The 64,278-nt window shown below is 39.5% G+C and overlaps 2 protein-coding genes across 23 annotated transcripts; one reads left to right on the top strand and one right to left on the bottom strand.

Moving 5' to 3' along the window:
* Positions 1-20,429: 20,429 nt before the first annotated feature.
* Positions 20,430-28,425, bottom strand: WDR12 (WD repeat domain 12). Its single transcript, XM_041472752.1, has 13 exons — positions 28,289-28,425; positions 28,113-28,207; positions 26,994-27,088; positions 26,252-26,358; positions 25,309-25,424; positions 24,761-24,915; positions 24,062-24,107; positions 23,787-23,872; positions 23,480-23,620; positions 23,262-23,367; positions 22,210-22,342; positions 21,606-21,678; positions 20,430-20,896 (listed from the first exon to the last, which is right to left on the bottom strand). The coding sequence occupies exons 1-13, from the start codon at positions 28,414-28,416 to the stop codon at positions 20,819-20,821; spliced, it is 1,359 nt and encodes a 452-aa protein (XP_041328686.1). The 5' UTR covers positions 28,417-28,425; the 3' UTR covers positions 20,430-20,818.
* On the top strand, positions 28,389-63,711 carry CARF (calcium responsive transcription factor). Of its 22 annotated transcripts, XM_041472736.1 has the most exons (21): positions 28,669-28,805; positions 32,118-32,239; positions 33,762-34,028; positions 35,028-35,148; positions 37,357-37,486; positions 37,875-37,959; positions 41,890-42,079; positions 44,259-44,379; positions 45,363-45,506; positions 45,926-46,159; positions 46,551-46,713; positions 47,703-47,778; positions 51,073-51,203; positions 52,211-52,577; positions 53,068-53,766; positions 55,361-57,522; positions 58,141-58,183; positions 59,504-59,667; positions 60,051-60,104; positions 61,114-61,277; positions 61,393-63,711. In XM_041472736.1, the coding sequence occupies exons 3-15, from the start codon at positions 33,819-33,821 to the stop codon at positions 53,184-53,186; spliced, it is 2,091 nt and encodes a 696-aa protein (XP_041328670.1). In that variant the 5' UTR covers positions 28,669-28,805; positions 32,118-32,239; positions 33,762-33,818; the 3' UTR covers positions 53,187-53,766; positions 55,361-57,522; positions 58,141-58,183; positions 59,504-59,667; positions 60,051-60,104; positions 61,114-61,277; positions 61,393-63,711. The 22 variants fall into 22 exon arrangements, with proteins under 22 accessions (XP_041328667.1, XP_041328670.1, XP_041328674.1 ...); XM_041472733.1 differs by lacking the exons at positions 28,669-28,805; positions 61,393-63,711 and adding an exon at positions 28,389-28,445 and having other exon boundaries at positions 61,114-61,368; XM_041472740.1 differs by lacking the exon at positions 61,393-63,711 and having other exon boundaries at positions 32,118-32,230; positions 61,114-61,368.
* The last annotated feature ends 567 nt before the right edge of the window (positions 63,712-64,278 follow it).

The raw sequence follows: 64,278 nt of genomic DNA, 5'->3' as shown, positions 1-64,278 counted from the left end.
TTCTGGAAAATCATTGTCAGCTATATTTCATTTCAGAATGGAGAGGTAGATTTCTTGGAATCTTGAAGAATTCAAGGATTACTAGTGTGTGTCCCTCAAGGCAGGACTAGCTTGTGATTTTTCCAGTGGTGGAAAAGTTTGGGACAATAAATATGACATCAACATCAAGTTCCCAATATTGTGTATTTCAGAGCCGAAGACCATGAGTCAGTTTGCATCCAAACAGGAAACTGCTTGGCTGAAATGTAAAAGAGTAATTCAGCCAATGAAGTCTGGAGTATGTGGTGCTTTCTCAGATTTTAGTCTTTTTTACCTGTTCAGTTGTCTGTGGATGTTTGCCTGTCTCCAGATAAACAGGATCTGATTCTTTATTAAGTAGACTGTGACCTCATTTGCCATTAAACTATTCCTTCTAGTATTTATGTTTTTGTGCATGCAAGGATGATTTTACTGTAAATATATCTGGTGTTCAATATACATTCACACCTTGCATTACATACAGGAGAACTGACAGAGACATTAAGATGCTGATGAAGGTCATCTATGAAGACAAAGAGAATGGAAAGAGCATCTCTGTGGTGAGCAATGACCATCTTCCAGTTCTTGATTCACTGTTTTCATTAGAAGCACTTATGTTCCTCAGTTAAATAGCTGCTCTTTATTTTTTTTCTTCAGATTGTAAGAGATAATCAGGCAGGAGACTGGTAGGCGGATTTCTCAGGTATCTCAGTTTTTTCTTGGGGTTAGATGTGACTGCATAGCAAATTACTATAGAAGTTGTAAGCCAAGGCTTCTTGTGTTTTATCATATTCGCTTGCTGTCCTTTTCCTGGCTCTTCACTCAGCATTTGGAAAATGTGTAAGATAGTCATCCCACCCAGACTTCAAAACTTTTGAAATTCTGCTGTCTAACACTATTTCATCTGTATACAGCATTTATAGAAGCACTGTTCATTGCCAAACGTGTCCTGGTTAAGTGCTGTGTAGTGCAGACATAAGTTAGAATAGGATGGAAAAGATAATTTAGGTGAAACTCTCCCACACTTCAAATTGGCTGGATTCATCACCACTGCATGTACTTTTTTTCAAGTCTTACTCCTGCCAAACAAGCCTGATTCATCTCCTCCTGCACTGTCTGTTTACAGAACTCTTGTTTCACATAACCTGTGCCATGGCCCTGTAACTGATGCTTGTATTGATGTAGGAGCATGTCTGTGGTCAACAGCAACTTCACACTGTGGTGACATTGCTTGTAGTAAAGAAAAGATTCAGTAGTAGATTAAACCTCATTACTGCAAGCAGAGTAGAACACTGTTCATTAATTCCTACTCTTATGGGCATGGGGATGTAACTGCTGTGATTAAGCTGTTGATTAAGAAACTGTTTGTACAGTTTCTTGTGGATGCCTTTTCCAGCTACAGATGTGATGCTGACCACTGTAAACACTATTTTCACTGTTGATGGAAATGGCTGTTAGGGAGGTTTCTCTGTTTTCTCCCAGTGGGGGTCCACTGCAAGCAGCTGAACAGTGAGCACTGCCACAATTAATCTGGCTGTGTGTGTCAGCCAGGCAGCAGGTAAGAGTGTGTTCTCTTTGTCCTTCATCTTTCCAAATCTCTGAAGTTAATTACAAGTTAGGACAGAACTTGGCCTACAACATTTTGTACTGGACAAATTAACAAGGAAGGTACATCCTGGCCTAGCCCAAATCTTTTGTGTGGCTTTTGCAAGATTTTAATCATTTCTGAAAAATACTTTTCTATATACAGTATTCATAAAAGCGCTGCTCAGCTGCAAGATGTAGTCAGGTGCTGTGTAGCAGGTGAAGGGCTACAGCAGAATTTGGTTTATGATTTGCAGTTTTGCAAAATTACCTATATTTGCTGTAGGGAATACAGTTAACATCAGCTGGGATGCCACAAACTAGGCTGAGCAGTCAGATAATTATGAGTTACTTCTCTCTTGAGATGAAGTTTTTGTTTCTATTTCCTGTTTAAATAGAGCAGTTTGGTCTAGGGTTGTTCTGGGGAATTTTTGTAGACATTTTCCACCTTTTGTGAATTGTAGGTATTTAATTCCTCATTAAGAGGTTGTTTTATAGCATGTTCCTGCAGTTTCAATGGAACAATTTCCTTTCCTCATACAGAAAATGATCTTTTTGTGATGATTTTTGATTCAAGTTGTAAGCAATGTCTTCAGCCCATAAAGTTATCTTCAGGTTTCGGGGAGTTGTTTGCTAAGTTCAAAAATTTCTTGCAATAGGACTGCATGGAGCTGTCCTTGCTCTAAGAGTAGGATGGATGGCAGCATTCTCCTGCAGGTGTGTGACAGCTGCCATCCCAAATCACCCACATCTATCCACACAGTAAGGCAAACCCATGGGAAGCAGCAGGTCCCGGAGCTCAGGAGTCAGAGGTTGATTCTGATCTTATGCTGTGACATAAGATCTGGACAGCTTCAAATGCAGCCACTTAAGAAGCATAGTTTCACAAATGTGTCTTCAGTTGCATTGCTTGTTTAAAGCTGTATTGCCTACATATCTGTTCTTTTCTTTCACAGCACTTCCAGTGGTTCTATAAATCTCTTTTTAGAGACACAAACCCAGTCAAAACAGCTTTTAAAACCCACTGCTGTGCCATCAGAAATGACAGGATCAGAAATGCAACAGCAGCTAAAGTTTGCATAAACTAAAAAAAATATCTTCAGACTCTGTCCTGCCGTGAAATTTTCCATGGTCTTGGCCTTACTGGAAGCCACAGAGAGTTGATGCTGGTTTTAGTGCTGCAAGAAGTTAATTGCAAGTTAAGGCAGAGGCATTTCATGGGCAAATTCATGAAAGGGCTGCATCGTGGCCTAGTCTGGATGGGTGTTTCGTGTGTTTCTTTGGCAATATCAAGATTTCAACCATGCCTTGTTTTTGGCGTACTGCATCTGTATTCTAACTGCAGGAGAAACATTGCAGAACCTGTGCTCAGTCTCACCTTTGTTGCCCAAGAAGGTCCTGTGAAATTGCATACAGCAGAACAATTCCAAAGCTTTCCAAGTGCCCAGAGAAGCTGTGGATGCCCCATCCCTGGAAGTTAGATTGGATGGGGCTTTGAGCAGCCTTGTCTTATGAAAGGTGTCCCTGCCCACTGCAGGGGGGTTGGAACATGATGATATTTAAGGTCCCTTCCAACCAAAGCTCTTACATGATTCTATGAAAAACCAAATTAATGGCTTTCTCATGGTTGGGAAATCATACCATCATCACATCCACTTTTGTGTCCCAAATACAGTTTTGCTCTCTCAGGTGTGAGTTGTAAGCACATGACTTCCTTGAAGATAGAACAATTAAAAAGAATCTTTTGTATGCCCTGGTGTATTTTCCTGGAACTACTATTTGCCTCATAACCCCAGGGATTTTATTTTTAGATGGCCATGGGATAAAAAATAATTAGCTAGATCTAATTCCTCACCTTTTTATCCTCTGTGATGCATCACAAATCAAATCTTATCTGCATTGAACCATACCCGCTTAATAGGCTTTCAAACAGCTCCAAAATGTCCCAAACCCAAGGTGTCAGAGACTGATTTTTCTCTTAAGACTCATAGTAGGATCCTTTAATGCTGTTCTTCTTGGAACTTAAATGTTCACCATCACACCAGATGAAGGTATGTGCCTGTAGCAGGAAGTTAAACCCTTTTGTAATAGTGAAGTGAAATGAGTCTGTTTTAAAGACCACTATAATAAAATACTGTCAATATCTGCCCATAGGATAACTATCTAAACATTATGCAGTTCACTGAATATCCAGTGGCATCTGGATTTGAAAGGAGATCCAGATCTGCAAAAATACTGAACTATATTGATACAGTTATGATACTATTCTAGACAGCTAGAAAAAAAGATAATGTTTGTTATTAAATACCATAAGACCTTTTAAAATAATAAAATATTTAATTTGACCTCAGGATATATCTGTAGACAAACAAAAAGTAACTGAAATATGTTCTTGTCTCAACAAACTAGAAGTGCTAGCCTAAGTTGAATTGATTGGTCCGTGCCATGAAGTGGTAGACTGAGCTACTACACACACTGAATGCAGCTCAAAGAATGTTTCAGATCAACTAGAATTGGGATCCTAATAAAGTACAAACCTTGTGTTTCTCACAAAAAGTATTTAATAAACTAATAGAAAGCAATCTGCTTGAACGTTTTCTCCATCCTTCAGCCTGAGTTCCATTACACAAGACTGGGTGCAGCCAGTGTCAAATGCTGATTGATAGGAGTGTTTATGTTACTTTTTCCCCCTTCTCTCACTGGCACGTTTTCTGGCAGTCGTGGGCTTAGAGCGTGCAAAGTAAAGAACAAATTTTCTCCCTGAGCCGAGAGTATGGTACTGCTGGCCAACATTGCAGTGTAGTGCTTGCACTGGGAATTGCCAAACGTGGTTGACCTCTCAAGGAGAGAAGAAGGGGTTTGTGGGAGCCTAAAAGATCCATAGGACAAGAAGTCATATGTTGAATCTTTTTTCTATTGCAAATTCAGATGTTATTGCTTTTGCTAAAATCTTTTTGGGAAGTAGTGAATTGATGTCAACTACAAGATTAAGATGCTGTAAAATATTATTGGATTCTGTGCAAGGCACAGGCTACCCTGTGGTAACTCAGTTATTATAAATTAGTACTTACTCTAGTTGTTTGAATTTTGAGGAGCTTAAGGAAATAATGCTCCAGTAGATATTATTAACTTATATTATCCCTTTTTGATTTTATTGTAGTGCTGAATACTGCATATTTTACATTATAAAACATGCTTTACAAGACCTATGATTATTGTAAGAATTAGAGATGGTGGTTCTTAATTTTTTTTTTTTGGCTGAAGTACTGATACTTCAGATTTGAGGAACACTAGAACTGTATTTATTGCTTACAAGACAGTTGCACCTAAATTTTAAAATTAAAATTTTTTTAGTGGATTAACTGGAAAGTCTACAAGGATTCAGTTTAATCTACTCAGTCCACGTCTATTTCTGATTCTTATTTTCTTTGTCTAGCAAAAGCAACTTGGCTGAGTATTTTAAAATGTATGTTTGAAGAGTGTGCATTCAAACTATGAAATTCTAAATCCAATACTTAATGTATTTTCGCTTTTCTGGCTGATCTCTTCAATGCTGAAAGAATCAGGACTTAGTAAGGGATCCAGATTCCCAGAATATTAACCTGATATATTGAGAATTGACTAATTGTATACTTTCAATTTTCTAGTTGCCAAAACACAACAGAATTTTACTTCCTTCAGTTTTCTAGTTGTCTTCTCTCTTGCAAAACTTAGCAATGTGTAAAGTAGGACAGTGGGATGTAATGTCTTTATGTGTAAACTTACTCAGATAACTCTATCATAACCTACTTTCAAGATGAAAAATTAATTTCTGTAAGTAGTGAAGTTTTCATTTGGTGGTTGTAGATTTCAACTGGCATTTCTTAAATGAGTGCATATTCTCATTTGCAAGTCCAGGGTCTGCCTAGAAGTTTGTTGGCCACTATAAGAGGGCAGAGCAAACCTTTTCCTCTGTAGATGTGTTGGGGCTTCTGAAGCTGTAGCTGGATTGATTCATCCTAACATTGTGTGTGGCTAATGTATTAATTAGCCAGCTGTTCCTCTCTCTTGCAGGAGATTATCATGCACATGCCCCTGACTGGGAAGCATTTGAAAATGTGCACTGCTATCTTAGGCTGGGTGACTCCTGGTCTTTCATGCTGAAAAACTCCCTCCTCATTTTCCTCTTGCAGAGCTTTGTGTGGAAAATATTAATGTTGCTGTTATCATGTTTCAGTACAGAATGGTTGGGTTTTCCAAACCATCTCAGCTAGAGGAGAGGAATGATGGTTGATATAGAATCACAGAATAAGCTGAGTTGGAAGGCACCACAGGGGATGCTGAGTCCTGCTCCTGGCCCTGCACATCACCATCCCCAAGAGTCACATCCTGTGCCCGAGAGCATTGTCCAAATGCTTCCTGGGCTCTGTCAGGCTTGGTGCTGGCACCACTTCCCTGAGGAGCCCATTCCAGTGCCCAGCCACCCTCTGGGTGAGGAACCTTTTTCTAATACCCAACCTAAAACCTCCCCTGACCCAACTTCAGGCCATTCCCTCTGGTCCTGTCACTGGTCACCAGCAAGAAGAGATCAGTGCCTGCCCCTCCTCTTCCCCTCACGAGGAAGTTGTGACTGCAGTGAGGTCTCTCCTCAGCCTCCTCTTGTCCAGCTGAACAGGCGAAGTGACCCCAAACCGCTGATGCTTCTGCAGGTACTTCCAGGTGCTGTCTAGATCAGCCCTAGCGTGTATATTTAGGCTGATCTCATGGAAAAGCTGTTCCACTTACCCTCTCTTCTGAAGAATAACAGTAAGAAATGTCAAAAAGTAGTTTTGAGTACAGGTTATATAGGCAACTTTCTTGGGGTTTTTTTAGGGTTTTTTTGTTTGTTTTTTTTTAACCATTTTCTAGGCTTAAATCTGAGAATCATCAGGCTTGCTTATCTGCATGTTGTTTCTTCATTGAACTTCTGTATTCTGAACTTCTGGAATAATTTCTAAAATAAAAGTAGGCCTGAGATTGTCAGCTCTTTTTCAGTTTTTTCAATATTGCCAGAAGGACTGAAAATTAAAGCCAGGAGGCCAGAAATAATTCTGAAATATGTAGGCATGGGTGGGTCAGCTCCATCATAATTTGTTAAATAATTATATGAAAGTTGGATGACAAAGTATTTGGAGTAGTATTGTTTAAAGGTTACATCATTCTTGAAAAACTGGGTGTTGTATTTCAGAAAGTTCCTTTAAAAAGGATAAAGAGACATTTGACTTTGAGTCTCCATTGTTTGTAATATCCTCTTTCAGCATGAAAATATTTTCCGTTCCCATCAGTTTTGTCTTTTTTTTTAATTTGGCAAACATGAATATTTTTCCTGAACTGTGAGTAGAATGAAAAATGGTTATTTTTGTTGGCTTGCAGGCATTGCAGCTTCCCCTCCAATAAGACTGGCAGATTTATTTTTAGAGTTCTTGTCCCAATGCATCTTACACAGTTATTTAATGAAAATGGATTAGACAAGCCTAAGGAATAGGTTTAGTTTGGGCCTTGCTTGCAAGATTTGAGGGTGAGCTGCATGTGACAGAGCATGGGTTCTTTCTGTCTGCGAATATGCAGTAAGTTTTACTCCATGGTTTCATAGCTATCTTCTCAGTGCTCTTGGCTGTCTCCATCTCTTTGGAGCTCTAATCCAGCTCCAAAGGGACTACTTTTGACATTCCAAACTGCTGAGCAGCTTTCCGACAGCTGCTATTGAAATCTGAATAAAAACAAAACTGTTTTCTTTGCCTTCCTCCCAAAAGAGAATCAGGTGAAAATGGAGCCAATTTCTTGTGTGTGCCAACTCTACCCCAGTGCTGCATCACCAGTGCTGGGGTGGTCAGCTCTGATGTGCTTCAAGGACAGACTGAGAGTTGGGGTTGCACTTAGAGAGGACAAACAAGAAGTTCTGAGGGCTGGAGATGTGAGCCCTGTGTACAGAGGGATCTGCTTGGCACTGTGGGTGAGTGGCCCAAGAAAAAGAGCAATCATTTGTGACCCCATTACCATGGTCCTGGACCTTTAAACTCTACCTTTCAATCTGCAGGAAAACTATCTTAGGTGTTTCAAAGGCTTAATCATCTAAGTGTTAACTTTCCTGTTCCTGGTAATTCAGTTAGCTAGGTAAAATATTAGACACACTGTAAATTGTGTGTTCAGAACATGAAAAAGGAATAGCATGAAAGACTGCAAGTTGAAGAAGATTAGAAATTAGTCTTTTTTTAGCTGAGGGCTTTTTTTCAAGAATTCTGGGAAGCAGCTATTTCCTTTCTAATGAAACATGTACAGAATGTTTATGATTCTTCTAGAGTGTAGTTTATTTTTTGTGCTTGTTGCTTACTGATATTTCTGGAAATGTCATCTTTCTCCTCTTCACATTCTTCACTGGGGTTGCTTAAGGGAGACTTCTCTAATGGGTAGGAAAAAATCTTTCTTGAGAAAGAACACAATAACCTCTTGTTCCGTCTCTCCAATTTATTGATTCTTCCAGTGCACGATGTGTAGTGATGATGTTCTCTCAAGTTTCTGCTTGTAAAAATAGTTTCAATAAGGTGTTTAGAAACTGTTACAGAAATTCTGATTGTACTTCATAACACTGGGCCTGTTTGTGTTTCCTCAGGAAGATGATGGTATGCCAAAATTTTGGTCACACTCAAGAAGATCCCATTTTCTAAGTTACAATGCTGTACAGCCATGTAATAATTTCATTAGATTTCTTAATTCCATAAAAATACTTTTATAGATGGAATTTTGATAAACAACATGGCCAGATAGATTTAAAAGAGGAAAAAGTGAGGGTGAAGGAGAATTACATGTTCTGCTTTTCTGTATACATTGGCAAATGACCATGAGGAATGACCTTGAGTGTGCTGAATTCATCAGTCTCCTTTTCTGAAACTTTGTATCTGTAAGAAAGCCTCTCTTAGTATAAAAGAAATTTGCCTGCTTGTGACAGAATGATACAGATGGGAGTCCACAGGCTGTTCAAGGGCTTTGGACATGAGCTGAACCATTTTACAGAATCACAGGTGAAGAATCATGGAACCAGTTTAAAGCTGGCTGGTATTTGCATTTTGTTTAACTGTCTGGTTTTGCAGTATGTGGATCTCAAACAGTTGGCTTCCTATTTGCTTAACTTTTAAAAAAAGCTTCATCCCAAGCTTGAAAAATACAATCCAATCCTATAGCCACTTCTTTATAAAGCTTCACATATTCTAAAATTGAAAAACTCTCTACTGAGCATGCAGCTCTCATGTCCAGGTACTTGTGCAGGTAGTTTTTGGACAGAAAGCTAGTTGGAATATTCAGGGGTGAATGAGCACAGAAACTATTTGCTTGGAGGAAGACAAGGAATTATGGTTTAGCTTTTCCCTGTGTTGCTTCCCAGAAGGCTCTGCAGAATTCTTCCTATTTTATTTTTTTAGTGGAAAAAAAAAAAGTTAAATTCTGAATTTACACTTGCTGTCTTTTAATTGAAAAAGACGAGTAAACTGTGCAAGACTGCAGTTCAGGAGAGGTCATTCCCACAGGCAGGCAGACAAAGGCATCAGGTCTGTACCTACCAAGGGAAGATACACACTCAAATCATGGGGAATTGGCAAGGGCAGGTGAGCAGGAGGGGTCTGGATGGAGCAGATACCTGATAGACTGACAGGAAATGTGACAGCAGGTACATTGACTGCCCTAAAGCAGGTTCACCTTCCAGCCTCCACCCCTTCAGCTTCTCAAACTCAGATTTGGGAACCCTTCCTTCCATCTGCATCTAAACCTGTGAAGGTGGCACATGCAAAGGCAAAAGAAGATCAGTCTTTGACTCTTAATCTACAGTATAATACCTGCAACAGTTCCTGATTAGAGAATCTGTGAATTTAAAACAACTGAGAATAAGTCTCAGTTCTACAGATTTCTATTGTTATGAGGTTTTTTTGTGCTTATATGATGTAATCATGTCTATTGCACAGACATTGACCAGCTATTGGAGAAAAATGTATAAACCCTGGATAGCAATTATAACCACTTCCTAAAAGTGAAAACTGAGGAGTGAAGCTAATCTTTTACAGTAACCTCTTTGAGGTAGATGAGCAGTTTTGGTTTGGATCCATTTTATTTTGCAGAATCTTGACTGGGGGGATTGAGAGGCACAGACCATGCCATGCAAGCAAGGCCAGTTTGTGACACTAATCACAGCATTTCTAGTTCTCAAAGTTCTGTACAAAATTTTCCACTCGGACCCCTTTGCCCCTGTTCCCGTAGCAACACAATCTTTCCAGTTACCAAGTCCCTGTTACATCTTCCACACTTAACTGTGCACTTTGCATATAATTACACTGTCATCCTGGAAGAGACTGTTTCAGGTAGAAAAGAGAAAGAAGTTCTCCTTCACCCTTTTTTTTGCTCAGAAAAAGCACTTAAAGAGTAACTGCTGGGGGGACAGAAGATGGAGGAGAAGCTTTTGGAAAGCAATTGTCTAAATGACTAAGAAAGTCATTGCAAGGTTCTTTTATGGTGATGTGTTCATGGTGGTAAGCACATTCTTCAGTTTTAATAACAAATATAGAGAACAACAGGGGGTTGTTCTCCAGCTGTGGAGGGGATTTGTTTAGTTTTGTTTTGTTTGCTGAGCTCACTTTTGAGATACAATAAATACCTCAGTATGTATTTTAGCCACTGATGACATGTCTTTGCATCCTCTTAAATCACAGTTAACTTGTTGGCAACCAGTACTTCCTGCAGTGTAGATGGTACTTGGATGAATGAATGTTTACATTTTGGAATTCTCCATTTTGCTAGCTCTTGTCAGGAATACAGCTTGTAGGATTCATCTTTCATTCACAGCCTTGCTTCTCTCTATTCTGTGTCAGAGGGCATCAAATACTGTAGTTTCATGGCAGAATGTTGGTAGTTCTTCCCAAAGGTGAAAGAAAGGCCAATGTGAATGTAAAAGAAGTAAAAATATAAAAATATGCAAGAACACAAGTGAGCAGAATGTTTTGAGGAAATGTGGTAGAAGTGGACTGACAATAATCACAAAATAGTAAAAATTAGGGTTTTAGTCTTCACGCTTTTCAGCTTCCACACACAGGCTGCCCCTCGCTGCCTTTTTACCACATGGCAAGAACAATAATAAATGCTAAAGCTAGAAGGTGGTACATAAAGTTGATTTTTTGCCATTCTGTGCCCCAAAGGGTAAAAGTACCAGAGATGCATGTTCTATAAATGCAGCTCGGAATTTACAGCAATAACAAGAACCTGTTTGCCTGCCTATGCTCAGCTTTGCATAAAAGCACTGCAAAAACCAACTTTACCAGTTCTTTAAAATGAAATTCCCATTCTGAATAGAAATACATTATCCAGTAATAATGACTTACTAATGACTCCTTGGCTTTTGCCAACTCACAGTGGAGTTGCACAGGATCTGTTTTTGATAGCAAGGTGTGTCTATCTGCCCAGCAGTTGCATTGAACTTCCCTTCCCTTCAATCTGTTGATGGAAATGTCCAAGAAGAGCTGGAGTGTGAGCCACAGCTGTTGCTGCTGTTGCCTGGGCCCTGGAGCAGTGAGCCCCCTCCCGCGGAGGTGCGCAGGGCTTTGCCAAGTGTCAGCCTGTTGGTGCATCTCTGCCGGGTTTGTGTTAGCAGTAGGTCTGAGGTGCTTGTGTAGCCCAGTCTGAGCAGGAGAAGGATGTGTGGGGAAGACAGAGCAGGCACACAGCCTGAGCTGGGGAAGAGAGGGGCAGGGCTCCCATTTATCACCAGATCTTTGGCACCTTGTACTTGACAGACATCAAGGTTTAGCAAAGTGGTTTTCTCTTCAAGTATGAAATGGCTTCTGCTTTTGCCACATGCCCCTCCAAACACCTCTGCATCCTGTACTTGCAATGGCACCTTCATGTGAATTAACAGCAGGGCATTCAGCTGAATGAGTGGGGACTATTAAAAAAATAAAATTGAAAACCTTGCCCTTGACATCTGTCCTTTTTATCCAGATTGACTTACATTGTAATCTGCCTGAGCCATTGATAAGAGCTCCACCTTATTTTCTTCCTCAGATATGGCTATAAAATAAGTAATTGAAAAATAAAAGTGGCAATTCCAATTTATTAACAATTTTTATCATGAGAGCTCTGAGGGAGGCAGAACCAGCACATTGTTCCAAACTGCTAAGGTGCATAAGACAACCTTCAGATTTTGACAATGTTTGCAGTTAGATGTAGGGTTATCTGGGGGTGGGGGAAGAATGAAATTAAAAAAAAAAACCACTACTGTACATGTCAGGCTTCATATGGAGCAGTGGTGACATGATAGGCATTGGGAAGAAAAAATGTTTAAGGGATATAGGCATGCTATAAAGGAAGACAAATGTAAATATTTTACTGTGTTATTAAGCATGGTGGTGTTTGCTGGGTTTCTACTTTAAATGAACTCAGGGATTTAAGAAGATGTTCCCAGTAATGTTTCCAGGAACTTTATAAGGTAAATTTTCTGATCTTTTTCTTGCGACTTACGGAAGCTTATTAAAAATTACATTATCTAAATAGATTTATATGTAAGTTATAGTGTATATCTAAATCCCAAGATAACACAACATGCAAAACATTAAAAATAAATGAGAAATGGTGTTTGCTGGGTTTCTACTAAAATGTCTTTAAATGAACTCAGGGATTTAAGATGTTCCCAGTAATGTTTCCAGGAACTTTATAAGGTAAATTTTCTGATCTTTTTCTTGCGACTTACGGAAGCTTATTAAAAATTACATTATCTAAATAGATTTATATGTAAGTTATAGTGTATATCTAAATCCCAAGATAACACAACATGCAAAACATTAAAAATAAATGAGAAACCACTTGTGTATATGATTTTATGTGTATATTATTGAGCATTTTAGATAAATTTGATTAGTGTTTTTGAAATGCTCATTGAAAACAGCCGTTTAAAAGGCTGCGCATTTGTAATGTAATTTTAAATATTAGCTTCCAACCCATTTCCCATAAATATTTTTAAAATATCTGTAGAATATTGATTTTACTATCCCAAGGTGGTTTTGGTGATGTTTTTTGTTTAAGGATTAGGAGAGAAAGGTGCAATGGAGGGGGAATTTCTTTTCCACAATCTTTCCACATTAGTTGTCATTTTGCACTGTATGATTTATAAAGAATAGCACATGAGCAATTACATATTATTATGCTGGCATTTAATTTTTTTAATTGGGAAGACACAAAATCTTTTTTAATCCATAATTACTGTTTTTCAGTATAATGTGCTATTGAAGTTTTCAAGCATTATAAAATTCTTTCTTCATTACAATTACAGCTTTGGTAATAGTCCCTGCAAAGTATAATTAGATTGAATATTTAACTGAGGACTTTTTATTCTTTTAGTTGTGAAAATGCAGCAGTAATGTGTTTTTTAATGAAATCTCAAACCCAATCTCTGTGGTCAATCCCAAGTGGTGACTCCCTCAGGAGACCATAAATGTTTTAATGTGCCCTGATGTTATATACTGTACAAATATATATCTAGGGAGAGAAAGAGATTGTATATCCCTAATGTTACCTATTCAGTACTTATTTAAATAACTAGAATGCTAAAAAGGAGAAAAGAAAGAACAATGTGAAACCAGGAGAAGCTTTTTGATGTATGTTGTACCATAAAGTCCCCATCAGTATTCTGCTGCCAGTATTTTGCCATGTGCCCCCTGCTCAGTAGTAGATATCTGTACAGGCTGTTTGACTGGAAGAACATTAAAAAAACAACACTTTTTAGAAGGAAATTGTTGATTTATTACTTTGTGGACATAACCAGTTCAACTATTAGTTATATAAGCATGTAAATGAGCAGTAAGAATGTAAAACTAGGAAATTTAAAACATAGAAGTATACTTTTATCTCATAGCAAAGAAGAACAAAAGCAAGAGTGGAACTTAACTACTGGTGAATGCTTAGTGCTACTGGTAGACAGTTTATGAGGTGCACCCAATACAAAAGTCACAGAAGGGTGCCGATCCAAGCTCCTTGTGCCTTTCTCCAAGAGTAAGTATGAGCACAGCCAGGAGGGAGGATTAGCTCCCGGAGGGTGGCCGGTGGCTTCAGCCGCAGCTGTGCAGACAGATCCCTGACTGCGGGCAGTGCCTCCTCCCAGGGCCCTCCCTGCTGCTGCGGCAGGGCTGCTGGCAGCAGAGCAGAGGCTGTGCTTCCCGTAACTCACCCGGCTCTTCTGTGCTCGGGAGCTCCTCTCAGGGTGGGGGAGCTAACAGCGCCGGCACACAGTGAATGTCACTGACCAAAAGGTGTGTCAGAGGTGAACACGGCCTGCTGCCGTGGCCCTGCTCTCACAAGGGACTTAGAGATGTGTGTGCGAAGAGAAATATGGTGACATGGCATTGGGAGCCCAGAGTGTCTGCTATACTGGAGTGTTTGCCTGAAGATCTATTGGAAAAGAGGGAGATTTTACCTTCCTGCTCCTGTGAGGAACAAGAAACTAGATACTGTGCTTATAAAACAGGGAGTGGATAGCAAAATAAGGAGAGTAAATTGCAAGAAGATACTGCTGCAGAGGGAAACAAAAAAAGTTTGTTTCTCTCCAACTTTTTTTAAATAGTAGCCCTACAAATGTATCACAAATTATAAAAAATAATTACAGAAGGATGGTGGGAAATGGCAAAACCTATTCTTGAGCTATGTAAGCAAAATTATTACCTTCAAATAGGTTGGTCAAGATATAAGAGATTACAATTCAGACATCCCAAAAGTGAAAATATTTTTCCGTTGCTGCACTATACTGCAGCAGACAGAGAAAATATTAGAAACAGAGATTTCTTTCATTAAGATAGACTTTTCTGGTGTGTCTATAATATTTTCAACAATGATCTGGTCAGATTTATCTGATAATCCTCTGTTTACATGTAGCGAGTGATACCTATGGAGATACTGCAGAGGTTCATAGCGTGCGTGGTGGGATGGTGCACAGCTTGGAAGCTGCTCTCCTGGCAAAGGTCATGGCTGCTTTTTAACAGGACCATTTGGACTTGCACCTTTAAATCACAGCAGCCTAGAGACTGGAAAGCTCAAATAGGGAAACTGTATTCTCCTCATCTTCGGTGAGTTCATGCTGGATTCTGTGGCACCAGTGCTGTACTAAACAGCTGTTGTTTTGATTCCTCTGTTTAAATAGATTGGATTAGAAGGGGAGAAAAACCATCATCTCCTCCCCCTCACCGTTCTGTCCAAAGCTTAGTTACTATGAAGACAAACCTTATTTATTTCCTGTCGGAAAAGGCTTCACTGACATGGAATATTTGATTTTTGGAGTCTGGTTCTGACTCAGTTTTCAGCTACGTTAAGATCTAATTATTGTAAATTGCATGCAGGTAGGCTGCATGTAAGCTTCTCTGAAAATCTGTGTTAATGCCATTGATTTGGGTAGGCTTCACTGTATTAACTGACATGCTCTGGAATTAGAGCAGGTTAGCCAAAACCAGGATCTGGATTAAATTTGTGCTGTTTAGATCTAGGAAACACTTTGTTTAGCATTGTAGCTGCAGGAGATAAGTACTGTGTTCTGAGAAGCAACAGAGACTATGCATTGAAGGTCTCTCTTAAACCTAAAGGCAAAACATTATGATTGTTAAATCCATTATTCTTTCATATCCTGTGCTTATATCTAGAGGACCATTTGCATGTTGATGTAAGATGGAAACAAGATCTTTTGTGTAACATCAAAAATAGTCTTGATTTCTGCCTAAGTATTAAAAACCTACTGCCAGCGAATTCTAACACCTCATCCTATGCTCAGAATCCACCAAGATAACAAACTACCAATCTGAGACCTGAGAGATAAGATCTCTCAAGTGGAACTCAGGGTAATTTTGGGAAATCAAATTTTGACTGTTTTGATTTTTTTTTTTGGTTTTTTTGAAGATCAAAAAATTTTTGCAAATTTGCACAAATCTTTTCACACTTGGGCTGAAGTTGATGCATCACCTGAGAGGGAAAGAATGGGAGAGAGATGGAAATTTGTGCTCTTTAATTAGAAAACAAATTAGAGGTTTCAACAGGGGACATTAGAATACAAGTTTGTTGTGAATCCCAAGCATCATAGTATGAACAACACTTCCCACTAATGCACAGCCATGCCACACCTTTCAGGCTTTGGTTCAGTCTGTGTTTTGAGCAGATGGCTCTGGGTGCCCACATCCACTGCTCAATCAGCAGTGTGCCTAAGGCTTGGAATGACACAAATAAGGAATTTATGTCACCCAGTAGCCTTCAATGCTGCAAGTATTTTAAAAAAGGAGAGTGTAGCTTATTTGGTGTTGTCACCCTCCTGATCCCTGTGACAAAATTTTCTCAGCCTGGCTGCCAGACTCTGCAGTACCACTTTGGTTACTGAAGCAAACTCAAACCTGCTAAGCTGTTCCACCAAATGTGTGTGCAGGGGTGTGCACAGATATGGTGGTGACACCACTGAGAGAGGAAAATAGCTTAAGGTTGCCTTCCTCTCTGGTGCTGAACACCTTCAGAAAACAACAATGTCATTCTAACACTTGATACCATTTTTTGGCTTTTCAGATGATACAGGCAACTGAGGGCACCCTGTTGAAAGTAACCAGTACTTGTTATTGGCTGGGAGAATGAGCCACTTTCATGTATTCACATTCCATCTATCAGTTCATGCTGACTCTCCTCATGGGCCATAGGTTTATCACTAATTTGGCATCCGGCTCTGCATCAGATGTTATCACATAATCATCTTCATTCTTTGGTGAATTAATCAATTTCCAGTATTTCTTCTGTGCTTTGTCAGCTATTTTTTTGATCTGTCTTGGGAGCAGAAATCCATGAGAGATTTCTGGATTGTGCATGTGTGTATAACAGACTTGAATAGTTTTCAAGAGCTGGGATAGAGAGAGAGTTAAAGGAGAGGAGTGAATTCACTGAGCATTTCCTGAAGGCTCTTCCAAGGGATTTCAGCTGTCTTTCACATGCAGTTTAGAACAGCTGTGGTCTGACTGAAGATCAGTACTTCCCTTTTCTAAATTTATAGACCATAGACAGTAGGAAGTGTGATGGGGGGACTTTTGGGTAAGCAATATAGATTATTGGGATGTTTTGCTATAACTGGCTTATCATGTTTCTCCATGCAGCTTTTTGTAAGTTCTGGTTTGCATTCAGAGGTAATGTTAAACTTCTAAAGAAATTTCATTGCTTAAATTATACATTATAGGTTGAAAGTGTAAGTACTAATCACAGAGCATTTATTTCAATGTTTATTTAGTTCCACAGTGTTTTTCTACCGAGATCCCCTGTTGGTCACAGTCTGCTAGTTGTCCAATGGAATAGATTGCAAAGACATGGAAAATCAACATTTTGAAGTTTCAAGTATGAATACTGAAATTGCTACAGAAATTTACATTTTTGTGGTTTGAGTTGTTTTCAGCATTCCGTACATGTCTTGATTTGAATGGCTTGATAGACTCATCCAGACTGAGCAGCTGTCTTTCCTAGACCAGACTTAGCCAACTTCTCACTGGCAGCTGAAAAGCCACTCATTTCATGCAATTTACAGGGCAATTGAAATTGGTTTTCACGGCAACTAATTGCAACCCAAGTTTTGCCTGTAATTTGAGATCTCTGCCAATGATCTTCCTTCAAACAAAATTGGTGATTCAAACTTGATGGGACTTTTTTTGGCATATAAATTGCAATGTAAGCTACTACAGTTTGTTGTTAGCCAATGAAGTATCTGTGCAGATCATTGCAGCCTTGTGGTTCTCAAATTCAAGCAGGGTTTTAATCCATAAACTTCATTTACCCCTGGACTAGGGTGTGTCAGGGCCGGCTGGGCACCCCCATTCTGACAGAGAGTAGAAATCTGAAGTGTGTTGACCTAATTCTCATTAAGTTTTATTCTGATAAAACCTTTTGTTTTCCTCACAGCAAGGGAAAAGAGCACGTGCTGAAATTTCAGAGAGGTCACGGAACAGATCAGCCTAAATCACATCTACTGCTTGTTTGGGACTTTTGTTTGTTGTTGTTTGGAGGGGTTGCTTGCTCTTTTAAAAATCATGTTCATCATCACACAATTTTGGAGATAATTTGTACCCTCCGTTAATTCAGTAATGAGAAAACCTTTAAAAATTCTGCAATTCTTCAACTTTTATAAACATTTAATAAGACTTAAATCAACATAGGAGAGTAACAAAAGTGTGCTTTTCCTTTGGGGAATTTGTGCATGTGCTTATCTAGTGCTTTCTGTTGCAGAAATGTCAGAAAATTCAGGAGAAAATTTCACATCTTAGGAGTTTTCATCAGAAGTGTATTCCTTTATCTTTGTGCTTCCTTCTGATCTCAGTGGAACTCTTTTATTTCAATTGCAGAAGTCACTTTAAGCAAATGTGGTTAGATCTGTTTCCTAAGGTATGCATGCTAAAATCTAGAGGAGTATGTTGAGTTTATCCTGGCAAATTATCAGCCTATACAAAACCAATTAAAACTTCACTAAGTTTATCTTCAGTAAGGACAAACCTCACCCCAGGCTCTGGACTGTAGGTTGAAAGGGACAGGCAGAGCAGTGCTGGCTGGAGATCTGCATTGTTGGCCCAAACTCCTGTGTCCACATTATCCACACACACCCGTTCAGGTTGTGTGTCACTGGAATATTTACTTTACTTAATGTTTCCTTCCCCCTTCTCTTGCTTTTATTCAATCTCCCAGTTGAGGGAAGACTGAGATTAAAAAAATTAACCAAATGCCAACAAGAGAGAAAAACCAGCCAGTGCTCTGCCAGGGCTGGCTGTAGGGGAGGGATGGCAGCCATCCAGAAGCAAAGGCAAAATTCTCAAAGCAAGAAGAAAGCTGAAAGAACCAGCTGGGTAAAAGGAAACACATGAACAGAAAATGCAAATGTGACACTAAGCCAGGGACCAAGCAGGTGAAACTTTGTCTTGAGCTAATGCTTTTAACGTGTGTCAGTGCATGGTGGTATTTGAACTGTGTTTAGAGGCAGCACATGTGTGCTGGTGGACAGTTTATGCCAGGTGTCAGTGCAGAATGAAAAGGCAGAAAAAGAACAATGTGTATTGCCCAACCTCTCAAAAACAAACCAACCCCCACCTCCCATCGATAAAAAACCAAAAGTAGGTCAATCTTGCAGTAGCTGATTATTGTCCTTATTCCCCTCACTTGTAGAATCACATTTATGTTTAAGCAAAACTGGCAATTAGTACATAAAAATTCTTTACTGTTTTGTATTATGCTACTAGGGCACTAGGAATATGCAGAAGTAGTTTTTAGGGGAGGAAAAAAGTATTTTTTGTGAGTAGAGTCACCATCAGCACCTTGATTCTGGATTACCATGTTTTTGACTCAGTTCTTCTGCAGTTTTAAAATCAACTCATGTTGATCACTATAATTTCACATGATTATTTTAAATGGAAGGACTGCATGTTCAAAAGGAAATTCTTATTAAAACATTTTATTTAAGATTACAGGTTATTGAAAGAACTGTCAGCTAAATGTAAAATGTCTTGGTTTCAGGATATTTTATGGACAGTGGTAATACAGATATATTCCAAAAATACCTTGTCCTTACAGTGGTATCACTTCATGTTGATATGGTTTACTTAGTTCCTTCTTTGGCTGTTCCTCTGCCACAGTACTTTTCCAGACCAGAGGAGGGTACAAAAATGAAAAATGCTCCTGCTTTTCACTGTGGTCTATCAAAACCTACCTTTTTAGATACCTTCTGTGTGGTTTTTTACAGGTAATAGTAGATCTGATGGAATTCACTGAAACTAAAACAACTAATGCCACTGGGTTTGCTTGAGTCTAAAAAATATTAGTCTAAGATAAGCTGACACTTCAGGTAACATGATCTTTTTTAAAAAGTGTTTTGTACATCTTTCTGGGAAGGCAAGAAAGCCATATTAAGCTTATTTACCTTGCTTTCATGAGTCTTTAGACATAGGCATACAAGTTGTTAGTTGGAGTACTTCACTTGCAGAGCAAAGGGGTCAGAGATCCTTCCCCTGTCCTTTGCCATTTTCAGCAGCTTTGCTCTTTGATATTTCTTAAAACTCCTTACTCAGAACTATATATGTAGTATATATATAGTCTATATATAATGATATGTATGTCTGTATTATAAACCTGGAGGTCAGAGTTCCCACTCTTCAAAGAAAAATTATTAATTTAAGCATTTGCCTTGTTAGTGTCAGGTGTTACACTGATTGAAAGCCAAGACATTGGTGAGGATATTCAAGTGTGGTCTCCACAGTTTAACAGCTGAACATCACATGTATGTAATCTAGCATGCTGCAGCAAAGCTTTTGCATTTGAATGCTGAACTCAAAGCAAAACCACCAGAAGAGAAATTGAGCATGTTTGAGTAGTGCTTATCCTCTATCAATCCAAAAGCTATTGCAACTTTTTCTATCTGTTCTTTGTAAGAGCGAATTACTTCTACTTCTGCCTTCTCTGTGTGATCCATCATTGTTTTTACACATCCTTAGGTCCAAGACACCACGTTAGTGGTACTGCAGCACAAGTACTGTGGTACAAGGCTGGCATTGTTATAATCTACAACCCTAATTTATGAGCCACTAAAATATGGAATATTTCATCTGCCAATAAATCTGTCAAGTTCCTGTATATCATCATATAAATGTATGCTATTTATGCTGCACACATACCAAGTCTTCATCCTAGAAAGAAACCTGGGTTCTTAATTAAGAACTAAATCATAAGAACTGCCAACAGCCAGACTGAGAGGAGAGCTGAAATCTCATTTTTATCTGAAATGACACACTAAACCAATGAACTGTTGATAAAAGCTTTATTTTCTTCCCAACATAAAGCAGGTTAACTCAAAAAATAATTTAGTCATTGAGTAGTTTTTCAGTAAGTATCAGCGAACAGTTTACTTCTTATTAAAAGGGCTATACAAATAGTAATTTAAAAGGAAGATGTTAATTCAAAGCCATCAAAAAGGGAGGAAATGACCTTTGCTTTGTTTCACATGAATCCCATTTGGGCTTTGCTATTTTTCTGTGACCAATGTGGATGTAGGTTACCAATACAAAAGCAGGAACAGCTCTCTGAGCAGCAAACTCCTCCTTTCTTCAGAAGTTGCTTGTATAGAGCTGCTAATAGAGAGCAACTGCTGCAAAAATCTTTGTTTTTTTAAAAAAAATCTTCTGGCTGTTGACCTTCATGCCCCAACATCAGAAGCTGTAGCTGGGTATCTGTAGCAATACAGTTTGTTGTCTGCTCCTCCACTCAGTAACAACTGATGAGAGAAGGAAACTGTGATTAATATCAGAACTAAGCAAAATAAGAAGTTAAGGACTCAATTTTTCATTCCTTTATAAAAAGCAGGAGTGAATAATGAACTGTTAATGCATGACTAAATCCCAGAATCAAAGTGCAGAAGCAACTTTGTCTCTTACTCTCCTCTTAAAATTAGAAGTGAAACGTGTAGGAAAGCTGCTAAAGCTTTTCCTGACTTTTACAGTGAAGCCACACTGAGAATCTTGAACATTCACAGAATGGGGGTTTTTGGTAATTTTAAATATGTGTGTACCACTGCAGTAGCAGAACAGCTTGCTCTAGAGGATTACACAGTTTCCCCTTCAACATGCACTGACTGCCACGCCCAAGCTTCACTTCATGCTTTAGTCCCGGCGGCAGAAGGTTACCTTGGAACAAGTGTTTTCTGAGTAAGGTGCAGTGCTGCTCTCACCTCTCCTTGTCTGGAATATCACTGTAACACTCAGTTAAAGCCACAGAGCTACTGTTCCCACCCTTCCCCTGTGCAGAGTGTGGGGACATGCTGCAGTGGCTGGGACATCACCACCCAGACATCAAACACAGCACAACTACAACTGCCTGTTCTCTTCTAGCCTCAAGCATAAGGAGGTAACAGCCCATGACTGCTTTTAGCTCTCTTCTTAAACACCATGCATATAAATCAAGTAACTTGCTCTTCAGATTCTTACCCCTGCTTCTGTCCAGTCCACACACAAAACCTTGTCTTCGTGAGCAGCCAAGTCATACAGAGGAGCTTTGCAACTAGTGAAAAACAGATTTGAAGTTATGTGAGCAATCACAGACAACAATTGGTCCCAGGGAGAAATGCTATCCCAATGCTATCAAACAGATGTGGTCAAGCACTTATAAACAGTTTGAGAGAGCACAGATATTGACCATCTGTGATGTTTCCTCTGCTTTCCCCAGAGCCTATCACATCAGTATTATCCTCTCCTACAGCCCCAAAGAGAAAAGCAGCAACATTTTTCATCTGCTTGCAAACAACTTTGAGACTGAAACTCAATCAGTTGTTGGGAAGAATTTATTATAGCTTCCTTCTTCCATGTGTTGATGCTGCTCAACAGCATATGTTTTCCAGCCCTGTGGTAGACTGCAAGTATTTTAGTGTTTTTCTCCCTTTTATTATGTGGTTGACTTTCAAAACCTATAGTGTTTTCACAAATGCCACAGGTGTTTCCACTGACTGTCTGACTGCTTTTGCTATTTCGTGAGGGGTAGCTCACCCTGTAAGCTTACATGCCTTTGCACAGCAACAAACCCAGTTTATTTTACCTCCTTGTGTCCCAAAGCTTCACAATGTTGTCCAGAGAACCAGAGATCAGCTGATGCTCGTGGGTAGGTGACCACTTCACAGATGTCACCCAGCCTGTGTGAGAAGTCAGAGACAGGAGAACCAAGGAGCCATCTGAATGGAAAGAGGAAAAAACACAGACATCAGCAGATGCTGAAACCAGCGCTTTGAAGACGTGTACAAAAGCCAGTGCAATTGCAGTTCAAGTTAAGTGTTAAGTGAACTCTAAATAAAGTGAACACAAATGTAAGCCGTACAAGTTCTGGGGAAGAAATCAAACCTAAAACAAAAAAGAAACCAACCTGAAACCACTTAAAATGTATATTCTTGTGACTAAACTTCCTTTTCAAAGATTTTTTTTTTTAAGTCAACAAAAAACCCCAACTTTTATTGTCAACATGTAATATGGTAGTGAACTTTGGATTAGGTTTACAGAGGCCAAACAAGTAAATGTTATTTACTATTTGTGGCCTTCCAGTACCTGAACAGAGCCTACAAAAAGAGATGTGTTCAAGGCCAGGCTGGGTGGGCTCTGAGCAATCTGCTCTGGTGGAAAGAGTCCCTGCCCAGGACAGGAGCATTGGGACGAGATGACCTTTAAGGTCCTTTCCAACCCAGACCATTGTGTGAAATGTGTCTATGAAAATAAATCTGATAGGCTCAGTCCTAATATCTGCAATTCCATCTGTTTATGAAATATAGTACCAAGTCCAAGTGACTACTGTTTCACTTTAATGGTTATCAGACCAGCCTCAGTCTGAACCTTACAATAAAAAAAAATCTATTCTCCAACTGCACAGTTGAACATCCATTAGTAAGTTTAAAAAAAAGAGAATAATTTCTAAATTATTAGGTAAGACATTAAAACAAATGTACTAAAATACAGAAAATAGATGTAAGCTTTGTATTTAATAAAAGCCCCCAAATGGCTGGTTTCAAGCAGAGGGACCAGAAAAGTTTGTGAGATGTGTCTTGACAGGACAAAGTTCTGATTTTGAAGAACATCTTTGAGAGCATGCGTGTCTAAGCTCACCTTTGCTGCGAGGATCCCAGAGTCTGATATGTCTGTCAGTGCTCCCTGATGCAAGACGGCGACACAGGGGTGAGTAGGAGACAGAGTTGAACACTTTGTTTCCTGTCTGTCAGGAAAGAAAATAGTAACTAAGACAGGAGATACTATTTTACACAGCTTTTTCTTTTTCTCTGAGCTGGACTTCAGCCGAACGTACAGCCAGAGTATAATGCTCTCACCAAAGTTGATTTGAGATCTCCAGTCTCAGCATCCCAGAGTTTAATGGTGTGGTCCCATGATGCGCTGCAAATTTCTTCAGCATCTGACCACAGCACAGAGGAGATGGCTTCTGTGTGGCCAGAAAGGGTTGCCAGGGGAGTCTAGAATTTAATGGGGACGGATTTGAGTAAGTTATCAAACAAATAAAAGAGTCTGATCATTCTGAGACATACCAGCAGTTTTAAAGTCACCTTTAGCAAAGAGAAGTTATTTGTTGTGGCTACACTTCTAAAGAAAAATTCTGGACAAACCCAGAGCTCATCTTACCCTTGTTAGTCCAAGCTGTTCTGTTTTCTGCTTTTTCCGTGGTCTGTTAGCTGCTTCTTCCATTTCATCCTCTTCATCTGTAGGTACTGGGACAGAAGACAAGCAGACTTGAGCTACAGATTTTGAGTTCCATCTCCATGTAAGTAATTAAGCAAATCCCTGTATTTATGGTGCCTACAACCATCATGTAGCTGATAACAACATCTGAAACTGTGTAATTAACCAAACCAGTAACTCAGCATAGTGATGTATCCCCTTACAAACTTACATCTTACCTGCAGACCAGATCTTTAACATCTTATCCCAGGATCCACTGCAGAACTGTGTGAACAGAAATATTCGTTAAATGTTGATCCAGACAGACCTTGAAAGAGATACCTGCTTGAAAAATGGGTTATAACACACAAATAATAGTGCTGGGCTCCTAAAATCCCCCCCAGAATGTTTGGCATACATCAAATTATTCTTTTTACTTCCTTTGTAGGAAAAATATCTACAAAATACCTTTTTCCTTCAGCACTAAAAAGTTTGACTTTAACCTGTCTGATAGTGAGTCAACCTGGGCAATGACTCTACCTTTGGCGGGAGTGCTCATAACTGTTGAATTTCTCGGTGAAGGGAAAGAACCTTTTTACCACCTGCTTTTTCCAAAAACTCTGGAAATTTTTTTCCCACCAAAACCACTGCAAAAATTTAGGTCAAATTTGGAAATGCATATAATTCTCATGCATTTAAAGTAAAATACACTTTAAATTTTAACTTGTTTTCTAAACGAAATGATTCTGTGATTGTACAGCTTAGCATTGATGTGACACTCTTAATCCTCAATAACCACTACTTATAACAAGACTGGAAAATTATCACTGTGTCACAAAATGATGATGATGAATACCCATGCAAGGACAAAACCAGGATTTCTGAGGTACAGGCTGCTAAATCCCAAAACACAAGGTTTCATTCCAGAAGTCACTCACTTTGGTTCTTGTACAATCAACAGCCACAGACTCAACACTGCCAGCGTGTCCCCTGCAGCAGTGAAGGGCTTTCACTTTGTTTTTCTCCACATTCCACTCCCAGAGCAGGACAGTTTGGTCCATGGAAGCACTGAGTAACAGGCACGATAAACTATCTGAGGAAGAAAAAAGTTACACTCATGCCCAACTCAGCTTTCCAAAGTATTTATAAATAATTATTCTAATCCTAGAAGAAATGGCAGATAGACAGAAACTCATACGTACTTCAGTTTATATCATGTTACCCTGTGAGTACAATTATATAACTACATATACACCAGTATTTGCTAATGGAGACTGCAAGCTGGATAGACAGCAACCATCTTAAAAGTAACTATATTCATTATTGTCAAAGGACTATTTTATGCACACCATGACTTAATTTCTTACACCACTGACAGAGATTGAAATAGTTACATTTAGACATTTAAATATTTATAGTTAAGGAATGCTAACATTTCTCCCCCAGTAAATCAAACGACTACTATTCCCCTGCTATACATACTGACCTTGCTTCACCCACGCCACATCCTTCACTACTTCTGTGTGCCCAGCTATTGTCGTGATGGATTTGCCTTCCACAGACCAGATCCGAGCAGTCTGGTCATAGCAGCCAGTTAATATCCTACAGGGTACAGCATTGGAAACATCTTTGTCTTTAACACTAACAAGAGTTTTTATGAAATAAAGCCTCAACCAGAAACTTGGCAAAACTATTAACAGAGTAACTGGTTTAAAAGAAATAGCATCAAAGAGGAAAAAATATCTTTCTGCTACAGAGCAAAGCTTCATTAAAGCCTGGCAACAGGGATGCCAAGAGTACAGTCTAGAAAGACAAGCAGTGAGAGTACTGCATGTTCTGGTTGGTGGGACTTAAGATCCCTTCTATAATTTACATAATTCAAAACTTAATTTGTTAGTTTTAGTATGTTGCCAGAGGTTCTCAAAGCATTTTCAAGTCTCTACTTAATATATGAACATTACCTAATTGATTGGGAAATAAATGTGAAAATACAGTAGAAAAAGGCAATTATGCCTCCTTGGCTTTTTTTCAGGAAAATCTCTGCAGAAAGGTATGCTATTCTATTTGTTGCTGGGTGCCATGTTGGAAGTCAAGGGTTTAAGCAAAAAAGAGTAATGAGGAAAACTTGTTTTTCTTTAAGAAAAAGGATACTAAACAGCATTTGTTTTGTTCTTTTGTATAAGCAGTATCTCAAGTTCAGTGTCTCTAGCTGTTTTCTACCTGTGTTAAAAGTCACTGTTGTGACAGCATAACAAGTGAACTGCTTACAAAAGCAAGTAGTTGACTGACTTGACAGGTTAAAAAAAAATAAAGCAAAGAGGGAAAAAAACCCACCCAAGGGAACATTAAAGAGAAAATACTGCTCCATTTGATACCAGGGAGGAACATGAATAAGCAAGACAAAACTTAGAACTGGCTTGGTGTGGTACCATTCTTCAGTGGCTTGGACAGAACTGATCCAGTCATCATGGAAGATGCATTCTTCTGGCTGAGGGGCCGTGTATTTCTCCACATACTCTATTTCCACCACTTCTTCCTGAGCTCACAGACAAAATACTTATTTAGTGATGCAGCATGGTTTTGGTTTTTTCAATCACTACAGTAAAATTTAACTGTAGTGTGGCACAAGTATACAAGTTTATTGAGCAAAGGTCTTGGTATCCAAGTCCTTCACCACATCAGTAGAATGAAAGCATTTAGAAAAAAAGTGAGAATTGCATTGCTTTCCATATTTTTATCAAATTACTATTAATAGCAAACTGGAAGCAAAAGGAAGTGATTTCAGTCTTCTTAAATTCCTCTTCTTCTATATTTACTAATACAAAACTGGTGTCTAAAACACTGCAACATTTTCTAGAAGTAACATTAAACATCCCCATTATCCCCCACCATAGGAGACAAAAAAGTATTAATGATGAACTGAATAAGAGAAGAATTTCCCCTCTGAACTGTACACAGACAACAGATTGGATAACATTCCTTGCACTGCTCTGTCTGTAGTCTCTAATCACTGCAGTTCATAATGGATTTAAAAATATAGGGAATTCTCCTGGAAAGAAATGAAACTGAGCAAGGAAGTCTACCTAGCCAACAGTGTAATATCTAAATCACATTGAAGTAAACTGGCAAAGTGTTCTACTGCCCAAGAAGGGGAGACAGAGTATGACTTACTGTGGAAATATTTTCCATTTCCATGTGTGTGACCAGCGGCAGTCGCAAGAACTGGCCATTGATAAGGAAGTCAAATTCCACATACTTGTGATCCGCTGAAACAAATTGGGAAAAATCAATGTTCAGGTGTCACAATTTATTTGATACCATCAAGAATGGCCTAATTTTGTGGCTGGTTCAGGAAAATGGAGCCAGGAAGAGTTTTAAATACCCCAAACATAAACAACCCCCCAAACCCCAAAATAAATGACAACAAGAACAAAAACCCCAACCAATTAGTTTCTTCTCCCAATTTTAAGTGGGCAGCCCATTACTTCCACAGTATTATTTAAGTTAAGAGGAAGAAAAATTTGCTGTTGGGGGTTTAAAGAGTCATTTGCTTCTTATTGTATTTTCTCTGTAACTCTGTGTAATCAAACCCCAGCGGTGCTTCCTGACTGTTCTGTAGGGATCTTGCCACTTGTTACCACCAGCTAGAGCCCTGTATTTGTAGCAGCAGTAGGAAAATTCTAAGAACTTTTGGTTCATATTTCTCCCTTTGTAATGGCATAAATGACAAAGGCTCTGCATTTTGGCAAGAAGCACTGCACTGTGCACCAGTTTTCTGTTCAAGAGTGTTTGCAATGTCATGGGTTGAAAGCAACTTGCAAAAGGTTCAAGAAGCAGGGTATAATACCACTGGCCCAGCCTCTTATAGAAAATGGGATTTTCCAACAATGTCGGACAAGTCTCTTTCCCCAGATCAGCTTTTAAGTTAGTCATTTCAGCACCGACAGAACTGCTGAGGTTTTCTTAAAGGCTGCTATAAAAACGAAACCTCTGGTTTCCTTAGTTCTTGTGCCAGGTTTTGGGCAACACTTCCATCCCCAGTGCTGCGGCAGCCTGGCCTGTGGCGCGGGGCACACACAGTATTCCAGCCTTTGGCTGCGGGAACGCCCAGCAGCGCCGGTGCCCGCAGCGCTTCACATGCAGCTCCAGGCCAAGGCAGCGGGGCAGCACCGGCTCGGGCTGTCGCTGTCGCCGTCCCCGCGGGCCCGCGGCTGTGACAGCCCGCGCGGGGCCGGGCCCGGCCCGGGGACACGAGGGACGCTCCGAGGGCCGCCCCGCCGCGGGACCTACCGTGCGCCGCGGCCAGCAGCTTGTTGATGAGGTGGCTGAGGTCGGTGGTCTCGGAGGTCGCGGGCACCGAGAAGGGCACATCCTCCACGGCGAACCTGCGGGCACAGCGCTCCGTTACCGCCTCCGCGCCACCCGCTCCCGAACCCACCCCCGGCCCGGGAGAGGAGGCCGCTCACCTGCGGTTCTCGGTGCGGAACCGCGCCGTGAGCTGCGCCATCGCCGCTGCTGTCGCCGGCCCCGGCCCCGGCCCCGGCCACGTGTCGCGGCGCGGGCGGGCGCGCGTGCGCGGAGCGGAGGCGCGCATGGCGGCGGGGCTGCGGGAGCCGAGCCCAGGTGGAGTAACGCGGCTCCGGCATCTCCCCCCGGGCCGCCGCGACGGGCCCCGGCCGGTGTTTTCCGCAGCCCCGCCGCGGGGCTGTGGTGCCGAGGGGTGCGCCGGGTGCGGGCTGAGGCGCCCTCAGCGCTCCTCAGGGCTGGGGCGCGGGGGGCGCGTTCCGGGTCCCTCGCAGGTGCGGGAGCGGCTCCTGAGGCCGCTGCCGGGCTGTGCCCCCTGCGGCGGCCGGGGTCTCTGGAGTGGTGGTCTCTGCTTGGAGTCACTCGGGTTGTGTTTCTCTGCTGGTCAAGCGACACACCCACAATAAACTGCCTACTAGAAGTAATAAACCCAACGCGCGGTGGACTTATAAAGAAGCTGTAAGTGAGTTTGGTGTTTTGGGAGAAGGCTGCTTGTGTGAGGACAGGCTGTGTGCTGGCGCTGTTTATGAATTTTTTCCCCCACCTTTTTGACAGTCCTTCGTGGCGTCTGGGGAGCAGCTGGGGTTCCCCTGAGTGGTGACTCGGTTTTGGTGACTCCGCTTGTTGGAGAGGGCGGGTGTTGGGTGTTCGCTGTTTCGTGAGACTCGGAAATCTCATCTGTTTTTTAAGCATATTTCACAGACCTAACGTTGTTTGTCAGCGAAATTGACACAGGTGTATTTTCCAGTCATTGGCGTTGTCTACCAAAAAACTGATTTGAGCAACCTCTTAAGTGTGAGTCCCCAGGTGTTCTCTGTATTCTTAACGGCATCTGCCTCCTCTTCCATGATAGAGATAATGCTAAATCTCAAACCTGCTACAAGTTGACAAAGCTAATTGTAACTCCTTTACTGGGGAGTGTCACTACGCCCTAATTTCCTCCCTGATATGTTTTACTGTAATTCATGCCCTTGTGAATTTGTGCCGCTGTGAATGGTTGTAGAGATATGCCCTCAGAGGGAGCTTTTTCAGACAGCAAATTTTGATTGCTGTAAACTATGCAGTTATCCAAAGTCTTCTTATAAAACCTCTGCAACATCTTGCAGAAAACTCAGAAGAGATTGATGGTGAAGCATTTAACTGTGTGTATTTTCTGTTAAGTATAACCAACACCCTGCATACGATGCTCATGATGGTTATCATGTTTGCCTGTGGTAGCAATTTCTGTGGCTGCTTGCTGTCTATGTAGAGGTGAACCTGGGACAACGATGGCCATAGATTTCCCTTTATTTGAGAAAAATGCTTCCCAAATGGAAGCAGGGTGAAGAAAATAGACCTGTGGCGTTAAACTACACTAACCCATGTGTTGGAAATGGCCCTGGAATGCTGGACTCGGGAAGCAGCCTATAAAGCGGTGGGGATGGACTTGTGTTAAGGCTAAAGCTGAGGCATAGAGAACTGCCTGTGTGCTTTGAGCATGCAGCTCTTGTTCCCACTGTACACTAACATTAAACTTCCACATTTCTCCTTCAGCCAGCTGTTAAATGTGTGATACCCTGGTGTTACAGTGGGAATTTTTATGGTGCTCACTTAATGTTTATGAAGAGATACTTATGTGTTATTTACATGTTCGTGACAAAATATCCCTCCGCGTGTGTATTTATGTATATATAAATATACAGGATTTAACTCTCCTGTTTGGGGAATTGGTCAGCAATATTTATACAACTATAAGATCTATTAACTGTGCTTGTACTTGTACACCTCTGTAGAAGCACATTTCTTTAAGAAAAAAAATAATAATCTCTGTGGTTGCACACAAGCACTTAGGTTAATGAAACCTGGATGGTTAAACCATGAAGTTGATTTTCCAAGTGATGTGTGTGCCACTGGTTTGCCTGCATTACAACAGTGATTAGATGAAATCATGGGGCAAAATTGTACCATGGGGATTATTTTAAACACAGATATAAAACTTCAGGTATTTCTGGGTTGCTTATGAAAGGAAGCTGGATAAATATCACCTTTCTGATGGATTTTTTTTTTCCCTGAGCTTTGTTATTAACTATTGTTAGATACAGGATGTTGGGCTTCTGGGGTCATTGGTCTGTCCCTATAGAGCTGTCCTTGTGTTCTGTTGATGGGTTCCAGCATGTTCAGAGTACGTGTTATCAGTGTCTGGAACAAACTCAGTTTATCTCAAAGAACTAAATGTGCTGCTTTTGTAAAACTGCTGTCCCTTCTTTACATCTTTGAACTGAGAGGAAGTGGTTGAGTGTTGATGAAATCTAGTTTTATGTTTGTTGGGGTTTTTTTTTTTTTCCATTTGCTGCTAAGATGCTTCAGACATTTTAACTGAAACATCTTATAATTGTTCTCAGACCCAAAGCTCAAAAATATTTGGTAAACATGAGGTAACTTCATTTGGAACTTGGTCTGGAGTGTCATCACTTGAAAATTGAATGGAAAAATACATCTGCTTTAGATTAAAGTATTAATATATTGAGCATATGAGCTGCTTAACTTCTCAATGGTGTTTGTATCAGCAGGATGCTTTATTCAGCTTCAAAAGCCAAGGAGATGTGGGTTTACTTTGCCTTTGTGTCCTTTATACCTTTGCAAAGCAGAAAAAATCTGTGCTTTAAGAGTTGTACAGTTCTTTCGAAGTTACTCTCTAGCCTTTTACAGTCTCCTTGCAAAAGCTGTAAACAGTTGAAATACCACAGCCAAGAAGGTCCATCTTGAGGAATTTACTTGCGTGGTGTGGTGAAGAAGATGCAGCTGGTAGGAGTCATGTGCTAATATAATGCAGCCTGTCTTTAAAATAAAATACTGAAGGGAAAAATCGTGACCACCCTTCCCCCTCCTTCACCCCAAACTACAGAAGTTGAGTTTTCTTCTATTCACTTGGGTATGTTGTGTGTGTACTCTTATATATGTAAACTCTTGTTAGGAAGGGGCCAAGTTCATTGTAATTTTGTCCTGCTGCTTGTGAATGTTTGGGATTGGTCGCTGCTTTCAAGAGTGTGCTGTGTGCCTGAGAGCATTGTCCTGTGGATGTGGCAATTCACTGTCCAATATTATCTGTCTGTTTGAAGGTTTGTGATGGGCAGCTGAGTATCTTGAAGCTTCCTTTGGGATAGGAGGTAGATCTCTGAAGTGCTGGGAACTCTGTCTTTTTGTCTTTCACCACGGCATTAATGCCAAATTTTGTTTTACATATCTGGTGTTTTTTTTCTGCCCAAAGCATATAACTGTAGACTAACAATAGTAATTTTATTTCTTTTATATGCTGTCTTATAAGCCTTTAAAACAAATTGATTTACTTCAAGATGTCTGCACGACAGAGTTGCATAATGCAAATTCTGTCTGGTGATTATGGAAGAAGGTGACTAATGTATTTATAAAGCACTGCTGGCATGTGCTTAAATATCAAGTGTTCTCTGCATGTGTGTGGTTGTTAGTTCAGTGCTTTTGGACATATTCAGATGAAAATCGTGGGAGGGTGTATGTGTGTTTTGTATCTGTGTATGCAATGACAAGTCAGGCAAATTGTCTCATATAAAAGGCTAAGCAGTACTCGTGGAGCAACACACTGGAATTTTTCTGCAGTGAGTAATAATGTGATAAGGAGGCAAGGATTTCTTGAGAACTTTGCTGTTATCTTGAAACAGCATTAGAACTTGTAACATTTAATTTGTAAGACCTGAAGACAACACCTGTGGCAATCTCCTGGCAGAAGGCTAAAATGAACTTTTATAACCTTTTCAGGTCACCTTGTAATGGAAGAGAGTGGAGCTGACCATGATATTGCTATGGAAGGATCTAATGATTTGTTCATAGGCAGCTGTAATGGTGCAGGAGAGTCAGAAACAAATGATCAGGTATTTCAGGTGAGGTATGAATGCTTTGTCCTTGTAGATGCTTCCTTTACATCCACTCTGATGAGTTTAAAATATGCTATTTCATCAATGCAGGGGTTTTTTTCTTGCCTTTAGAGTTTTGTGTCTTTTAAGAATGTGCATTCTTCCCTTGGATTCCTGTGCCATTAAGTTTTGAACAGATGTTACATGTAATGACAGCATTCAGTAATTATATCCTGCTACAGTGCTGAAGAAATGCATGTTTTATTTTGTTAGCCCTTTAAAAAAGAATGCTTTATGGCATACGTTGGAGTAGGAGAGGTTCAGAACAGGTGAAAATGAGGTGGCATTGCTTAGTGACCAAATGTGACAAATAATAAGTCCAGGGACAGAGGACACCTGTGTATGTACTGAGGGAGAGGAGTCTTTCATGTATTTTTTATCAGATATTGCCAGATCTTCTTATTTGGGGAGATTTCTGTGCATGACTGCTCTTCTGCAGAATGTTTTTCTAACATAAAATGTCATTTCAAATCAAGGTAGTGATTTACTTGTGTGCTTATGGTCTCTGCACAATGTCTTTAACACAACGGGTGCCATTTGTTTGGTGCTGCTTTTCTGGTGTAGTTCACAGTAGACAGTTTCAGCTGTCAGAGTATTTATACCTGCAGAGTTTTTCATGGGGTATTTAGATCAAGTCTGACTTTAGATAAAATTTAGAAACGCTTTTCCTCATTCTTTGGTTTGTAGTATATTAATTTTTGTCACAAAAAATGTCAGAGTTGTTTGTGCAGTTGCTGCGAGAAATACAACAAATTGCAGCCCTTCTTGCATTGGCCAAATGACACCTTGACGTGTTATTGTACACAAGGACTGCCTATTTTTCCATTATTTTTACATGCTTAATGTTTGTGTTGTCAGATTTTCAACAAGACATTTGTGCCTGTGCTCTTGAATTTAATAAAAATAGCATGTACTCTAAGACTTTGGTTCTGCAAACTTGATGAAGATACACTATATTTTTTTAAGATTTTGAAAATCTCTTTCTTGGCCGTATGTTGTACAATTCTTGGCCTTGAATTGGAGGTTGTCTTGCTTGTGGTTCTTCTGTGGTAAAGAATTTTTAGTTTTTTAAAGAATTTTTAAAATTCCATACATTTTTATTTCATAGCTAAATGCATGTATGGAAAGGCCAAGTGGATAGTATCTAGGATTTCTTCTGAAGTCAAATCAAGTTGGTGAATATTTTGCAATTTTGTTTTTGGTATAAGTCTTCTCAGTTTCTGGGCAGACTTGAGGTGTTTTAAAGTGATGGTTTTGGGGAGCAGATTTTGAGCAAAAGGGATTTTGTTTTGTCTTAGTAGAGAGACTTTTTTCTAGAAAGCAGGAATATGAATAATTTTCAGCATGGAAATAGAAAACAAAAGTAGAACTGCTAGTGTTAGCCTCTTGATCCAGAAGGACAAGAGCTCCTCTGAGTATACACTATGGCACACTGGTTTTAAATGTTCTTTTCTCTTTCTTTTTTTTTTTTTTTTTTTTTTCTTTGTAGAAGTTGCTGCTCAAAGTACATTTTACTGTTTTTCCTCTGTGAAAGCAACTAACGTGCATGGATTCCAGGGATCTATTGTTTGGCCAGAGCGACTCTCCCCCCGCCCTGCCCATCACAGTGCCCCTCTCGGGCAGTCCTCCCGCATCGGCTGTGCCGGCGCGGCCGCCCCAGCCACGGTCCCACTCTGCCGAGGAATTCCACCTGGCAGAGCAGCCCAGGCAGCCCCTGTGTGAGCTGCAGCCGCTGCGAGGGCCCAGTGCACCCATGGTGAGTGTGTCTGCAGACGGGCCTGGGGCTGTGTTCACAGGTCAGGGAGCTCTTTGAAGAACTCTCTGACATGGTGGTTTGTTGTAGCAACAGCTGATTCAGTGATTCAGACTTTATCTCTAGCAACAAAGTGGAACTTTTCAGTGGCACAGTTCATGCTCCAGTTGTTCTTCTTCAGGTAGGCAAATCCTTTCTGCAGCCATTACTAAATTTAAACTGATGTTTTTTGTCAGTATTGAGCCTGGATGCTGCAGTGTGATAAGGTCTTGTTTTTCTACTGCTGCTGCTTTCTCTATGGATAAATCTCTTGTTTTTTGGGGGGAATCAGAACATTAGCAGTAAGATAAGTCATTATGTTTCACTTTCCCCCAGCCCTCAATTAATTTTCTTAAAACATTGCTTTTTAATTTGTAACATCTGCTTTGTAAGAAAGGTAACTCTCTCACCCAGAGTCCTGCATAATTATCTCCTATATAAATATACCATAAGGAGTTGTTCAAGTTTTTCAGAATCCCAGGTGATTTAATTTGTCTTGTTTTTTTAAGCCTTGGAGCTTTTCTTCTCTCTGCTTTTGCATGAATTGCTGCCCATAGAGGTCAGTTTCTTTGAAGTAAAGGTCACCATTTTCATGTTACTATTAGTTCTGCTAGTCCATGAATGGAGTGACAGCAAATCCAACTATGAATGGCTTTCAGGTGTTTGTGTCTAATAATAGAGTTGTCAGTTTCAAATAAATGTGTAATTCATTGTAGAATTAGGTAAAGTACTCGTTGTTTGTTTTTTTTCTTTCTTTAATTAAAGGCCTATTTTAAAAGGGGAAAGCAATTTTAAGAAATTGACAATAAAGAGACAGTTTTCTTATTATGTAAAGTCAAGTAAATATACAGGCCTTAACTCTAACCAAAATATTTCCTGTTCTGGTAATAATCAAAGCCAGTCATGCTGCATAATCACCATACAAAATAGAGATGTTCATGCTTCTGTGTGATTGCCTTACAGATGATTGTTGCCAGCCAGTCAGAAAATGGACAGGTGCTGCATGTCATTCCTTCTGCCCAGCCAGGAGTGACTCAAGTGATTATTCCTCCAGGTCAGCTTCTGGATGTGACCAGCACGCAGGGTGAGTTTAACCTGTGGGACTTGAGGGTTTGTGCTCCTGTGACTAAGCTCATCCTCCATGGTCTTTTTAAAGTACCTTGTTTCCTTTCCTTAGTTATAAGACAAAATACACCCTGAATCTGCTTTCTGATTGTGAATCTGGTGCTTCACACACCACATTTTCTGTTGGCCAAAGGCCTTATGAAAGCTTATGAGAGCTATTATGCCCCCTTTCTGAAGGGTATGTGATGGATAGATATCAAGCACAGAGTTGTTTCTTGCCTTCTTTACCTTTAATAAGGATATTTCTGTTTCTGTCATCAGCTGTACTATCAAATTTTCAGTATTTGTTTACTTCATTGTGAATGAAGTAAATTCCTGTAGTGCAGACAGGCCAGAAGAACATTAAATCTTCTGTTCCAGAGATCACTGGTGATGATGCATCTTCTGTGAAGCCAGGAATTAATCATTTAGGTAGAAATTCAGTTCCCAATCAAGGAAAATAAGATGTAACTTTCCATTCATTGAAATGTGTTAGTTGTCACATTTTAAGCGTGTGCTGAGATACAAAACTAGAAACTCAAATTTTAAGGTTTTCTCTGGAAAATGGGCATACTGAAATTTGAAAGCACTGATTATTTATCTGCAATCCTTGCTGGATGGTAAAACACTGTGTACTAGGTTGCATTCACAGAGTGAGACTGAGAATGAGGTGGTCACATTTGGTTAAATTCTCAAATGTTTTTAAAACTGTTTTTTCACTCTCTCTATAAAGTTCTCAAGATTTGAGCACTGGTGAAGTGTTCCTGTGGAATGATAGCTCAGAATAAGAATAGAGGCCTGGTGCTGGGTGAATAGAAGAAAGATTTGGCATTCAAGTAGTGATCTAGCTCTTTTCACTTAGGGTTGCAGTAGGTTTTCCTGACCTTGCATTGAAAGACTTGCTCCTACCCTAATTCTCAACCTTCCCTCCCTCTCCAGCTCTTGCAGGGGTAAAACTAGGCTTGGTTACAGCAGGATCTTACATTAATTTAAAGCCAACTGGCAACCTTTAGTTGCAAAATAATTGCTGCTTCTCTTTGTAAGCACTAAGTGGAAATACTAAGGTTTTGCATTTCCATTTTTTATTCAACGTGAGGCTCAGTGTCGTAGTATTTGAATACATGTTGTACAACAGTACTACAGGTGTCATTTTGTCATACAGGGTTTTTTTTGTTGTTTTTTTCTAGAGACTGACTGTGTAAAAGACTTTGTAGTGATTTGGTCTTTAAAAGACAGTTGGGGTGACTAGTCAGCAGTTTACTGTGGAGGTGAAAGAGAAAGGAGAGTGGCCTGTCAGCTCCTGAGTTTCACTTGCCTGCACATGGTGGTAATGCATGGAATGGTGCAGACTTCAGAGTAGCCTGTAGTGTCTTAAGGGCATGTCTCTGTAGGAGGAACCAGTGCTTTGAGCCAGAGTGGTGTTAATCCAAGTGCACACTTAGGAATCTTCTTATGGAGCTTTGTGTGGATCCATTTCTGTTCTCTGTCAATAGCTTACCACTCTCTCTGGATGAGGGAAAGAAGCTTTCATAACTGAAGGGCAAAAATCCCTCATCTAAAGAGACCTCATCTAAAGAGACCTGTGTTTATGTTGAGACCAAAATATTGAACGTCTGCTTTCACAGTTTTCCATTATGTTTTTGTTTAACTGTACCCACAGGCTTCAATCTAAGAGCAATTTTTGGCTTGTGGATTGCTCCCTATTACCAAGAAAGGCTAAAACATTTGTTCTAACAGCATGTCAGATTCAATTACAAGAGGCCTGTTTTTCTTGTTTAAGTGTTCTTTTCTAAGTACAACACAGTATCATTACATCATTTTTTTCTTGTTTTAAAAGCAACCAGTATGTGACTTGCAGCTGAACAAAATACTTGTGCAATCCTGTATGGATTCCTGGAAGCAGGGTAATTTGCAAGTTGTTTTGATTATTTGCCTTGTTGTGGAAGGATTCATAAGCAGTAGCACAATTACCAAAGTCCTTAAATACAAGCAGCCTTATCAAGTGTATTTTCATATGTGTGCCAGGAGTTTGAGCACTGATTCAGAACTATTAGACTGCTTTATCATCTATAAAACTCCTTTCCTACGTCAAAAGGCTTGCTTTAACAACACATAAAGTTTAATCATAGCTTGTTTTCCCCATTCTACATTCAGTTATTAACCAGGAAGCTGCTTTTTTTTGTTTAAGATATTTCAGAAGAGAAGTGTGGTGATGGGAACCTGCAGACTGTGGTGGTGGCTTCCATAGCAGACAGCGCAAGCAGTTACATTCTACATCCACAGGCATCTCTCACCGTATCAAAAAAAACAACCACCAGGTAGGTCAGGGGTTAAAGGGATGAACAATCACTTTGATCCACTGCTAGCACTGCCTTTTTTTCTTGCAGTTTGTTTTTGCAATGGAGATCACAAAGTTACCACGGAAAAGAGGTTATGAACCCACAGTGTACTGAATGTTTGGAGGACTTGAATGTAGAAACCAGTGGGTTTTTTTTAATGTTTTTACTCACTGTAAATTATTTTAACAATGAAATAGAATATGAACATGAAAACCACAGGTTTTTAAGGCATGTTGATACAATATCCATAGTTTGATCATATGCTCTAGGGTTATACATAATACACTGATTTGATCTTACCTGTAGTTTAGACCAAGTTGTTGCTTTTCTGAATCTCTGTATAGACTTCTATTTTTTTTTTTTTCAGGGTAGTGGAAGATTCTTTTCCCATCCCTCTTCAGCCATTGCCACTAAATACGCCTGCATGGGCACGCCGTCTCAGGAGCTGTGAGGTGGGCCACAAAGAATTCTGACTTAATGTTTTATCATCTAGCTCTGAGATAGTGTTCCTGTTCCTTGAAAGAGATAATTCATAGCTGTAGAAGTGTCCAAGCTTCTTGGTATATAGCACTGGTACTGCTAGCACAGTTAAACACTTAAAATGTTGAGAAATCCCTCTCTATTTTGAGAATTTTAGAATAACTGACCATCAAATTTTCCTGATTTAAAAGAAGTGTTGCTGAAAACCTGATACCTTGTAGTGCTGGGAAGAGTTGTATGCCATGTTAGGGTTTGCTGTTGACCAACAGTGCAAACTTTGCCGACTTCTGCAGCTGTTCATGTGGTTTGTGTTATCACATAGAAATCAAAATCCATGTGATTGACCAGTGTCAAGTCTGAGACTCAATGCACCCTAATATCAATATTTCACTAAGGATTCCTATTTTAGATATTATTGCTGATTTTTATTTTTTGTCCCAGCAAGTTAGGTCACTTGTGCTTGTTTCCTCTTTTGTTAAAAAATACTGTGTCTTTATGTTCTGTGATGGCTTTTGACTTAAACAGAACTCTTCCTTTTTGCATATTGTTAGATGTTTGCAGAACTGTCCTGATGACTAGGATGCTATCAGCAGCTAGAGTGCGTCATACGTCCCTTAACAGGAAGGGAGGGGAGATGTGAAGTTTTTTGAGATCAGCTACCCCTTCCTCCTGCTGCCAGACTCTTCCTGACAGATATTTATTTTACTTTCTCTTAATACTTTTTAAAAGGAAAGCTCATACTCTGTAGCTGCCTAATCTCTTTAGATATCTCTAATATATCTACCACTTTTTTTTTTTTTTCTATTGTCTTGGCCACTGATAACTAGAAGTTGCAGTTTGAGGGACCTAGGAATTGAATTTCTTTCTGTATCTGCTTAGAAACAATTTTAAAATTAAATATATTCATCTATTCCTTTTGTGTTATGCCATTCATTTAATACAGGTGGTACTGTCCACTCTTATGTCCACATAAATGTTAAGAAGTCATAAAATTCTTAGCATGAATTCTTCCATGGTGGAGATACCATTTTTGTAGAATCAGCTGCTTAATTCAGTTGGCCAGTTAGTTCATAAAGTTCACTGTGTTTTTAGCACTATGTGGTACATTCTTTCCTGTATGTGGCTTATCTGAATTATTTATTATTTGTATCATATTTTCGGGGGACTTAGGGTCTGCTTTGTCTCTCTGTTAAAAGAAATTTCACCTGCTGTGTTTAAAATTCATAGTGACATTTATAGAAAAGTTCTTATTTTTAAAGAAAAGGAAATAGAAATAATGTCTCTTTGAATATGTTCTGAGGACACAAATATCTCCCCCTGCTGTTCAGCAGAGCTGTTGCCTGTGTGCATTAATCCTCCCTGATCCACCAGAGAGTGCTGGGAGGTATTGTGCCTTTTTTTGGGCACAGACCAGAGATGCTGGAATTTTTTTTGAGGCGTCAATTGTCTTTCAGGTGACAAAATGTTTTGTTACTAGTAACAGAACTAAAGGGTCCTACTGAAATTTGGAGATCCAGTTTGGAGAGATGCTGGTAAATATATCAGCTTACAACTCCACTTTTTCAGTTGTCTTCCAGAATTGAAACAAGATTAAAACAGTATTGTGGTCTCTGTGACTTGCACAAGGTATCAGCAGGTGAAGCCACTGCATTCCAAAGGCCAGTGACTCCTCTGGCAGTTGATACTGTGGGCAAACACAGAGCAATAAAAGCTGACTGCCTTGAAATGTTCAGCTTACACTTGCTGTGTCTGGACTGCAAAGTGCCTCTGGTACCCTGCTGCTGTGAGTTTCCTCAAGGAAAACGGCAGTCTTGGTGTGTGTACTTTAAGGTTAGCTTTTATGTACTTTGCTAAGGCAAGGCCAGGGGAGAAAGAAGGAATCACTAAATTTTTTTGCTTGAACCTTGGAGTTAAAGGGCTGAAGAATATGTGATTACTTCAAGGTAATTACATTGTTACAGAGTTAATTTAAACAGGTAATTTCAATAACTTATATTTAGTTTTCAGTGGTCTGGTCAGAATGCATTTCCTGCATGTATCAGCCTACTGAAATAAAATGTAATTTAAAACTGCATTAATTAACTGTACAAAATTAAGTTAATTTATTTGTCTGAAGAAGGTAGTCTTCTTTGTCCATTTTTTTCCTAGTTGTAAAGCCTGTAGAAAGCAGGGAACTTACATGCTGTTTGGTTTTCTTCTTGTCCTCCTCCTCCCCTTCCACCTGTTTAGGGAAAATTATCTAACTTGTGCAAAAGCCAGAACAGGAGAGAGTTCCTTAACTGTTTTTGCTACTTTTCTGTTACAATGGTTTTGTCAGTCTTCTCATCTCTCTAGAATAAGATCAATGACCTATTTTTAGTGACAGGTGTAAGGTATGGGAAAAAAGCCCAGCTGGTTTTGCAGCATTTGTTATGTGCAGTGGTGCTGTAATCCCTCTTCCAAAAGGCAACATCGCAGACTTCTGGAAAGAAACAAGTTCTGGTACGTCTCAGGCTACTTTGCTTCTCAAGTTTTGTTCAGAAGTATTGTTTATAACTTCTAGCTAAACAATTGCCAATGTCTGTTGCTCCCACAGCCGTGTGAGTGCAGGCTGTGCAGACCTGCTTAGCTGCTGCAGCAGTGCCTGCAGAGCAGTGAGCTCTGAGGTGTGAACAGCTCGTGTCCAAGTGACTCACACCCAGTGCACACAGAGCCCTCCGTGTCCGTGCACCAGCAGCAGCACTGTGCTGGCCCAGTTCATTCACAAGATCTTCATTGTTGACTTTAGGTCTTGCTAACCTCAGACATTCTGTTTCGCTTAGATGAGTGTGAGGTAGGTTTTAAGCAGATGCTGCTAAGGTATCTGTGTGATAATCTTGGAGAGACACTGTTGCTCTTTTGCTGTCAGTATTTATTTAAACATCCGGCTGTTCTGTCACTGAAGGTGGCAAAACAAATCTATCAGACCTTAGTACTCATTCACCGTGTGTTTGTCCCACACTTTAAGACTGAGCTGGCTGTTACAGCTGCTTGGCCAGCCTACCTTCAACTGCATATGAACAGAAGCAAATGTTGCATTCTGAGTTTGGATGAAAAGTTCTTCTCTGTTCCCGTAATTTTGTTGCTTGTTGGTTGGCCTTTGCAGACCAGCACTGAAACAACAGTGATGGAACTGAGTAGCTGGATAACTACTGAGTAGCTGGAGTAGCAACTACTGAGTAGCTGGAAAACTTCTTTGAGTCAAGTTAGATGCAGTTTTTGTGGATTTGCCCAGACATTAGCAGAGTTCATTGAAACCATCATCAGTTTGCCCATGGCAAATCTGGTATAGTATGTTTCTGTGTAATGCTGAGAATCAAGAGTTGCCTTGAAGGTTGGGAGGGATGTTGTGTCAGACATTCAGTTCAGAGTTAGTGCACTAAGTAGATGAGAGTTACTGGTGGTATGGGCAGGTGCATTCTGTTCCAGCTCAGTGCAGTGTGTGTGTTGCAGTAGATGGAGAGACAATTATTAGTGATTCAGAGATCCTCTATGGCAGTCAAGTGAAAAACTTCATCTAATACGAATTTGTCTAGTGAGTGACTGCAACTGATGTGTGTGTTGGGGGTAAACCACAGGAGTGAAGTTGTCCTCAGGAAATCAGAGTTGACAGTCACTGTAACCTTTTCAGGAGTTCTTGGTGTTCTTAGGGTTTTGGATGGTTGAAAACTCCTGACCTCAGTGGGGACTGCTCTTCTGTTAGATCCTATGATAAATCTCTTTATGAGTATACTACTGTGGGGAATCCCCGAAAAGCATGGAATGCCAAAAATCTGGGCCTGTGTTCTCACCTGCCAGAGTCCCTGACTGCTTTCATTTCCTCGTGTAGTGTTGAGCAGTCAGATGGGTGAATAATCCTATTATTTCCCGTCCTTTCCATGCAGAGAATTGGGGACTCGTACCGCGGCTATTGTGTGAGCGAGGCAGAGTTAGAGAGCGTTCTCACGCTCCACAAGCAGCAGACACAGAGCGTGTGGGGGACGCGCCAGTCTCCAAGCCCAGCCAAACCCGCCACACGGTTGATGTGGAAATCTCAGTATGTCCCATATGATGGGATCCCCTTTGTCAATGCAGGTAACTAACTTTTATTTTAATCACTGCTTTCAAAATTTCAACATCAGCTCCCAGCTGGCCACAAAGAAGAATCTTTATGTTGTTCTTTAGTTCAAGATAAGGTCAAGACACAAACATAAAAAAAGGAGCAGCTTGCACACTGCTGTGAGAGTCTGAAGGAGCTTGTTTCCTTTTTTATGTTTTGCTGTGATTATTTCCCTTTGTTCTTTAGAGATTAGCTAAGTATCATTTGATGGGGGTTCTTGTGATGAGGTCTTTAGGGAAAGGTCCCATCTGCTCTATTAAGATGTGAAAGCCCTCGTAAAGGTGAGAGCTTGTTCGATTATTCGTGCCTAACTTGAAGATCTTTAGAAGAGTTTGTTCCTCAGGAGTCAATAAACTATTTAAATTGCAAACATTAAAGTAATAAATAAATAAATTCAAGATGCCTAAAAAGCAAGATAAACATCAGCAGACTCCAGCGGACAGACTTTTGGTGCTTGGGGTTCTTTTTGAAATGTTCATGCAGACTTCACAGCTTGGTAATTACATACCTAGCTCATGCATTACATATGTGAAATTGCCAAGAGTTTAATTTGGATATAAAATGAATGAGCTTTACTTGCTACATAGAGAAAATGGGTGACAGGAATGTAAGTTATGTTTGGGGTTTTTTCTTCTTTTTTCCCCTGAAAGTTACTAAAAAAAGGGGAATTTTAGCACCAGTTTTAAAGCTTCAGCCGTAAACTGTGACATAAAAGAAAACTAAGAATTAAATCAAAGTAACTTACCTTTTTTTTTTTTCCCAACATGCATATGAGCCATCTTTAGTTTCATCTAGATATTTTGGGATCTTATAGAAACACATTATGTTGCTGTTATAATATTTCAGAAGCTTCTGGGTATATCACTTGTGGCATAGGCAGCTCCTTGCATGCATACTTGAGTACACAAACTATAAATAAAAGATAATTAAATGTGATGTGGAAGAAATTTTGAATGTTCCTTTCTTGACCTTTAATGCTTTGCTTGTCAATCCCTTTTGTTAGAGGTCTGACTGGAAGAAGTCACTTAATTTGAGTTTAGAGCAAAGCAATATTTGTTTGAGCTTGTCTGGTTTTGTTTGGGTGTGCTGTGCTGAAACTGTGTTATTTAGCAGTTAAGATTTCTTAACTGCAAGGCTGAGCTTTTATGGACAGCATGGTCTGAAGTATTGATTTAAGCCAAGAGGCTGGAAATGTCTGCTGACTTTGTCTCGTGGTATGACCCCAGCTGGAAATCACCACAGAGCTGCTCACTCATTCCCCCAGTGGGATGGGGGGAGAATTGGAAAGGTATAAGTGAGAAAACTCATAGGCTGAGATAGGAACTGTTTAAAAGGTAAAGAAAAATCCACGCACACAAGCAAAGCAAAGAATTCATTCACAACTTCCCATGCCCAGGACAGCATTTGTGCTGGGTTACTTGGGAAGACAAACACTATAACTTTGAATGTTCCCCCACCTTCCTCCTCCCCTTGCCTCTATATGCTGCACATGATGCCATATGACATGGAATATGACTTTGGTCATTTTGGGTCAGCTGTCCCAGCTGTGTCCCCTCCCAGTTTCTTGTGTCCCTCAATCTCCTCATTGGTGGGGTGGGGTGAGAGGCAGAAAAGACCTTGACTCTGTGTAAGCCCTGCTCTGCAGTAACTAAACACCCCTGTGTTATCAGCACCGTTTCCAGCACAAATCCAGAGCACATCTTCACACTGGCTACTGTGAAGAAATTTAACTCTATCCCAGCCAAAACCATCCCACCTTGGTTTCAGCTGGGGATTTTCTCCATTGTTTTGGGAGTTCTGCTTTTTATGTTTATTACCAGTATTGTGGTCCTTTGGTAACTTGCAAGACTTCTCATCTTGTAAAGTATTGGTGCTCACCAGGGCAAAGTCCAATATTTTGTCCTCACATATGTTGAGGAGTGCTGTGAGGTGTAATAAGTTTGAGAAATGGTTTAAAGTGCTCTATGTTCTTACATGCTGGGAGAGAAGCATTTGCATTGTATTTGCTTGCCATACCTGAGGGTTCTGCCTTCTGAAGAGTCTGATGGCAAACAGAAAGGACTGCTTCACAACTCTTATCTCTTCTGTAGTTAGTATTTTACTGTAATGAATTAAGTGGTTGCTTGAACAGAGTGCATTACTTTCTGTTTCCAGGAAGCAGAGCCATTGTAATGGAGTGCCAATATGGCCCAAGGAGGAAAGGATTTCAGCCCAAAAAAGCTGGTGAGCAGGAAAGCACCTCTAGCCAGCTGTACAAAGCCACTTGTCCAGCAAGGTAAGAATTATATATAAAGCTGTAAGAGTGACTGAGCATCCTAAGAAAGCATTCTTTCTGTGAGCCATGACAGAGCACTGGTCACAGTAGCTCTTCTTCTTTATCTCCTTGATAAAGCAGTATGGTACTCATTTAGAGGTAAGGAGGAAATGCTGTCCTGTCTGACTGTTGGGATGGTAGCTGGTACTCACAGTAGCTCTTCTGCTTTATCTCCTTGATAACTTGAGGTTGGTACTCATTTAGAGGTAAGGAGGAAATGCTGTCCTGTCTGACTGACTAAGGCTGAAATTTGATAGGTTCCCTGAATGCAAAATAGCAGTACATCGCTCTATGAAATACAAGTGGAATCCATTATCTACCTGAGCATTCACAAGTTATTGTGGTGTCCTTTAGTGACTATTTCTGCTTCTAAAACTTTGTCATCTTACTTGTTGTTTCTTCTTCAGGCTTTTAATTGCACTGATATCAATCAATCATCCTAATTTAGCGCATGTCCTGTGTGCTGAAGGAGTTACAGTTCTTCCTGTTCACTGGGGATTTTCTCCTTCTTCAACACTAAAGGTTTTTTTCCTCACCCTTGAGCATTCTCCTGGGTGCTTGTTCAGTTTTTACTGAGCTAAGAGTGTGTTTGATGATAGTTGCAGCTAGGTCTGTATGTGTTCAATTCTGCATAGCTGAGTGAACTGCAGCCTGTTCACAATTGGTGTTGTGCTTTTTCTATAGTGAGGGACGAGGGCTTTTGTTGAGGAGTAAAATCACTCTGGCTGAGTGGCTTCCAGACCAGAACAGAAGTGTGTCTGTCTGCATCCATATCTATTAATGTATCCTTAATAATTTTGCAGTTCTTTTAGACTCCTCACACCTGACATCACTCTGCTTGAACTTTTTCTATATTAATGCCTGATATAAAGTGGGATTTTTGCCTTTCCCTTCCCAAGGACAAAGTGTACTGATGGAGAATTTTTTTTATTCCTCCTTGGAAGGATCTATATTAAAAAGGTCCAAAAGTTTCCAGAATACAGGGTTCCTACTGACCCTAAAATTGACAAGAAAATCATAAGAATGGAGCAGGAGAAAGCATTCAACATGCTGAAGAAGAACTTGATAGATGCTGGTGGTGTCCTCAGGTGAAACTTCCACTTTTTTCTTTATTTTCACAAATGAAGCGGAAAAGAGCGGTATTTTACTTGATTTTTTTTTTAAACTTAGTCACTTATTAATAAAAATCCACAATGTCAGTAAGACTTCTGTGGCAGTGAAGTATAAATTTGGTAGATGTGTTAAGCGCTAAGCTATGGAGCTTCAGCCAGTGTTTCCATGCAGGGTATTGATAGAAATAGTTGTATTGTTTTAGGGTTGATCTAGTTGGTTTTGCATTGAAAGGTGTGAGAGGGCCCTGATGTCTGAAAGACATCTTCTTGCTCAGGGGCTGTAAAAACTTGTCACACTGACTAGGTTGTTGGTAGTTCTCAGACTGTTCCCCCAAGATACAAATTTTTTGCCTTTGTTTGAGAATTGTGTGTATAACTTCTCTCCTTCTTGCTAGGTGGTATGTACAGTTACCTACTCAGCAAGCCCACCAATATCATGAAATGGAAACTTCCTGCCTCCCTCCTTCACCATCCCATCTTTCTATGCCTTCTCCTGAGGAGGAGGAGGAAGTCATTAGAGATGAGAACAGTACTCTGCCTTCTCGACTTCATCCTCAAGTGGCAGACAAGATCCGAGAGCTGGTGTCTCAGGGAGTAGAGCAGGTCTATGCCGTGAGGAAGCAACTAAGGTACAGAACTGTCTGCAGTGCTCGGTCTGTAGTGCTATATCTACTTTGGTGTTTGATTAATTTGGTTTGCAGCTAAAGGGCAGTGCTGGTGCATTACTAAATCTAATTCCCAGATGTCGTAAGTCAGTTTTTCCCAGCTTTTGATATCTTTTCATATCATTGTAGATAGCCATTAAGAGCTGCTGTACTCTTTAAAGTTACTTGAATAAATGGGGGTTTTAAATTCCAAATGCTGTAGCCAATGCACAAAGAACTGGCTCAGTAGATCATCTAGCTTACTTTTGTCTTGTCATTGCAACAAGGGGAGGGAGAAGGTAGAAAGGTCTCTTAACACTGGGAAATAGTGGAATATATTTAAGTATGGTAATAAATGTCCTTTAACATATGACAGAAAGTATGTGGAAAGAGAATTGTTCACACCTGATGAAGTGCCAGAAAGACATAACCTGTCCTTCTTCCCCACTGTGAATGACATCAAGAACCACATTCATGAAGTGCAGAAGTCCCTAAGGAATGGAGAGATGGTGTATAATTCAGAAAGTATCCCAGCAACGGTATGTTGGCCTTTGTGTATCTTGTTGATTTTTGGAGTTAAATACTGGAAATCTTAATTTTTACCACGTAGCTGTATTTAATCCAAAATATTCCGTGACTTTATATTTGCAGCAGCAATATTTTCAGTGAAATCTGTGGCTGGGTAAGACTGGATCAAATGTGAATAAAACCTTCTGACCTTATTCAGTATTTATCTCATCAGCATTAGATTGCTGTTAATTGGTTGACAAATTACACTATATTAGCACTTCTTGATGACTGCATGAACTGAAAGCCATTGGTGTAGAAAAATTGACATGTGACATAAAATTTTATTCATGGCTTTGTCACTGTCTATGTTTTGAAGAAGTTACTACTACTTTTCAGTAGCTGAAAAAATAGGGGTGAAGTGTGTTTCAGGTGCCGTCTAAATTAAGACTTAATAAACATTTTGAATGTGCAAATACTAATAAATGCACTTTATAGTAAGTGCAGTGTGGTTGGAGTTGAATCTTGTGAACGCTCAGTAACTCTTAAATCTTGTTCCTTAATTTTCTTCCATGTATTGAGTAATAAAGGGTACACAGTGATCCTACTTTTCCCAGTTATGAGATTAACTGCTAAGAAATGGCTGGTTTAAAATCAGCTTTGACATACGATACTGTTAAATCATGCTGTGTTATCAGTCTTTTCCCTCTCCCTACATTAGTGTAGCCCAGGTGAGTGAGTGTGCTTGTTAGTTAGCCAAATGGTTTGACTATTTTCTATTTTAAAGTCTGTTTAACTGTTACGGGCAGATAAAGCAGATAATCTTCCTGATACACAGTGCATATTTTAAAATCTTTTACGGTATTTTTTTTTGTGAGTCAAGTGGTCCTAAAATGCATAATTATAAAAAAATAAGAAAATGTAGCTTTATGCACTGTTTTCTTATCAGTCCTGTATTGAGCCTGTGTTCCTGTAGACAAGCTTGCACCCTTTCTGAGACCTGAGTTCTTTTTCCTTTCAGCTGCAGTGGACCACAGACAGTGGGAATGTCCTCACAGAAACAGTGACTGTTGCGTTTGCCTCACCACCTTCAGATGGTAGGACTGCATAACTGTATAACCTGTGTCTCCAAATGTGTTTTATTAGCTATGTCACAGAAGTTAATTTTCCTTCCCAGGAGGTTGCTGTCATGTCCTGTCACTCAGGTGAACTTAAGAAGGATTATTTTGCTATAACTATTTTGGTTTACTTTTTATTTTTTTCTATTTGACTGCATGTGTGATAGAAGTGTTAAAATTATAAATTTGGCTTTTATTGAGCATCTTCAAGCAAACAAAAATTTTAGTGGGATGGTTGTCTGGAAAGGGCATTTTACATTGGATGAAGGTGCTAATAATACCTCTTTAGGGAGAATAAAGTTACTACTGAACAGATATGTCTGTCAGGGGACACAATACTAGAATCCAGCAGGGTACTTGAGTTTCCAGGTGGTTTGTGCTTCACATATCTTTAAATGTCTTGCTGAAAGGAACTTCAATGCACTTTGAGACTCCTGCTTCTCAAAAGTCATTGTCCTGATGAGTTCCAGTGCTAGGATCCGGCACTGAACAGCAAGCATTGTGTTTCTGTTGTTGGAATTGAAAGCAATCTTTTCCACTTTTCCTTGATACTTAGAACAGAAATAGATATATGGGTGTTAAATGGCAGCAGGGCTGAGAGATGTGTTTCTTCAGTTCTTTGTGATGTAACTTCTTTATTAATGTGGTACCTAAGTATCATCTCTTCCCAGTGCTTGTTGAGCCACAAAGTGTTAAACTTCTTCCCAGTCTGTTGCAAAACTAGAGTGTAGATATGGTAGATTTCTCTATAAATTTATGCATTCTTGGTTGAAGGACTGGTTTTTTTGAAGATGTTATGCAAGTTTTCCTTTGTTGAAACTGGGTTCTTACTGCTATTACTTCAACTTCAAAACATGTACTCAGACAAAATACAGGTGTTTGTAACTAGATCTACTTGCTACCCACATAGTTAGAATTACACTTGGGCTAAGATGTTCTGTTGGATTATGGTGGCTGGTAATAAATTTAAATTAGATTACTCTGCCCTTCCCACCCCTGGTTCAAGAATATTTTGTCTAGTGTGACACAAAAAGAACTTTTCCTCATGTTTGTAGATGCTTTCCCCATCCTCTGTGTAATAGGTTTGATGTGAAACTCATCAGAGCTATACCTGGCTTTTAGCAGGGATATGACTGAAGTGAGCTGGGAGAGTGTGCACATGTTCAGATCATGCTGCAGACTTTGTGTGCACATGTTCAGATCATGCTGCAGACTTTGCAGATGGTTTTTGTCTCAGCAGCAGAGCCAGCTGGTTTCCCCATCTAACTCAATCATAGTGGTGGGGTGCATTTTGTTCTAGACAGCTGATAGAGAAGTTCACAGGGACCAAAGGGGCACTGCTGTAGTTGTCATGGTCAGGGTTTACTTGTGTCAACAGTTATCCTTTGGCTCTTGCCTGAAGAAGTCCTGATGTGTTTGTGTCCCTTTCCCCTTAGGTCAGGGAGTAACATGGGCCAATTTCTTACTTGTTGTAGCAGGAAATATAAACCCCCCAGAGATTTGGCTCACTGCATAAGTTCTCCTCAACGACATGGTGAACCTGATTCGTGTGAAGCAGTTCCATGTACACCAGTGCATTTACTGTTAGAAAAAGGCAATGTTTGGGCTCTGTTTCGTTTGGGATTTTTTAACTTATTTTGGATGTTGCTGCAATGGATTAATTTGAACTGAAAAGCATTATGTATTCTTGGTGCTTTTAGGGAAGAATTACAGTGTTTACACTTTGAGAGAGCAAGAGGTTAAATTTTAAACTCAGCTTGAACAGTGTCCCTCTTTTTAAAGGAAGTCTTGTTTTTTCAGAAAAAAATAAATTTGCAATGTGAACAGACTTACTGTACTTAAGCTTGCATGCCTACGTTAATATTGCCATTACTGTGTTTTTATGGAGAGACACAGAATAGTTGTGCCTTCAACAGTGTGGCAGAGCTCATCAAGGATGACTTTTATATGAACTGTATACATATTTGTTTTAATTTCAACACATATGTATGGAAAAATCTATGTTTTAACCTACATATTTGTTTTAATTTCAACTTGTGCCAAATGGAGACAACTGTACATTTAAGAAATCAGGCAGTAACAGAACTTGTTTGTGCAGAACTCCCTATCTCCATTTGATAAGACTTTGTTCATAACAAGTAGAGGAGGAGTTGAACTATAACCTTTTTTCCCAAGGGTGTTGCTGTAGAATACAACCCAGCGAGAGAACTGCTATCTCTTCCTGCATATGAACATTCACATATGCATATGGGATCTCTGTATTATATTCAAAAGACTCTAAACATTTGAAGTACTTGTGTTCAAGAAGATTTGTAGGTTTGTATGTGTCTTCTGGTCAGTTGTGATAGTTAAGAGTCTGCAGATCATTATGTATGTTGAAAAATCTACCTCCACTCAGATTGCTGGAAAATTTTCCTGTGATTTTCTGGTAGAAAATGTTTTGCAATTGACCATTTTCGATTTTTTACATTCACCAGACTAATCTGCATTCACAGGGCAAGTTCTTCTATTACCTCCACAACAGTGGAACTGAGAAATAGGAAGCTGAGCACTGTCTGTGTGTGTCTGCATAAAGCTTAACCAAAATGTTCTGTGTGGCTCAAACAGGAAATGGAATGATCTCATGAGAAGTTTTCTTGCAGAAATTGTTATAAGCAAGTCTCAGTTTTTGCTAAACTTCAGGAAATGAAGTGCATCATTCTTGCATTAAATAAGAAGTTTGAGGATATTATATAATCTGTAGGCTGAAAGACCTCCAGATAAAAGGACTTTAGATGATATTGCATAGAAGTTATGCTAATTTCACAAAGATGGGAAGGGAGTGGTGAGACATATAAAATTTCCTGTGTAGATTTTTATTTTGAAAGACAACCCTTTCTTTTGATACCTGTGTGTTTTTAAGCCCTTACTCAGGTATAGATATTGTCAAATTATTTGCTGCTTTGCTAGAAATGTTTCACCTTTTATGCTATGACTACAAATTCAAAGCACAGTTGTAGGGTGCAATTACTTTGCTCTCAATAACAGATTTATTGGTGCCTCTGGTTTTTGCTCTGTACAGATACATACAAACTTCCTGCAGTATTGTCTTTTTGTCATACCCAGTCTTCTTTCTTTAGCATCCAATTTCTGCAAAGAGAACAGCATATATGTATGTTATATACATGTCTTCTGTATTGAGACTGAAGGGAGTTTGGTTCACAGGGGAGGCTTTTATTAAACAGGAAGAAGAGATTTGTCATAACTGTCTGCTTCCTCACTTTGGCATCATAGGGAGCTCAGGAGCAGAGTCAGTCATCACCAAAGCAGAATCCAACCAGAGCGGGGAGTCCTTGATACCAGAAACAGCTCAGCTGTTGTCTTCACTCTCTTCACTTCAGCCCAAGATATTTGCACAGCTTCAGGTACAGTCAAGTCATTTACAGAACATCAAACATGCTGTGCTGGAAGTGCTGGAGGTGAGCTGAGAACAGCAAGTTCCCTCTCAGCAGATCCCAAACGCAGCTGGGTAACACAGACTTGGAAGTAGCTGTCAGCTCTTACTCTGGTTGCTCTTGCATGTCACATTTAGCATATAGCTGTGGTGCAGGGGATCCCACTACCATCTTTTGGCACTTTGAAGTTAGGGTCTCTTGTGAAGGCAAAACCAAGAGGATAAAAGCAGTGGGTTTCTACCTCAAACCAAGTACCTGTTCATTTTCCACACGGTCCAGTAATTTCATAATGAAAATGCTGCTGCAAAACTGCAGGGAGATAAGACAGTCTTGTTTATTCCTTTTAAATCCTTCTCCAGCCTCTTAAGAAAATATCTTAAAATCCTGAAACTGCTCCTAGCTCAGAGCTGTAAACTTGCAGATTGAAAGGCTGAAGAGGGAGGGACAAGAATGTCATGCTAAAAGAGCTGCTTCTAAAGCTCATCTCCCTTCAAAGCTGGTTCTCTTAACCCTCTTCCTTAACTGCTTTGAAAACCTGCCTTCATATTTCCTGAATCCCAACAAAATGCATGATCTTTTCCCTAGAAATATGATTTGTAGTAAGATTCTGTTCTACTTGCTGTTTCTTCTCTTTCTGGGGACAGCCTGATTCCATCTCACATAATTTTATTTAAAGCAGTGTGCTTAGCTTGTTGTACCCACCTCTTGTGGGAAAGGGCAGTACTGGGGAATGATCTGAAACTGAACATCAATCCAAAATTAGAGCTTTATGGTCATAAGCAATCTCTAAATGCTGCTGGATTCCATTGTCCTAATTGTTTTCAAGTACATTTTGAGCCTAGAGTTGCTGGGATTGAGTGTTCAGAAGAGTTAATGAGTATGAAGTCAGAAGCCACCTAGACAATACATTCTGTTAAATGCAAACTCCTTCTGCTATAAATGCTGCTAGGTTGGTACTTCTGCCTTCTCTTTCACAGGGATTACAGCTGCAGTCAGCATTTACCTCGGCAAATGGATCAACAGCCCTGCTAGCTGTAAATAACCATTCCCCTCCCAGCCCTGCAGGTCTCCTGGATTCCCTGGGGGGTGCAGTAGGCAGCCATTCTCTAGCACTGAGTCAGGGGCACAGTCTGCAAGCAGGTGCTGGCCTAACACGGGACAGTGCTGCTGCGCCTGCTTTTGGGGCTCTGCCTGGCTCTGATCAGAGTCTGGTTGCCATGGGCCAGCTGGTACCTGCTGAAGGGGTGGATGACTCCAGAAGCCTGGAAGGAGGAGCTCAGCAGATTCTCTTGGGAGATGTGCAGACTATTCCAGTACGGATTGTGGACAGCCAGCCAGCACTTAGTAAGTTGTCGTTTTCTCAATAATATGTTAATATTAGAATAGAGAAAATACAGTGGATTTTGTTCTGTCTTGAAGAAAGGAGACAAATGTGTTGATAGTGGGGAACTCCAAGACAGACTTCTTTCAGACAATTCTAATTAGGTGTTTTTTTGGTTTTTTTTCTGTGGGAAAGGGGAAAGATGTTTTTTGTGAAAGGGATATCTCCAAACATTTTATTTTTTTTTCTTTTATAAATTGGTTTAAATATTGTTACTCAAGGGGAGCCTTACTGGAGTAAGTTCATGTCATCTTGCAATGTTTTAGAGCACAGTAGGTGACATAACTGGCTATCAAGCTAAAAAGCAGTAAACTTCATATATGCCTTAACTATTAACTTAACTAGGAACTTGAGTTCCTGAAATATTTTTTCTTTTAAATGCACAGTTATTGGGGCTGAAAGATTATCAATGGAGTTTGAACTTCAATGTATGATTTTTGTTTTGTTTTTAAGCTGAAGAAAATACAGAGGGTGTTGTTACTTGTGTGAGCCAAGTTAAACAAGAACCAAGAGACATTGCATTGTCTATGGAAGCAGATAAAATCAGAGACTGCCACAGTTCCTCACCATAGTTCTTCGCCTTCACCTGTGAAGCCTGGAAGGATTTTTCAAATTGGAGAACTCTAAATGTCTTGGAAGGAAAGGCAGGTGCTCTCAAAGTACTGCCATTCTTTTTTAATTGTATATGACATTCAGACTAAGCATATTTTAGAGTATTTCTGACAGAAAGCTGTTTTGGTTTGACTCATGTGGCTCACTGCCAACTCCAGGTCATTCAGTTGCCCCATAGAACACCACCTCTCTTTTCTGTTTCAAGTTTTGAGTAATTTGGATTCTCTCCAAATGGCCCATTTTGTTCATTGTTTCTGAAGGTCTTCCACAATTTAATTCCTTAGCTTTAGAATGTGGATCACAATCCTGGGTTCACATTTTCTGCTTGAGACCCTTGACTTTTATTGTACTACAGAGACCATAGAATCTGTCAGCTCCAAGATCACAGAATCCAGCAGCAAAGTGGATTAGTATGGCAATGGTTTTGTGACAAAAGGAAGGTCCAGGATGCTAAAGTGATAAAGGACATGGATGCTTAAGAAAATGCAACTTTGACCTGATCATAATGTTAATGGTGTGAAGATCAAGGAGAGGAGAAAGGTGAGGTTTCCAGGTGAACATAAGCGTTGTATGATAAAGAAAAGTGTGTGAATTGTAACAGTGAATGTTTTTGACTTGACATCTTTGAACTTAAGTTCTGGCTTTATAATGAGGTTCATTGATGCATGCAGCCTTCCTTTGCAGCAGTACTGTAATTGCAGTTGGTCATAACAACTAAATGTAGGAGTCTTTCTCATGGACAGTGATTGATTCTGCCATTTCAGCTTATCTACCTCTTGCTTTGTGCACTTAAAGCTATCAGCTCAGACAAATGTGATCAGCTCAGACAAATGTGATCATATCAGCAAAACCTGCTGTTGTGTGGTATGTAGGGCTTGTGAACACATTCCTAACAAAGAGAAGCTCAAGAAAACAAAGGAAGTAATCAAAGCAGTATGTCCAAGTATGCTGTCACCACAACATTCAGAAAACAAACTAATCTTTTTCAAAAGTGACTTATTCTAAGACTTATGTGATCCATACAATTAAAATAATTGCCAGGAATCTTTAGAAAATTGAATGTGATAAAAATTAAGGTATAGTAATATTTGAGTTAAAGCCATAGTAAGTGACAAGCACTGAGCTGTGTAATGTGTGACAGACACTTCCTTTAGAAAAAAAATCGCACCTACCAATAACTTGGAATCAATTTAAAGCTGTAAATGAAGTGAAACTGTTAACAACATAGATATCAAGTTAAGCAATTGCACTGTTTGCTTCAGATGTTGAATGCCTAGAGCAACATTCAGAGTAGTTTGTATACAGAAATAGGAGCCTTCCTTAGTTCCTGCTATGTAGTTGAGAGCTGTATCATAAAATAGGTTTGTTTTCTGCATGCTATGGAAGAATTCAGTGTGAGGACTTCTCTCTTTTTCAGACTTGAAAACAAAGAAAGTACACCTGGAAAATTATTAGTTAATTTATGTAGAGAAGAAAGTGTTGTGAATATTATATGAACCAAAATATTAACATTTTAAAATTGTTACTTTACCTTACATTCAAGCATTCACAAACATCTTCTAAACAGTGGCCATTTAAAATTATTTTTTCATTTTGTTTTGAGTATTTAAAGCTAAATCTTTCAAAAGCCTTACATTGAACTTGTGTTCCAAATGCCTTTATGTGCAAAATCTGTTAGGTGCTATATCTTAGTCTTAACATATATTAACTTCTCTGAGGTTAACTAACATTGTAAACATTATTTGTTTAAAGCTAATGTTTACAGGTTATCTCCCATTAGAATTTTCCAACAAGATTATGCTCTTATTAAATAAGAGCCAGTATTTTATCATGCAAGTGCATTAAAAAAATCTCCAGTTTTTTCGGAGCCTCTAATATTTAGCCTCTAATATTTAGTATCTACACTGACTTGTTTTATGGTAGGCTTTATTCATTCCTGGGTAGGAAAAATCCCACAAGATTCACCTGTGGCCTTTATTTATTTGGTTGAGGTTTTTAATCTTGCTTTATTTGTTTGTTGGTTGATTTTTTGGTAGGTTGTTTTGCTAATTGTCAAAATATCTCTCAGATGGATGTTGTCTGCTGCAATGTTAGTTCTGGAGCACTCACACAGCAATCCCCTTCTCTTTTCCAGCTCAAAAACTGCATACCAGAATGGGTACCTCCTTCCATGCTGCTGTGTTCAATAATTCTATCATGGCCAGCTTATCTTTAAGTTTAAACTATTGCATTCCAACTTATATTCTCTTTCCCTATATTGCTCTTTTTTTGAGACTTTTTTTCCTCATTGTTGAGAATTCTTCTTTTGAAAAGAATAAATTACAGCTAAAGATTACCAGCGAGAGGTTATTTCAGTTTTAGTTCTCTTCAAAGCAGACAGTACATTTGTGACTGGAGTAAAAGCTTAAGGAAAGTCAAGTTATATTTCCATCAGTTCTTGCTTAGTTCCCTCATTAACAGTTCTGGTTTTAACATGGTTCTTTCCACCATGAGCTACAGTCTCATCCTGTGCTGCACAGTATTTCTGGTGGCATTTCAGGTTTTGACCTAGTGCTCACAGCTGGAGAAAACACTCTTTTAGTCCATCTTGAACTGCAGGTTCTGAAATGAATTTTGTATTCTATCCTGATTTGCATGGTACTCTAAAAACAATAGAAGAAAAAAGTTGGAAGAATTTTAAAGAAGCAATAAATAATTAGTTGTTTTTAAAAGCTGGGGATTAGACTTGAAATTCTATTATTCTGTGTATTGGAAAATTTATTTTAAATGATTCTTGAGTCAATACTCACATTTTTAAATGATTCTTGAGTCAACACTTCAGTTTTCTTCATTTTCACAGAATTTCAGTTCTTTGTCTTCCAGATACATGTTTCAGTTTATTACTCTGTCATTTATTTTAATTTAATATAATAATTCTTTTTCAAAGTGTGTTTTACATTTGTTTTGTGCATGTTGCTGAAGGAGGAACATGAGCTCACTCCTATGACCAGTCTCTATATTTGATTTAATGCCTTTGTTTACTAATATCCACCTACATTTTACAGAGAAGACTGTTGTGTATCTGAAAAAAAACCAGAAGTAAATGCTGCCACGTTCAATGGTTAAAGTTGTTTAAATAGAGTACTCAAATCTGATTTTTCAGAGTAATCTATGTAGCTTGATTGCAAAGTACTTGGTTATTACTTTGTGTTGGAATTGCAGTTGTTTACTTTGTTTTCTTGTGGTTGTTGTGTGCAAGCACTTACTTTGCAAACCTAGAATTCCTGACCTTCAACAGTACTGTAAATGAACAACTGATTCTCCAGTTTTCCTTGTTGTTGGTTGTCTGTAAGAGTGATAGGTTGCTTTACAGGAAGAGATGTGCTTCTGTATGTGCATGCAAAGAAAACCTTTGGTAAAATGTATAGAAGGTGTAAAAAGGTACACATCTGTAGCTCTCATTCAAGGCTGGAGGCCTCTTGGATGGAAACCAATACTGGTAATGAGTGCTTTTCGTGGTACAAAATTATTGCAGTTTCCACAAAATTTAGAGGCACAAGTGTCTGTGTATGTATGTGTATATCTATTTTTTTTTTCTATAGTAACTTAATGTATAATATTCCTATTCAAATGTAAACTACTTGTTCTTTTAAAGTAGTGGTCTGTTTTGTGGCTATGGGAGGCTCATGGGGAGAAATGCAAGAGCTCTTTCAGGGCAGAGGATTTTAGGGAAGGTGAAGATCAAATAAGACAGCTTCAGGTGGAAGAAATTTCTGAAATCAAGAATCCTGCTGGGAGGGCTGATGAGGACTGTGCCTGGGGAGTTTTGGGGTTGAGAGCCCAAAGGCTCAGTGCAGTTCCTGAGTCTATCCATAGTCTTCTCTATGCCAGTAGTGGATAGTGTGAGTTCATGGTAGGAATTTAAAGATATGAAGAGAAGGGAAGCCTGCCCTGCCCTTGAAAACAGAAAAGCTGCTTGAGTTTTGGTAAGCACCAGAGGCAGATAAATTACTCCCCATAGTCTGAGGTGCCCATTCTTAGCTTCTGATATGAGGAAAAAACTCCTCTTGGAGCTTCAACCCAGGGCTGTAGACTCTTTTTCTTTACCTGTTACCAAAGCAAACAAGCCTTTTTTTTTTTTCCAACTGAATTAACCTGCTGCTTTTCTCATCCCACTGACAGCAGCTCAGTATCTGCCCAAATGTCTCTTTCTTCACACTTATTAAGGCTTCCACAGAAATCCCATGTCCTCAGGCCCTCCAATTCTCAGTGTTTCTCTGTTGGACTGTAGAAGGAGCTGCTGAGTTCATAGCACAGGTAAACACTGGTGAGCATTGCCCCATCAGTTTTTCTCCCTCCTTCCCCACAATCATAAGTACATATGTTCCTTTAAATTGCATTAAGGTTTTTTACTTGCCTGCTTAGGGTTTTATCATCATTACTGGGATGAGTATGAAGGAGCCCTGTTTCACAGACCATTTACATTCACAGCAATTGAAAGGATTTGATAAAACAAGGAGGAAAGGATGGTTTCTGCCAGCTCTTAGGGCTGGCCTCTTTCATACCACTTGAATTCCTGATTTGGCTGTGGATAGTAGATGCCTGTTAGTTGTCCATCTGTTGGCAAAAGTGCAATTTTCTTGCCTAAGCCTATTCAAGCAGATAGGTTCTCAGATGTTTAGGTAGGTAGAATCTGTTCCATTAGGGATAGAAAGTATGATACAGCTGAGGATGGTGCTGGGGAAAGTTACTGCTCTTTATGGGTCTCTGATGAGAAATTCATCTTTGATCTGCCTTGCCTTTCTGAACAAAGCTCTTGTAGGAACAGACTTCAGAACATATCCCATCAGTAACAATTATCTTCTCCCCAAAACAATGCACCTCATTAATGAATGAAACAAACCTTGTGTAAAACAGGTGGTGTTGATTTTTTAGGTCAGAAGCTCTCCAGCTGGCCTATCCAACAACAGCAGCTAAGGTATGATTTGGGGGGGAAAGGAGGGAAGAGCAAATAACAGGAGTGTGTCGGTGCATGTGATTTTTTTCCAATATAAGCTCTTACATCTTAGTATCCCATTCCATTTCTGATGCACATGACAAATGTTTATTTTCTGAAGGGATTTGAACTGAAGGGATTTGAACTTTGAAGACAGGAGAGTCTTCAAAGAAGTGATTATAAATAGTACTGCTGTATCATATAAACTACTAGTACATGTTTGTCAACTAGGACCCCATCCTGTTCTTGTACAGAAGGGGTTTTAAAAGCATGGAAAGCTTTATGAGGGCAAGTACTGACTGTCCTTGTCCTAAGGAGTCTTCCCTGGACAGGAAAATAGGAGCTGTGAGAGTAATTCTCATCAATAATCTGTTAGCCTCTGATAGATAGAAGCAAAAAGCATATATATATATATGATAGCCCCTCACACAGGTTACCTTTGGATACTTAGTATTTTTAAAATACATCACATACATATATAGATGTATGTGCCTCAAAATAAAATGGAGACATGACTTTAGTTGTTTGCACACAATTCTTTAATACCATTTTAATTACACTTATCTGTGGTTAAATGATGCAGATATTTTAGGGCACATGTAATCCGATCCATTAATGTGGGTAATTGGAATTCATGTTTTTACTACAATCATCCTTCACTCTCTGCAGCGCAGCTCAGTTGGTCATTTGGCATGTACTGGCTTCTGTTAATGACATTCTGCCTGTTTAAACAAGAGCATGCTGTTCTAAGCAAATTAAATTTCTCACTCTTCCTGATCTTTTTTCTAACAGGGATTGATATGGCTCATCATGAAAATCTGTTTGTAGTATAGTGCTTTCATAAGAGTTGATTTCTGGGTCCTCACTAAGAAGGACCTAGAGAGCAAAAGCTTACATACTATTGGATCTGCCATTTGGACATTTGTCTAATGTACTTGGGTTTCTATAGCAGGACAATGTCAATACAGCATAAACTGCCACTAAATTACTGTAAACATTTCAACTCTCTCCATTGGTCAAGTGTTGACAATGGCTCCAGGGAAGATCATAGGAATATTTCTGCTCTTTGGAGAACAGTTTCTGTCTGTAGATACTATTTAAAACATAATTGGGTGTGGCAATCAAATGGCAGTAGGAGAGCCAGAAACAGAGGTGTGCGTTGGCAGATCAGTGAGAGAGGGAGTTCAGTCCCAGTGTCCTTGTGCCAGACTAACATTCTCTGTGCTAGTCCTGAAAGCAGCCTTGACAAACAGTGATTGTCTTTCTGCTGACATAGCTGTTCTTTCTGCTTGCCCACTCAAGAAGTTCTACAAGCCTTCAAGGAACATGGAGAGCATGAAGGTGTGTAAGATCTTATGACAGGACCTGCAGGAATGAAACAGAGGAGATTGAAGTTTGATGACATGACTTCTGTGTAATGCACTTTCTTTGGTGGGAGGAAGAGGATTTTCCAATAGAGAATAAAAGTAAATGTTCCTTTTCAGAATATTAGTATTATTGCTGACTCTCTCTAGTCTGCTCAACAAAATGCCTAGTGTTTGGACAGATCTCCATGTTTTTATGAGTGTGTCCCAAAATGTTAATACTCATTTATACATTGCCATCTTTGCATGTCATATTGAAACTGTAGGCCAGTGGCACCTCCTTGATCTTTTTATTGTCTCTGTGCATTTTATTAAAGTAAATGAAAGCTTGTTTTATAAAGAAAGAGCAGAGAGCTTCTATCCAGAGTCCTTTCAGAGATACACTTTTTACAGAGTCAGTTTTAACTTAATAATGTTGTATATTTGTAACCCTTTAATAACCTAAAATAACCAAAGCATTTTCACTTTTTTTTCTTTTTATCCAGAACATGAAGCATTCCAAACTACCCCTCAAAACCACCATGCTCAGAGCCTGAAAGGTTTGGCACTTTTCTTCCTCTGTAGGTGATCTTCCATCTGTGCTGTGTTCAGTGTCTTGCATCTAACACCAGAATCCGTAGTTAAGACCTGTCCCATCACATGAGGGCACTTTTTCATTTGCATAATCTACCTGGTCACTTGACAGCATGTGAGTAGCTATAGCTGCAAACCACCTTTTGTTGATTAACATCGGTCACATCGGTTCTAGATGTGGTGAATTTTCTTTGTGCATGGAATTTGTATTGGCTTAGTGATACCAGCGGTGTCAAAAGTAGTCATGTCTCATGAACTGAGAGCCTTCTGTTGTGAGTTTGATCTTAATCTGAGCTCTGTCTGAGCTAGGGACAAATTCTGAGGCTATGCCCCTGTGTTCTGCAGTGCTTGTTGAGCAGAAGAAAAATCTTCCAGCTCCCAAGAACAGCTGCATTTGTGTTTCTGCCTAATGTAAAGCTGCTGATATTAATCTCTTGAAGGATAGCTCGTGGAATTCTGCTTTCCAGCTTAAGAGATGATGAAGTCTCTGTGTATGAGAACTTGGTAGAAAATGTACAGAGAGTTGGCAGTGCTTAGAACAGTCACCCTCAAGTGTCCTTAATTTAGGAATAGGAGCTGGTAAAAGGAATAAGCAACTGAAGAATATAATGGTGAAAATAGGCATTCTTGCTCTTTACATAGCATTGCCCTTACACAATACACTGGTCAGCAGTGAGAAGAAAACAAATCTCAATTTCTCCCCACAGCACAGTTTAACAGTGCTTCTGCAAATTAATCACAAGTTGGGCCTAAAAATCTATCCTAGATCTAAGTTCAGTTTTGCTTTGTCAGATCACTGTTAAGTTACATAAATTTAACTTTTTTGCATAGCTGTTTCTTTTAAAGCTAAAATTAAATGTGAGAGAGAATTGGAAATTTTGTTTCTACCAGAGGACACTTCAGTTGTTAGAAGTGTGCAGGTGTTTCTCCCTTGTCTTCCACTTTTATCTCTTAGTTCATTTGCTGTTTTCTCAGGATCACTTACCTCTGAGAGTACTCCAGATAACTGTCAAGAGACCAGAGCAGAGAACAGAAGAGGAAGACAAGTTTGCAAAAAACTTCTTGCAGGAGATAAAAAGCCCTCTAAGTTACAACTGAAGATTGCAATTTCTTATGGCTGAAATGGCTCACTTTAGATGGTGAATGTTTTTTCATATACTGCTTTTTAATTGTTGATTTTGTTACTATTTATGCTCTGACCTCACATGTAATAAAAGCTAGAATGGTAAATATGTATTTTGCTTTTATCTTCAGTGCACTGGTTATCTTTTGAATGCAAACTCCATGGTTTTGGCTGTTGACAAAGCTGTTATCGCATTTGAGGTGTTCTGTACGTGGAAGGTCATGGAGGAAGTGGGAACCTTCTTGATCTGACTTCTACTGAGAACAGATGATCTGTGGAAAGAGGACTTTACCAGTTTAAAATCAATATCCTCACAATAGTTTCTTGGGTGTACAGGTTTTTCATGTCAGGTGCTAGTGCATTTCTAGCTTTGCACATAATACAAGACATAAAATTACCTCTCAGTGGCCTAGCCTTATTTTTTGTTGTCTCCTACCACTGTACTCATTGCTTTTGGGAGTGGGAAAATCGTTTTAACATGTTCTGATTTTCCACTTTTCTGCTTTTCTCCTGTTGCCTCTTTCTCATACCCAGAGCAGCACGGAAACAAATTTCTCATTTTAAAAAATTTTTCTATCCTCAGTTTCCCATGTTTTGGTGTTTCCTTTTTGCTTTATTGTGCTGGAGTTTGATTTCTTACATGATTGAAATGTAAGATATCGTTGCATTTTGCTTAAGGAGTGGGAAATACTGGGGTGAGCTCCACTGCCCCCTTCACTCCAGAAGTCCTCAGAGGAAGCACCTGCCACAGGTTCTGCTCCTGCATCTCCACACAGATCAGCACAAATGCAGACCTGTGTTGATGACAGCAGTGTCTTTGTGCACCAGCACCTTACCAGTACAAAGTTATTGCTGTGAGTCCAGATCAGTGTGTGGGTCTGCCCCACTGTGTCCCCACAAAATGACTCTTTGGGCACGCCTTGAAAGAGAGCACAGGAGATGGCCAGGAAGTTCTTAATGCTCAACTTTGAGTTTGTGCTTCTGTATTGAGTTCAGGTGCCCTGTGGGTGGCCCCGTGCAGGACACAGCTGGCTCCAGGCAGCTCTGCAATGGACCTGCCACAGGACACAGCTGAGCATATCAGTGAAGCTGGGGCACCTCTGTGTGTCTGTAAGAAAGGGAAAGCGCTGCATGGCAGAGAGGAGCAAGGAAGAAGGTGAAGCAGTTCCCTCAGCACAAAGGTCACAGAAGAAGGAGAGGAAGGAATTCCTTCAGATGCTGGAGCAGGTGGCATCTTTGGTGAAAGTGCTGTTAACTTTGGGAAAAGAAATAAGCAGACTTTGGGAATGAGATTTATATTCTTGTGCTTTCCAGTGATTATTTTTCTGAATAAGATGGGAACTTCCTTTAGAGGGTAAGTTTTATAGGTATCTTCTTACACCACCTTTGGAAAATACCTGTCACTGGACACAGAGGGTATCTAGACAGGGTACTAGGTGACATGACACACTTACTGGTTTGTAATGGGGGCACTGGAATATAAAATTGATGGATAGCTTCCTAATATTAGCTAAACTATTCTTTTCTTTTCATCCTCTCTCTTCACATTTCACTATAAAGGGAAGAGTCTCTGTTAAAAGGAACATGGTAAATTGTTAGTTGTCCATAAAACTGTTTATGAACAGGTGGATGAAAAGAACTTCTTTGATAATTAATTAGATGAGCTTTGGAAAAAATAGTATTGTCATTGTAACTTCAAGTATTTTCTTCCAATTGTATCACTCACTATTGATTATTGTCTTACTGTTTATTTGCTGTATAATTTATTTTTTAAGCTTTTCTGCCCATGTCAGGGCCATAGAAGTAACACATATGGCAATTCTCTTTTCTTTTGAAGTTTTATAAAAGGGACAAGAATTCTTTTTTTTTTTTTTAGCTACCTGCTGCTCTGGAAAAGTCCATGATTATCCATGTTCCATAGCTACTAAAAAATATTTTGTGCTGAAGTATTCCATAAACTTGAGATTTTGTCCTTGGATCAGGCAAAGTGAATTTGACATCTTAAAAAAAAAAAAAAAGCAGACTGACTGCACTGGAACCAAATCTAGCATCTTCAGGAGCTGTGACCTAGGGGTCATCACTTGCAATTGTAAAAGGATTGACATTTTCATAGTGAAATGTTTTTATTCATCTAGTTTAATCTATGAACAAAAGTGTCTCCATTCCTCTTATTTCAGACTTCTGAACTCCTTTGCAAAATGAGAGATCGCTAGTGAGATTAGCTAATAACTGCAAAAATGGAAAAAATTTCACTGGGGACAGGTGCTAACAAAATGTACCATAAAGCCAGCCAGCATAATTAACATTAGTAAGGTAAGATCTTTTAGAGATGAACTACAGGCTAATACTTTTGGTGGTACACTGGTGTTTATTCTGATCTTGCAAACAAAAATAATGTTTATGAGCTGTTGCAGAAAGACCTGGGAAATAAAGCACTTTCTAAAATGCCAGTCTGTGGTGGTTTTGATTCCTGTTGGCTTTGTCAAGCTTTTACTTGGTGTTCATTCCTTTGTGTATCCATTGTAGGGTCTGTTTTATCTGATCTCTTATGTAGAGTAAGTTAAAATAAGTTAATAGTTAATACTTAGAGCATAAGACACAAGTACTTCATGGCAAGATGTGATATTTCATATATTTTCTAACAAATAGTAAAAGCTGAATATTCTTGATAATTATCAGGAGATATTTGAGAGAGACTTCACATGCTGTATTCGCTCTTTTTGTGTATGTTTCAGAATTGATGAATTCCTATTTCTTTGAGAGTTGTCAGGAGTTTTTAGCAATGAAGCTACTATTTTGAAATGAACTGTAGATTCCTGACTGCATTTAAAATGGTTTCAAGTAGGCAAACCAGGTTTGTATTTAATTTTGAATGCCCAGAATTTCCATTTTCTTTCCAAAAAGAAGAGACACTGGAACCACCTCTGCACTCAGAGGAACACTACTTTTTGGACATAATGTTACAAAGATCAACAGGGTTTCCAGAGAAGTTTGACTGGCATCATAGCCAAGGATAG

This window comes from Pyrgilauda ruficollis, unplaced genomic scaffold (genome assembly GCF_017590135.1).
Source record: "Pyrgilauda ruficollis isolate IOZ18807 unplaced genomic scaffold, ASM1759013v1 scaffold3, whole genome shotgun sequence".
Classification (NCBI taxonomy): domain Eukaryota; kingdom Metazoa; phylum Chordata; class Aves; order Passeriformes; family Passeridae; genus Pyrgilauda; species Pyrgilauda ruficollis.
Note: the sequence above shows the minus strand (reverse complement) of the source record. Positions and strands in the feature narration are given on the sequence as shown.

Coding starts and splice junctions, on each gene's coding strand:
- WDR12 (XM_041472752.1), bottom strand. CDS start 28,416: ATGCGCGCCTCCGCTCCGCGCACGCGCGCCCGCCCGCGCCGCGACACG. Junction 24,916..25,308: donor TGTGGCGTGGGTGAAGCAAG/GTCAGTATGTAT, acceptor TTTCTTCCTCAG/ATAGTTTATCGTGCCTGTTA. Junction 20,897..21,605: donor TGGACTGGACAGAAGCAGGG/GTAAGAATCTGA, acceptor TTCTCTCATCAG/TTGTTACTGAGTGGAGGAGC.
- CARF (XM_041472736.1), top strand. CDS start 33,819: ATGGATTCCAGGGATCTATTGTTTGGCCAGAGCGACTCTCCCCCCGCC. Junction 42,080..44,258: donor GATCCCCTTTGTCAATGCAG/GTAACTAACTTT, acceptor TTCTGTTTCCAG/GAAGCAGAGCCATTGTAATG. Junction 47,779..51,072: donor TGCCTCACCACCTTCAGATG/GTAGGACTGCAT, acceptor TTGGCATCATAG/GGAGCTCAGGAGCAGAGTCA.